At 49.0% G+C, this 70,408-nt stretch overlaps 1 protein-coding gene across 1 annotated transcript; it reads right to left on the bottom strand.

The window, feature by feature from the left end:
• Positions 1-12,815: 12,815 nt before the first annotated feature.
• Positions 12,816-35,642, bottom strand: CCDC177 (coiled-coil domain containing 177). Its single transcript, XM_075330025.1, has 2 exons — positions 35,560-35,642; positions 12,816-15,128 (listed from the first exon to the last, which is right to left on the bottom strand). The coding sequence occupies exon 2, from the start codon at positions 15,118-15,120 to the stop codon at positions 13,126-13,128; it is 1,995 nt and encodes a 664-aa protein (XP_075186140.1). The 5' UTR covers positions 15,121-15,128; positions 35,560-35,642; the 3' UTR covers positions 12,816-13,125.
• Positions 35,643-70,408: the final 34,766 nt, after the last annotated feature.

The raw sequence follows: 70,408 nt of genomic DNA, 5'->3' as shown, positions 1-70,408 counted from the left end.
CAACACCAGCGTGGACCCTAGTGCTGAAAGATAACCTGTCAGCAAGTGCACAAGACACATAGCAGAGGATTATCAAATGCAAATTACTTTTCACAGCAGAGCCGTGACAAAAGCATTCCAAATGCAAAATGCTCCGCACAGCGGAACCATGACTGAAACTTATTTTAAAAACCCTAACATTCCGCGTTTAGAACTTATACAAACATCATTAAAGAGGGTATTAAAAGGCTGATAAAACACTCCTAATACCTTCCAAGGGTAAATAGCAGGTCCACTTGAATGACTCCCATGGCTCTCCACTTGCCTACATTGCATTTATCACTTAGAAGTTAGTAAAAAAAATGTCATGAAGATTTCATTGGAGATTGTGGTATATATTTACACTGATTACAGCTATATTCCAAATATCTAGTAGAAATGAGTCTCCCAGGCTCATCTACAAAGTACTATACAATGCAGTTTACATGAACTCACTTTTTTCTCTGAAGCAGCTCTATCAGTTCTCTGAATGCGGAGCTCTGTATAACCCCTCCCCCAGCACTGATTGGCAGCTTTCTGTGTAGAGTATGCATAGGCAGAAAGCTACCAATCAGTTGTAGAACTTGCGGTACTTGTGTTGCAGTTGGCGTTATACAGAACAGGATTGTGATGGTACCACCAGGGGGAGCTGGTACTCAGGCAGGAGGTAGTACTTCTAAGTGTAGTTAGGAGCAAGCCCACTAGAGGTCACTAGCATCCCCGGAAATATGCAATAGAATGGTGGATCAAGCCAAACGTCAGTGCTGGGAAGTCACGTAGGTACACGGGTAAGCGAAGGCGGAGTCAAGTGACAGCCGATGGTCAAAACGCTAGGAGGTGTAGTCAGGAGCCGGAGGGGAGCACAGCTACAGTCACATAGCAAGCCAGGGTCGGAAACTGAGAGGACAAGTAAGTATAAAGGAGGGAGCGGATATGGGATAACAAGGCAGAGAGCGGGTTAGGGAGACAGGGAGGAAAGACAAGACGGGAAGGACAGAAGTCAGGGAAAGGAGTACTAGGTAGCAGGCAAAATCAGAACAGACTCACAGGAACCAGAAGCACACACTGCAGAGCAGGAACTATCACTGGCGGAGTACCAAGGAAAACAGTTCCAAGATAAACCAGTGTGATCCCCGGAAAAAAGCATTACAGAATAGGCTCCTCCCCTCATCCCAAACCTCAGAGAATGCGGACAGCAGGTAAACAAACATATACAATGGCTCTGAACAAGTAGAGTCATATGTGTATCATGACAGGGAGGACTACATGGCACGAGAGAAGTAGTCTTCTAATGATAATCTCTTGCTAATAAAACACTAATTTTATTAAAACTCTTGAAATTCTGGTGGTGGCTGCAGCTTATAAGGGACAAATCTGGGGACAGGTTCCCTTGAAGGAGACAGTGTATGTCTTCTCTTTTAGTTGTCATGCACTGCTCCTTCCGATATCAGTTGTATCAGTACTGTTCATTACTGTCTCTAGTTACCATGGGTAAAGCATCACTCCAGCGGGTTTTATAATTGAAGTCCTAAAGTGGCGCCACTAATACATGGTCCTAGCACTTAAGTCTCGCTCACACGATCGTATAACAGAGCCGAGTGCTATCTGATGTTTTGTTGGATTTCACTCTGCACAGTGTTATTTTATGTGGCTGTGCCGACTTGCACTTTTTTACTCATGCTGATTTGGCATGAGAAAAAAAAAATCACAGCATGCTGTGATTGGCAACATATATCGGATGGCGTACACCCATTCAAGTCAAGGAGAGTGTGTGAAACATCGGGTTGCACTCAGATGTCATCCGACTGCAGTCCGATTTACGCCAACACAGACATTGGAATGTCATCACCAGTGTCATCCAAGTAGCCGCCCATAATCTTGCACATGTGCAGTGGCACTATCGCGGGACTGAGCACTGTTTTCAAATCGCAAGCGCCGATGATGTTATTGCTCAGGCGCGAGAATTTGGGTGGCTACTTGGATGACGCTGGTGATGTTATTGTCATGACCAGCGTCATCCAAGTAGCCGCTCATAATCTTGTGCCTGCGCAATAAGATCACCGGCGTTCACGATTTGAACAGTGCTCAGTCCCGTGATAGTGCCACTGCACATGCGCAAGTCTTCAGGAGCACTGAGTAACATGAGGGCGGCAGCCTCATCTATGTCAATCAACACTGGGGGACGGCACACAGCGGCAGGAGGGGGAATAACGGACGCAATACAGCCCACCCCCGTGGCCAGCAAACCTCAGTACCATAGAAAAAGGTAAGATTTTATAAAGTGTTTATTTAGGTCTGAAAGGGGGGCCAGTAGCAAGATGAACCTTTATAGAATGCAGCCCAGGAGCTGCAGAAGGGGAGTCTATTAGTTTCGTAGCAAAAATTCTAATGACAGGTTCCCTTTAAGTCTAAACCAGAATGTTTGTGATTTTATAGTAAGAGACATGGGATTTATATATCTTCTTTTGATACCAAGTCTGGTCCAATACCACCTGTCCTATGTAAGGATAAACTCCTGCTTTACATGGTATCTATAACGCCCATACCGGCATCGCCACGCAATCCTACCCGACCACCCCCAGTGGGGACATCATTCCTCTCACCTATCCAGTCTTCCTACAGTGGCTGCCCTGTTCCCGGTCCATGCTGCTGTCTCCGATAGCCTGTGTACATCTCACAGGCTTCCTGGTACTGCCCGAAGGGTGCATGCACAGCCAAGCCCCTTTTCTTAAAGGGCAGCGCACCCTGACCTGGAAGTGCCTCTCAGGCTAACTAAGAGGTTTCAGGTATTTAAGGCACCTTCCCCTTATGGGAGATGCCTGAGCAATGTGTTTTCAGCGTTGCTAATTATCAGATCCCATTGTGCTGTTGCAGTTTTAATAGCCATTTAGCCAATGCCCTGAAGCCCCAACAAATCATCGATCCTGTTGGGAAAATACCTGTCCATGCTCCTGCGCTGGCTGCCTGTGCCGTCATGTGTCACTGCTCCCATTTTGAGTGTGGTGCTAATGGTCCGGGAAGAGGTGTATTCTGTCCTAATGGACATAGTAATATTAATGTATGTAAAGGTTCTGCTGAGTGCCAATCACTGGGGCCAGTCAGTGTCCCAATGGCAGGGCCAAGGCACGGCCCCCTATATAAATCCCTGATACCAGTCCATTGCCAGTTATTGCATTGCACTTATAGAGCAACTTGACTACTCTGCTGAATAACCTCTTAGATGCTTTCTAGATTTGACCCTGAATTGTTAGTTAACTCATTTTCTTCCTGACCCTAGCCATGCACAGACTATACAGTTGGCATACAATTCTAAGAAAAAGACTGATGGCACATCCTACCTTTGCATTGTGAACAGGTGCAAACTGAGCATGAAACATGGTAACAAATAGAAGATCGTTGCACTCTGTAGTGCTAAGACATGTGTAACAATGAATATGGGAATATAGACATGCATTACTGCCATGAAAAACATGCAAAAAATGAGATACTTAGCACACAAAATTGGCCAGTTTTATGTGAGCCCAACATCCAGTGGCAAGGCGACTTCTTTTTGTTGGGTCCCATCAAACTATTGACTCATTTTGGGTTACAAAAAACTACAATTTATGGGTGGACAGGAACCTAAAAAAGGAGAATTAAACTCGCCTGAGGCTAAAGAGCAGCAGTGCTCAATCAGAAGACATGACCCTGTAATCTAAGAAAAAGACTGATGGCACATCCTGCCTTTCTAATGTGAACAGGTGCAGAACATGAAACATAGTAACAAAAAGGAGATAGTTGCACTCTGTAGTGCAAAGACATGTGTAACAATGAATATGGGAATATAGACATGCATTACTGCTATGAAAAACATGTAAAAATTGAGATACTTAGCACACAAAAATGGCCAAGACCTTGATCCCTCAGGTCACTCCTCTAGCCAGCAACTACTCTATGGACACAACCCTGGGGGCCTGTGCAAGAATAGAAATACTCTGCTAACCGGAGTGTCTTGTGTCAAGTTTGTCCATTAAAGGGAATCTGTCAGCAGATTTGGGGCCTATAAGCTGCGGCCACCACCAGTGGACCCTTATATACAGCATTCTAACATGCTGTATATAAGAGCCCAGGCCGCTGTGTAGAACATAAAATAACTTTATAATACTCACCTAAATGGTCGCTGCGGTGGAGTTGGGCCTTAGTGGTGTCTCTGTTCTCCGGTGTTGGCGCCTCCTCTTTCAGCCATCTTTGTCCTCCTTTTTCTGAAGCCGGGGTGCATGACACGTTCTACGTCAAATACACTTGACGGTCCTGCGCCTGCGTAGGACCTCAATACTGGCGAGTGTGGATGACGTATGACGCGTCATGCACCCCGGCTTCAGAAGAAGGAGGACAAAGATGGCCGAAATAGGAGGTGCCGGCACCAGAGAACAGAGACGCCCATCTGACCCAACTCCATCGCAGCGACCATTTAGGTGAATGTTATAAAGTGATTTTTACGCTCTACACAGCGGCCTGGGCTCTTATATACAGTATTCTGGAATGCTGTATATAGGAGCCCGGTGGTGGTGGCCGCAGCTTATAGGCCCCAAATCTGGTGACAGGTTCCCTTTAAAGCCTATTCGAGTTGCCAAAAACTCTACAAACTCAAAAATGTGAAAATCACGACTTTTAAGTAATTTTTTTTTTACTGATAATTCATAGCAAATCTTAAAGACGCAGCCATGTGATGCCCTTATTCATCAGATTTTTAAAGTTTAAATTACACAAAAAAATATTTAGATTTTTTTTCAAAAGAGGTTTTATTCATTTACCAAAAAGCAGTTTGATGAAAAACCAGACAACAAAACAAAATTAATGGGCTTTCCAAAATGTTACATGTGGCAGAAGCTAGCCTGGGGGATGACAAAGGAATAATTCCCTAAAAATCTCATGGATAACAAATTGATTGGATCTGAGTGCCAGGACCAGGACCAGGACCTGGTTAATCTCAAATTTGTTGGAATGACTGTAGCCTAATCCCTACAGATCCAATTAAAAGGGTCATTTTAAAATAAAACCTATTTAAATGAATATTCCACCATCTGGCCTAACCATTTATGGCCTAACTATTTATGGCCTAACCATTTATGGCACAACCACGGCTGGAGAAAGGAGGTGGTCCTGCATTTGTAAATCTCTTACTCTGTCCCATCTGTCCATGTGATGTGCATTCTGAAATAATACAATAACACATTTTTTTGGGACATCATTCAGGATGAGTGACTTGAGAAATCTTAAAACTTTAATTATATGATCTAACCTCAATGATATGTATGTCGGTGTATAGTGAAAGTGGAAAAATCTGTCAGCAGGTTTTTTTCCTATGTAAGTTGAAGCGAACATGCTGCAAGGGTTAAGGCAGAAAATTCAGGGCATGCCTGTTTTGTCACAGTCCAATCTTTTGATTATTTGCTATGTTTAGCAGCAGGACCCTTATCATTACAGGACTAAAAACCCATGTGCATGGCAGTGTGACACCCCACCAGCTGTGATTGACACCTCACTATCAAAGTACAATCTTTATAGAGAACCTGGTGTGGTCGGGGACAGTTCCCTGGACTCTGCTACATAACTAACGCTAAAAAGTTAGATTGTGTCAGAACAGCTGCAGCCAGTAATCTAAGTGATACATCATTGGATTCAGAATCTCCTTGCCTACGTCATGCTGCTCTTAGATAAGGTAGAAAAAAAACCTGCTGACCAATTCATTTTAACATAAGTTGAAGCAGTTGTGTCATGTTCTGAATCAGGAGCGGATGGCTCCCCTGCCTCCCCACTTGCTGGGGGCAGTGTGCTCCTGATTGAGATTTTGGATGAGCGGCCAGCCTGAACTCCACACTCTCTGATGCTCCACACAGAGGGTGGGGTACTAAAGCTGGCCACATTGAACACAACAATACACATTTTAGTCAATTTTGGCCTCTACAATTGTTCAAACTGGCAATAATCAACAATAACATCAGATGACAAATGATCAATCCTTCTAGGAATATTTTTTGTCCGACTATTACAAGTAAAATTCAAAACTTCATTTTAGATGACGATGACTTGACTAAAAATGATCAATGTTAACGTTTATTGCAGGCGTCACACGAGATGATCTATCGTGCGATGCATCGTCGGGGTCACAGTTTTCGTGACGCACATCCGGAATCGTTTGCGACATCGTTTCATGTGACACCTCCGAGCGACGCTGAATCGGTCACAAATCGTGAGTCGTGTACATGTCGCTTATTTTTAAAAAAAAAACGTTTATTTTTCATGGCGCCGGTTGTTCATCGTATCCGGGGCAGCACACATCGCTCCGTGTGACACCCCGGGATCGATGAACACAGCTTACCTGCGTCCCGCGGCACCCACCGGCTATGCGGAAGGAAGGAGGTGGGCGGGATGTTACGTCCTGCTCATCTCCGCCCCTCCGCTTCTATTGGCCGGCCGCTATGTGACGTCGCTGTGACGCCGAACGTCCCTCCCTCTTCAGGAAGAGGATGTTTGCCGCCCACAGCGAGGTTGCTCAGCAGGTAAGTACGTGTGATGGCGGTTTAACGACTTTGTGCGACACAGGCAGCGATTTGCCCGTGACGCACAAACGACGGGGGCGGGTACGATCGCACGATAGATTGTACCGTGTGACGCCCGCATAACGATCACTTTCATCAACTTTTATCCAATTTGTATGGGCTCTGTTCACACTCGTCTATAAGAAATCCTTTATATAGTATTAAATTTAACAGATGCCCCTGACTTAGGAATTGTTGGGTTCCTACAATCTTCCCATTGTTTTTCGCAGAAAAAAAATACAGTATGCTCCATGAATATGTGTCGGAATAGGCTACCTATAATTCATGATGTGGGATGAGGCAGCGTGTAAGGATATTGTGATGGCCGCATCCGGAGCGTCCTCGGTTTGTGTCAGTGCAGATTTATACGGTTACCTAACCAGCTCCTATATTTGTCAGCACATGGGCAGGTCTAATCTGAGATTGCAAAGGCGGCAATGACCTGCATGGCACTGTGTGCAGACACCATCAGAACGCTGTGTGCCTCTGTGGTTACCTTCACAAAGCTTCAGACTTCGGATTTTGCAGTTTAGGTGAGTTCAGCTGAAAGGAGAATCTGACATCCTAGCTATGACAGGAAAGTGGAAGCAACTTAGATTCCCATGGAGAAGTGTTTCACATGAGTACATCCAGTGTTTAAAAAGCTTCTACTTTGGCTCATTGTGCGAAAACCTACAATATTGGCACAAGACTTAAAGGGGTGGTTCACCCATATTTTTTATTGTCTATTTCGATATTATATTGAGAAACACTGTTTCTCTCAAATACCTTCTGTTGGCAATAGCGCCTGTGAGAGGCGCTATTGCAGACCGTTGTTCCCCGCTCCGGTGACATCACGTCAAGTTCCGCACACATCACATCCCTGCAGCCGGCTGCAATCTTCCTGACACACTGAGCTGTGGGCGGTGTTTCACCGCTTGTCACAGCATAGCGCGTCTCCTGCTCCCTCCTCCCTCATCCCTCACAGCAGATTGCTGCAAGCAGGAGACGCGCTGTGCTGTGAGGTAGGAGGGAGCAGGAGACGTGCTGTGCTGTGAGGGAGGAGGGAGGAGGGAGCAGGAGACGTGCTGTGCTGTGAGGGAGGAGGGAGGAGGGAGCAGGAGACGTGCTGTGCTGTGAGGGAGGAGGGAGGAGGGAGCAGGAGACGCGCTGTGCTGTGAGGGAGGAGGGAGGAGGGAGCAGGAGACGCGCTGTGCTGTGAGGGAGGAGGGAGCAGGAGATGCGCTGTGCTGTGATGGAGGAGGGAGGAGGGAGCAGGAGACGCGCTGTGCTGTGAGGGAGGAGGGAGCAGGAGATGCGCTGTGCTGTGAGGGAGGAGGGAGGAGGAAGCAGGAGACGCGCTGTGCTGTGAGGGAGGAGGGAGCAGGAGATGCGCTGTGCTGTGAGGGAGGAGGGAGGAGGGAGCAGGAGACGCGCTGTGCTGTGACAAGCGGTGAAACACCACCCACAGCTCAGTGAGTCAGGAAGATTGCAGCCGGCCGCAGGGATGTGACTTGTGCGGAACTTGACGTGACATCACCAGAGCGGGGAACAGCGGTCTGCAATAGCGCCTCTCACACGCACTATTGCCAACACAAGGTATTTGAGAGAAACATTGTTTCTCAATATAACATCGAACTAGACAATAAAAAATATGGGTATATATATATATATATATATATATATACATATACACATATGTGTGTGTGTGTAATCAATATATATATATATATATATATATATATATATATATATATATATATATATGTGTGTGTGTGTGTGAAATCAATATATATATATATATATATATATATCTATATATATATATAAAACAGCAATTAAAATATAGACAAGACAAAGAAAAAAACAACCTATGTACATAATACAGGCTAATGCAAACTCTGCATACCGTGATCATGGAACAGCTAAGACGGATTATGTACATGACATATGTGTAAATATATCCAATTCTCTGAAGACATTAACTCCAAGTGATATATACTATATGTAATTTTGCCTCTTGTTAAAGGGGTTATCCATAAACAGTATATTTTGAAAAATAGATGTTGGAATAATAAGTTCCACAATTTGATGTGATTACAAAAAAATCTTCTGCGCTGAGATAATCTTATATATGTGTCCCTGCTATGTGCTGTGTAATGACAGTGTCTGACCGTACAGGGACATGGTCTGATCATACCACATCTCCTGGGCCAGGGAGGAAGTAATAAAGTATACAAATATTACAGTATGGGATCACAGCTGCTTTGTGTAAGGTAAAACATTTCCCTGCCTGTTTTATCACAGGAGCAAGTGTGGCTGTACAGGGACATGGTCTGATCATACCATATCTCCTGGGCCGGGGAAGAAGTAAAAAGGTATACAGACATTATAGTATGGGATCACAGCTGCTGCTTTGTAGAAAGTGAAACAATTCCTTGCCTGTTTTATCACAGGAGCAAATGTGACTGTACATGGACATGGTCTGATCTTACCACATCTCTTAAGCTGGGGAGGAAGTAAAAATGTAAATAAACATTACAGTATGGCTCACAGCTGCTGCTTTGTATAAGGTGAAACATTTCCCTGCCTGTTTTATCATAGGAACAATTGTTTCTGCCCTGACTCCAGCCTTCTGTGCTCATTATAATTCAAGTCAGTGACATAAGACCTTAGCGGCAGCCAGAGCTCCTAACTTAATTTATGATGAGCTCATTGGACTAGAGACTCTGCAGAAACAGTTGAAGGGAAATATTTTACCTCACAGAAAGCAACAGATAAAATTCACTGCTATGTCATCTATATAATTACTTATTTCTCCTCCCTGGCCCAGAGATGTGGTGTGATCAGACCATGTCCCTGTATGGTCAGACACGGCCATTACACAGTACACAGCAGGGACACATATATTACATTATCTCAGTACAGGAACATTTTTTTTTAGCACATCCAATTGTGTAAATTATTATTCCAGTATCTTTTAATTAAAATGTTCTTTGTATATGAGACAACCCCTTTATCTTCTAGTTGAAGTTTAGTGAGGATTAAACTGGAAATCACCCCTGTGAGAATAAACATACAGAGAGGTAAGTAAACTAAGAGACAAAAGAGAAGTTTAGTCCTGACTGCAAAGCCGGCGTCACACGGTACGATATATCAGGCGATATGTCGGCGGATTCACGTCGATAGTGACGCACATCCGGCATCGTTTGATATATCGTAGCGTGTGACAGCTACGAGCGACGGTGAACGAGCAAAAATACTCACCTTATCGTTGCTCGTTGACACGTCGCTCATTTTCAAAATGTCGTTTCTTCTTCTGCGCGCCGGTTGTTCATCGTTCCCGAGGCAGCACACGTCGCTCTGTGTGACACCCCGGGAACGATGAACACAGCTTACCTGCGTCCCGCCGGCAATGCGGAAGGAAGAGGGTGGGCGGGATGTTTACTTCCCGCTCATCTCTGCCCCTCCGCTTCTATTGGCCGGTCGCTGTATGACGTCGCTGTGACGCCGAACGTCCCTCCCCCTTCAGGAAGAGGATGTTCTTCGTCCACAGTGAGGTCGTCCGGCAGGTAAGTACGTTTGACAGGGGTTAAACGACTTTGTGCGCCACGGGCAACTAACGACGCACAAACGTCGGGGGCGGGTGCGATCGCTTATGTGATCGCACGATAAGTCGTCCCGTGTGACGCCGGCTTAAGAGTTTCCATGCATCTTACATTGGATATACTTACTCGTACATCATGTGCATAAATCCATATTAGTTTGTTCATGATCACTGTATGCTACGTTGGTATTAACCCCTCCATGCCATGGCAATTTTCCATTTTTTGCGCTTTCGTTTTTTCCTCCCCAGCTTCTAATAGCCATAACTTTTTTTTCTATTTTTCTCTTAATATAACCGTATGACCCCCGACTGTAATGACAACCCATCGACACCCTGCAATCATGTCAACGGAACGGGGAATGACGCACTCCACCATTGCCCATGCGTGTTAGATCTCGCTGTCGGAGATTGACAGCAGGATTTAACTGGCTAACTCCTATCCACCCGCGGCACATGATGGTTGAGTAAGTCAGCCGACACATGGAGGGAAAGATGCGGGCTCATCGTGTGAGCCTGCATCAAAGGCAAAGACCCAACATATAACATAAATATACATCATATGTCGTGAAGTCATTAACCTGCTCTATGTACATATACTTATTTTTCTTTATGTCTATATTTTTAATTGTATTTTTTTGTTACATTCATATTTTGGTTTTGTCTGAAATAGGAACCTTTACTTCGTGGCTTGTCATACAAATAAAATTCTACGGATCTGATGACTACTTTGTGAGTGTCGGGTGGTACCTTAGCACTAAACCTGTATTTAAAGATATTGTCTATTCCTCAAGACCAATGTTTTTCACACCTGCCTTTGATGAGAGGGAGCCTTGGAGTCAGCTCCTGATTCATTAAGAGGTGCATGGTCTCGAATTGCCCGAGACACAAACTTTTATACACCGCAAGAAACGTTGACCGTTGATCCATGAGTGGTTGAAATTTGACGAGTCTGATTTTTCAACTTCAGATGTTCTTCGGTCATAAGTATTTTAGAGTAATGATTCCGGTTACCAAAGGCAGTATCCTTTACCATGTCTGTATTCTAGATCTATACAGTCTCCAGGGCATGGGCTTCATCCTAAGTCAGATCTACCTAGTTCTTGTAGGTCGTCTTGTAGGGGGATCAAACACGGCTCCAATATTCAGAGGCACAGATTTTTTTTATTATTTGTATTATTCCAGTAATCCATGATTTCTGAAATCTGGCACCAACTCCATTTCATGGTTATCATATCCTCAGCTTATTACTAGTGATGGGCGAATAGTAACTATTCGTGTTCGGATTACTCGTAACGAATCCTAAAGTACTATTCCGGTATTCGTTACGAATAATGAACCTAATGCAACTCAATGGGGAAATGGAGCATTTTTCTTGTTGTGACGATTATTGGAATAGTACTCAGTATTCGGTAAGCATTATTCGAACATGAATAGTTACTATTCGCCCATCACTTCTTATTACCATCTACTAATTGCTATAAAAATAATGCAAAAGTTGGAAAGTTAATACCAATGTCTCAATTTTTATCTTGAGTTTTATTGGGTAATATATTTAAAAAGTTTGGCCACTACCTGTAGCGCCAGGTCCCAGCCCCAGGGTGGTATCCCCATGCGTCCCCGCTCCCAGGTCCTGGCAGGGATGCCATACCTCTCTCCTGCCCAGTTCCAGCGTGGTGTGGTATCCCCATACATCCCCACTTCCAGGCTCCGATGGGGGCACCCTCCCTCTCACTTTCCCGGCTGTCCCTCTCACTCCTCTCCTGTTCCGGGATCTGCCGTAGCCTCCTCCTGCTTCCCGGCCATTCTGCTGTGAGATCCCATAGGATGTGTGCGTGGCCATACCCCCTTTCTTAAAGGGCCAAGCGTTCCATTACCTGGAAGCTATTCCTAGGTCACCTGTTACCCTAAGGTATTTAAGACTGCCACCCCTTGCAGGAGGCGCCTGAGCAACATTGCCTATTGTGCATTGCTAGTTCTCAGTGATTAACCTCTGTCTCATCCTAGAGCCTGCTCTCTACCACCAACTCCGTCCTGCCACGTCAGAGCCACTACCTCCATGCTGCCATGTCCGAGCTACTACCTCCGTGCTGCCTCGTCAGTGCCATCACAATCCGTGCCACCAAGTCAAGTGGGTGCGCCGTGGACACTCGACGCCCCTCAGCAACCATAACACTAACTATTTACTACCCTTAGGATAGGTAATTATTATCCTATCAGTGCGGGTGTGATACCCAGCAGATACAATCATCAGCGGTCACCGGTGGCAGTCAGTTCTCGGATGCTGCCAGAACACCGAAGCACCATCAAAGCTATAGTAGCTGTGGTCAGGTACCACCTTCCTTTTACTTGATTTGGGGATGGATCTGCAGTACCCGGCTGTGGCCACTATAGAAATAGGCTGTTGTGTTCCGGCAGCATCCGTAGACAGTTGATCGGCAAGGATGCTAGATGTCTCACCCGCACCAATCAGTTATTGATGGCCTTTCGTGGGTATAACGAAGTGAAGGCCAAACCCTTTTTTGATTTTTGTCTTGAATCTGCAAGATTTTGGTTTCAAGTGTATGGAAATAGCCTAAATGTCATCTTAGGACAAAATGATGAGCTCATTGAATATATATAATGGATATTACTTTTAAATGATAAAGCAGAGGTGTTTGAGTTTATTTCTATCTAGTCTTGTGAATATATAAATCTGGTTTCAATCTGATTTATGGGGTAGAACGTAAGTAACTGGTATGATGGGACGCAGTCTTTAGTGGATAGGTTTCTAACCTATCTGAATATCTACGCCTGGTCTTGCCTGCATCTTAGTAAACCATTACTGCAGCAGTGATGTGAATATTTTACAAGATTCTGTAAAACAAGACGTACCCTGGGCCCCGCATGGAGAGAGGCTGGCATAGATGTGGTTTTTTTTTGTACTTTTGACTCTCATATCCGTCATTTCTTATCAATGTTTGCATAAAATTCTGCTTCCAGGACCATTTTATCAAAAGTACGAGTGTTAGTTTCAGCCCTTACTTTCTCCCGTATATTAAAGGAAGCCCTGGCCACCGAACGTGCATTGTCCATGACAGTTTGTTTTTCCTTACAGATCTGCTCGCTGCGCTCCAGCTTCTTTTCTATGGACATAAGGATTTCTTGTCTCTTAATGTTTTCGTTCTTCAGGACCTTTTGCCGATTTTCCCTCTGAAGCTTCTCCTTTCCCAGTCGGATTTCCACTGCTTTTCGAGCTTTGTGTTGCACCACTTCATCAGCCACTTGAGCCGCGTGCTGCAGCCTTCTCTCCGCTGCTTTGGCCAGTTCTTTCAAATGCTCCGCACGCTCTTTCACTCTCAGTTCCGCTGCCTGCCTTGCTTTTTGGATTTGTTGCTCTTCCCTTTGTGCTCTAGACTTTATTTCAAGATTCCTTTTCTCTTGTAATTGTTCCATGTTTTCTTGCGCCTTATTCAGACTTTTCTCAAGTGTCTTCCTTCGCTCCTCGGTATCAGACTCCTCTTTCTGAGATATTTCCTGAAGATAGGCTTGGTGCTTAATTTTGTCAATTTTGCTCTGCAGTATCTTGTTTACCTGCAATTGCTGGGATCTCTCCTGTTTTTTATTCTGGGCTAAGAGATACTTATCTTGAACAAAATCGTCACTTGTCTTTAGCAGTTTGGACTTTTCATTTTTCATTTGGTTGATGCTTTTCTGCTGACCATCCAGTTTCCCAGTTTTTCCTTTACTTTGCTTTTCCATCTCTGCAGTAGTAGTCACCCCCTCCGATACGATTTTGCCCCGTCTTTTTTTGATGTGTGTCTCCAACATTCTTTGTCCTTGTAATATCGCTCGTTGTCTTTCTCTTTCCTCAAGCTCTCTTCTTGATTCTGAACTTTTTCTCTGGGTTTCCCACTGTATGTGAGCCCAGTAACGTTGCTCTTTCCTAATGTTTTCCTCCTCATGTTTGGCAATCATAATTGCTGCAATCTTCTTGTCTCTTGGAGGTAATTCGTGTATCCCTTTTTTCTTCACCTCCTTAACCATCTTTTCAACCTTCTTTGTTGTTTGGGGTGAATGACTAAGATCTCCAAGACTGAAACTTCGACCCAAGAGGGAGTTAACAGTATCCAAAGTCCTGGATTTTGGGATAAATTGTGCTGGTCTGCCACGTAAGCTGTCCCCACTGTAGGAAGAGGTCATAGATTCCGAGGATGTTCTACCAGAGACACCATGACTCATTTTCTGTAGGGAGTCTAAAGACTGACTTTTATTCTTCCTTGGAACTGGATGACCAGGATCCTTGGTCATTGATTCAGTACTGCTCTGAGTATCCTCAGATTGGGAGCTACTGCTCTTTTTAGGCTTGGATAACGAGGCAGGTTGCCTTTTGACCTGTGTTGGTTTCCCTCTTTTTGTAAATTTGGAAGGTAAAGATTGAGATCTGTCGGTATCTTTCGAAAGATGAGTATTGCTTCTTTGGGTTCCAATGCTGGATGAAGTGTCACATCTCTTAGACGCTTGAGAGTTTGAGAGTTCAGCTCGAGATGGTCCTTTTGAGCTACATGGGGAACCAAGACTGCTGCTGAGTACTAATGGTAAGATTCTTCTTTTTTCCTGCCGAATAATCCTTTCTCTCTCCTCCCTGCACACTTTAAGCTTCCTCTGTCTTTCGATTTCATAAACCTCACAAAGACCAGTAGCTACTCGCATAGATCGCCCAGGAGCTTCTTTGACTAAGTCTGAAAGGCTTCTAGATAAAAGTTCTACCGGTTTCACCATACATCGCGCGCAAGCCTCCAAGGAGCGGGGACTGGTCAGCACATAGCGACTTCCCTCTGCTTCTGTACATTCAAAGTTATAGAGGTCCAAGTGTAGCATTGGGGAATGCTCTCTCTGCCGCATCGGGGACCCGCCTGAGGCCTCTTCTCCACCTGGATCATCTGTCAGTTCCGCCATTATTATACCTGATAAAAAGAAATTAGATAAAATTTTAGAAGCAAATATTATAATATTAAATTATACATTTTGGTGACAGACAGAAACACTTTAAAATAATAATAAAAAAGTCATCCCTGCTTATTTCTTATAGATTATAATTCTAATAATATTTATTATAATTATTTGAGGCTGTACAGTTGCTTGCGACAAGTAAGCACACCTTCTATGAATGTGACTGATTCCAGTTTTGTTTTTGATTCCTGGAAAAAATATTGTGAGGTAATGCTTCTGATTTCTAGTGTATTAAGAAAAAAATGCATGATTGTAATTCAAATGCAGCAGGAAAATACTAGCTACACAAATATCATTGATATTGTAAATATGGAACATAGCTAGGGGTTGTCTGGGTTATACATTTTGGAGAACAAGCAGAAACACTTTAAAATAATAATAAAAAAAGTCATCCCTGCTTATCTCTTATAGATTAATTCTAATAATAATTATTATAATATTTTGAGGCTGATTAACTGTTGTCTACCAGGGTGACTGCTTCAGCCAGTCACTGACCTCTGCAGTCGCACATACAGTAGCTCCATTCCCAAAAATTGTGTAATAAAAAATGCTAGGTAGGTACACGACCAAAAAGACAGCACCTACAACAGGGCGCTGTGTTGGTGTGGTGAGATGTCTCCAAAAATTGCTTGTGATATGCACACTTTGTAAGGTAGACAGTAGCAGTTAAATGTTTAGATTTTTGGGGAATTTTCTATTGAAAACAATTATTCCTCCCTTCACAAAAAGGATTGCACAAAAAGTGCAAAAACATAATACAGTTGCTTGTGACAAGTAAGCACATCTTCTCTGAATGTCACTGATTCCAGTTCAGTTTTTGATTCCTGGGACAAATATTGTGAGGTCATGTTTCTGATTTCTAGTGCATTAAGAAAAAAATATGTATTTGTAATTCAAATACAGCAGGAAAAATACTAGATATGCCATATCACTGATCAATTAGACCTCATGCCGACTTTTGTTTTTCACTTAATTGTTCTATTCATGTTTTTATATGGCTAATAGAACACAAATTTAACAAAGGTATGTAACATAATTTCAGATGATCTCTCATCAGATTTGAGAACAGTAATCACTGACTAAAATATTTCACTTGTTGTTTCATGAATTAGCCACAATGGTCAGATCCTGAAACTATCTTTTGCATTGATGCGGGTAATTAATGTGTGCAAAGGTCATTGTGAAGGGAGGGGGAGCAGGGTCAGATGTGACATCTCCTATTGTGATTGGAGGATCCTGTGTTATCAGCTGTGTATGAGATATTCTAATCCTGCCTCTGATGATAAGGGGCCTACTGAAAACTCTTTCATAAAGGACAGGAAGTCTGAATCTAAAAAACGCCACAGTAGTCAGTGTAAAGGTCTTAATGCGAAAAAAAGACAAAAAAACCCCATGTAGCATAAAAACCTGCTGAGAGGTTCCTTTTAGGCTGTGTGCACACGTTGCGTTTTTTACCGCGGAAACGCTGCGTTTTGAACCGCAGCGTTTCAGTGGCAAATTGCATGCGTTCAGCTTTCCCAGCAAAGTGTATGGGAAAGCTGAAAAATCAGTGCACACGCTGCGTTTCTTTCCGCAGCGTTTTGGATGCCAAAAATCGGTGCGGAAAGAAAAGCAGCATGTCACTTCTTTTGTGCGTTGTGGCTGCATTCTCTCCCCCATTGAAATCAATGATGTGGGGTCAGAACGCAGCTACACCGCATGGACCTGCTTTTTTGTTGCGGTCCGCGGGCTTTGTCGGCACGCCAGAACGCAGGCATTTACCTGGAAGTGAGGTCAAGAGGTTTCCTGTTGACCTCACTTCCTGGCAAAGCCCCCGGTGTCGCCAAAGTGCCCGCCCCGACCCCCGACCCCCCTCCCGAAAATCCAACATGGCCGCGCGCACAGTAGCGCACCGGCCGCCCAGCTCCTATGTTATCTGTCGCATGTGCCTTGAGACATGCGACAGAAAAATGCACCCAGGCCCTGCCCGTTCACCCCAATTCCCCCCGGTGTCATACATACCTGTCCGGTCGCAGCGCTGATCCCCCGCGGCCCCCTCCTCCTTCACAGCAGACGCCGGCCGGTCACATGTGCAGAGCAGCTGACAGCCAGCACTGTGTTCAGTGTGAGCTGTGCTGGCTGCTCGGCACTCTGCAGCTGTGACCCGGGGAGAGTGGGTGCAGATTTTTGGCACCCACTCTCCTCAAATGGAGGGTCTGCCCTCCTAGAAAATGGGGGATACGTTCCCTGAACGTGCCCCCATATTCTAGAAGGTCCAGAGCCGACGTGGGACATCCAAATGGATTTCTGCGGACCCATTTTTTTTATTAAATTGGAGAACAAGGGAATGATTTGGGGAGTGTTTTTTCTAATAAAAATTTTTTTGTGGTCTTTTTTTGCTTTTGTTTACTGTCAATTAGTTATGTCGGGTGTCTGATAGACGCCGTGACATCACTAATTGCTGGGCTTGATGCCAGGTGACATTACACATCTGGTATCAACCCCATTTATTACCCCGTTAGCCAACGCACCAGGGCGCGGGATGAGTTGGGGCGAAGCGCCAGGATTGGCGCATCTAATGGATGCGCCACTTCTGGGGCGGCTGTGGCCTGCTATTTTTAGGCTGGGAAGAGTCCAATAACCATGGCTCTTCCCACCCTGAGAATACCAGACCTCAGCTGTCAGCTTCACCTTGGCTGGTGATCTAATTTGGGGGGACCCCATGTTATTTTTTTTTTATTATTTTTATTTATAAATAAAAAAAAAAACCTGGGGAGCCCTCCAAATTGATCACCAGCCAAGATGAAGCTGCCAGCTGTGGTTTGCAGGCTACAGCTGTCTGCTTTACCCTGACTGGCTATCAAAAATAGGGGGGACCCCACGCCATTTTTTTTTTTGTTTTTGTGATAAAAACTAGGCTAGGCACCCTTTAGTGCCACATGAAAGGTACTAAAGGTGCCAGCTTAGAATATGCAGGGGGGGGTGGGACGTTGTATATATATTTGACCTCCATTGACGCTTTTTAGGCTGGATGCCCACAATCGGGGTTTGTAGCGTTTTGGGCGCAGATTGTTTTCCCTGCGTCCATGACGCTGCGTTGTGCAGTAGAAGCACAGTGGAAGGATTTTTAGAAATCTCATGCCCACTGGGCTTCTTTTCTCCGCAGCATAAACCGACCGGTGGCGCAGCTTCCCGAGCCTCAGCATGTCAATTTATGCTGCGGAGACGAGAGTGTTCTCTGCAGGTAGCATAGAGCTCCACAGCAGCCTGAACCCAAATCGTGGGCATGGCCAGCTGCGTTCTCCCGTGGACAACACTCACATCTCTGCAGGAGGCTGACACTGTGTACTGGACGCCGTGTCGCTGGATCATGGCCACATAGCCTTAGGCCTGTTTCACACGTCAGTGATTCTGGGACGTTTGTGCTTTTTTTTAAACGTACCAGAATCACTGACTTACGCAGACCCATTATAATGAATGGGTCTGCTCACACATCAGTGATTTTTCACTGCACGTGTCTCCGTGCAGCGTACCCGCGTGTGCGTGATTGCCGCACGGAGACATGTCCATTTTTTTCTGGCATCACTGATGTTCCACGGACCACGCAGTGGTGTGGTCCGTGAAACACGTGCCAGAAAAAAAGTGCTTTTAAAATAAAAATCATTTTTACTCTCCCGGCGTCCAGCGATGTCCTCTGCAGCCCGTTCTGCCGGCTGCTTCTGAGCCGGCTCATTATTGTCGCGCATATTCATGATGTGCGACACAGCCGACCTGGAAGCAGCTGCTGCGGGGGTCAAGGCCGGCCGGATGCTGCACCGCGGGAGCGATCAGCACCATGGAGAGCGGGAGCGGGCGCAGGTGAGTTAATCTCTAAGTGCAATCACAGGCCACGGAGAACGGAGCCCGGATTGCACTTAGACAACCCATGTGTGCCGTGATTCACGGCACACGGAGGGACATGTGCATGTTTTACACGCCAGTGAAAAACGTCACTGTTTTTCACTGACGTGTGAAACGGGCCTAAAAGTGAGAATATTGTTGCTACAGCAACATTTTGGGTGAAGTAGCTGTGGATTCAAAATGCTTAATATACTCCTGAATAAAATCCTTGAGGGGTGCAGATTCCAAAATGGGGTCACTTGTGGGGGTTTTCTGACGTATAGGTACCCAAGGGGCTCTGCTAATGTGACATGGTGCGCTAAGTTTATTTAAACTTTTCCAAAATTCAAATGCTGCTCCTTCCATTCCAAGCCCTCCCATTTATCCAAACAGAATGTGGAGAAGGAAATGACATCACAGGTTTTTTTCCAAAAGTCTGTGTTCAACCAACTTTATTAACACTGACAAGTCTTAAAAAACGCACCTAAAAAAACGCATGAAAAACGCATGCGTTTTCGATGCCTTTTTCTCAAAAAAGCATTGTTTACAATTCTCCCCTCTGCCAGAGGGTGCGTTTTTTTCCGCGCTGAAAAAAAAGCAACGTGTGCACATACCCTTAAACCCAACTCAAGGGAAAATGCTTCATGAATATGGAGTGTCATCCGATACATCATTCTGAATTTATAGTAGCGCAGTATATTTTTTCAATCTGTTGCTAAATTTGTTTCCGTTAGTCACTACAGTTTTATCAGTTTATCAGGAGTATGTCTTTTTATCGGTGGTGAACATAGAAATAATGTGGCCCCAAAGCAAAAGTTCAAATTGGCTTAATTTCTTAATTTGACTTTAACCTCCCTTCCACCCCCCACCCCCTCATCTTAAAGTTCTCAGTCACTTTGATACCGTGTGCAGACTGATTTTCACACGCGTCTGAATGATCCTTTGGGTATCATTCAGACATAAAAAAAATTCACATACAAGAAAAATGGACTGAGCTTCATCAGTGATATTTTTTTAACAGAGTGTCATCAGAGTTTTATCAGAGATGTATATGTCGCGGGCGGGGAAGGGACGCTGCGCTCACCCACTGCTCGGGTCCGGCTGCTGCTGCTGCTCGCTTGGTCGGTGGCTCGAGCGGTGGGCCGGATCCCGGGGACTCAAGCGGCGCTCCTCGCCCGTGAGTGAAAGGGGTGGTTTGGTTTAGGGGTATTGTCCGTGACGCCACCCACGGTTTGTGGTGAGGTTGGGACACCACCGCTGCTCTGGACGGGGATCCCGGGAGCGTTGACAGGGAGCAGCTGAGATGTTTTCTCCCCTCCGTGGGTAGGGGGTTTTGGTGGTCCTGGTGGTGGAGGTCGGAAGGTGGGTTGCGGGGCCTGGCAGGGTGCAGGGTCGCGGGGCAGCGCAGTGCCAGACGGCACGGTGGTACTTACTCAGCCAGTAACGCACACGGAATCTCTGGTAAAACAAATGGCTGGATGGACGAGTCCCACAGACGGCTGCGGCGGTCACTCCCAGTAGGTTGGCGGTAACTGTCTCTCCCTGCACCGGTGTTCGGTTCTCGGCCCCAATGGCTTCCCACTGATAGCCCGCTCCCCAGCGGTATGTTGGCTAAGGGAGCCCTTCCTTTGGCCGCAGGCTCTGGCCCTGGGAGCTCTAGCTCTGGCGGGAGCTTTATCTCCCTCACGGTTCGGACGGTTGCCTTCAGTCGGGTCTTTACTGCTGGGAAACCTCGGAGGTTCCCGTCGCTGACAGATTTGACCGGTTTTACGGCGACTCCTAGCCTGGTTGGGGTCCGTAGGCCCTGCCGGATGGTGCTGGCTTCTCTTCGCTCCCCGGTTCGGTACCGGTGGGCCACCGCCCGTCCCCGGTCCTCACGGTTGTGCGTCAATCGGCCACTCCTGCAGACGGTCACCACCGTCTGCCAACCTTGCTGTCAGGTGCCCGGGCCACGTACCCGGACACGGCCAGTCAGTTCTTCCACTACTACTTCCTCACTCTACAACTCCTAAACTCAACTCGCCTCCTTTTCCCGCCTCCAGGACTGTGAACTCCTCGGTGGGTGGAGCCAACCGCCTGGCTCCGCCCCACCTGGTGTGGACATCAGCCCCTGGAGGAAGGCAACAAGGATTTGTGTTTGACCTTGGTGTTCCTAACCGGGGTGTAGGGTGTGTTGTTGCAGTACCTGTGACATCCTGGCTTGTCCAGGGCGCCACATATATATTACCATATTTTTCGTTTTATAAGACGCACCGGATTATAAGACGCACCCCAAATTTAGAGAAAAAAAAGAGAAATTTAAATATGGGGTCCGTTTTATAATCGGATGGTGTCTTACTGGGGAGGGGGAGCGGCAGCAGTGGTGGAGCAGGGTCACAGGGGGCAGGTGTGGTGCTGGTGAACGGCAATGCTGCGGGCGGTGCAGAGGGGGCCCAGATGCTCACTGCAGGGCTGCGGTGCTGTACTGGGGGTGCAGGCGCTGCTCTGTGCTGGGGCTGAGGGCGCTGCTCTGTCTTAGGTCTGCGGACGCTGCTCTGTGCTGGGGCTGAGGGCGCTGCTCTGTGCTGGGGCTGCGGGCGCTGCTCTGTGCTGGGACTGAGGGCGCTGCTCTGTGCTGGGGCTGAGGGTGCTGCTCTGTGTTGGGGCTGTGGGCGCTGCTCTGTGCTGGGGCTGAGGGCGCTGCTCTGTGCTGGGGCTGAGGGCGCTGCTCTGTGGTGGGGCTCTGGGCGCTGCTCTGTGCTGGGGCTGCGGGCGCTGCTCTGTGCTGGGGCTGTGGGCGCTGCTCTGTGATGGGGCTGCGGGCGCTGCTCTGTGCTGGGGCTGCGGGCGCTGCTCTGTGCTGGGGCTGCGGGCGCTGCTCTGTGCTGGGGCTGTGGGCGCTGCTCTGTGCTGGGGCTGTGGGCGCTGCTCTGTGCTGGGGCTGTGGGCGCTGCTCTGTGCTGGGGCTGTGGGCGCTGCTCTGTCTTAGGTCTGCGGGCGCTGCTCTGTGGTGGGGCTGTGGGCTCTGCTCTGTGTTGGGGCTGTGGGCGCTGCTCTGTGTTGGGGCTGTGGGCGCTGCTCTGTGCTGGGGCTGAGGGCACTGCTCTATGCTGGGGCTGTGGGTGCTGCTCTGTGCTGGGGCTGTGGGCGCTGCTCTGTGCTGGGGCTGTGGGTGCTGCTCGGTGCTGGGGCTATGGGTGCTGCTCTGTGCTGGGGCTGTGGGCGCTGCTCTGTCTTAGGTCTGCGGGCGCTGCTCTGTGGTGGGGCTGTGGGCTCTGCTCTGTGTTGGGGCTGTGGGCGCTGCTCTGTGTTGGGGCTGTGGGCCGTGCTCTGTGTTGGGGCAGTGGGCGCTGCTCTGTGCTGGGGCTGAGGGCGCTGCTCTGTGCTGGGGCTGAGGGTAGTGCTCTGTGCTGGGGCTGTGGGCGCTGGTCTGTGCTGGGGCTGTGGGCACTGCTCTGTCTTAGGTCTGCGGACGCTGCTCTGTGTTGGGGCTGTGGGCGCTGCTCTGTCATAGGTCTGCGGGCACTGCTCTGTGGTGGGGCTGTGGGCTCTGCTCTGTGCTGGGGCTGTGGGCGCTGCTCTGTGCTGGGGCTGTGGGCGCTGCTCTGTGCTGGGGCTGAGGGCGCTGCTCTGTGCTGGGGCTGAGGGCGCTGCTCTGTGCTGGGGCTGAGGGCACTGCTCTGTGCTGGGGCTGTGGGCGCTGGTCTGTGCTGCGGCTGTGGGCACTGCTCTGTCTTAGGTCTGCGGACGCTGCTCTGTGGTGGGGCTGTGGGCGCTGCTCTGTGGTGGGGCTGTGGGCGCTGCTCTGTGCTGGGGCTGTGGGCGCTGCTCTGTGCTGGGGCTGTGGGCGCTGCTCTGTGCTGGGGCTGTGGGCGCTGCTCTGTGCTGGGGCTGTGGGCGCTGCACTGTGCTGGGGCTATGGACACTGCACTGTGCTGGGGCTGTGGGCGCTGCTCTGTGCTGGGGCTGTGGGCGCTGCACTGCGCTGGGGCTATGGACACTGCACTGTGCTGGGGCTGTGGGCGCTGCTCTGTGCTGGGGCTGTGGGTGCTGCTCTGTCTTAGGTCTGCGGGTGCTGCTCTGTGGGCGCTACTCTGTACTGGGGCTGCGGGCGCTGCTCTGTGCTGGTCATCGCTGCGGGCGGTGAGGCTTGGGTCATTCTGAAGATGTTGGCAGTGTGGGCTTCAAAGAAATGGTGTTTGGAGTATGTGCAGATTGACTTATCGGCTCACTGACAAGCTGAGGTCTCATCTGCGCATGCGCCACTTTCCTTTAGCCTGCTGTTGGGACATCACTGGATTGGAGGCGGCGAGTGCGCAGATGAGATCTTGAGCTGAGAGCTCCATCTGCACACGCACCAATTCTAGGCTCTATTATTTGAAGCCCGCACTACTAACAACTTCAGAATGGCCCGTGCCTTAATGCCCCCAGCCCCGGCACAGAGCAGCACCCGCAGCCCCGGCACAGAGCAGCACCCGCAGCCCCGGCACAGAGCAGCACCCGCAGCCCCGGCACAGAGCAGCACCCGCAGCCCCGGCACAGAGCAGCACCCGCAGCCCCGACACAGAGCAGCACCCGCAGCCCCTCCACAGAGCAGCACCCGCAGCCCCTCCACAGAGCAGCACCCACAGCCCCGACACAGAGCAGCACCCGCAGCCCCGGCACAGAGCAGCACCCGCAGCCCCTCCACAGAGCAGCACCCGCAGCCCCGACACAGAGCAGCACCCACAGCCCCGACACAGAGCAGCACCCACAGCCCCGGCAGAGAGCAGCACCCGCAGCCCCGGCAGAGAACAGCACCTGCAGCCCGGGCACAGAGCAGCACCCACAGTCCCGGCACAGAGCAGCACCCGCAGTCCCGGCACAGAGCATCCCCCGCAGCCCCGACACAGAGCAGCACCCGCAGCCCCGACACAGAGCAGCACCCGCAGCCCCGGCACAGAGCAGCACCCGCAGCCCCGGCACAGAGCAGCACCCGCAGCCCCTCCACAGAGCAGCACCCGCAGCCCCTCCACAGAGCAGCACCCACAGCCTCGGCACAGAGCAGCACCCGCAGCCCCGGCACAGAGCAGCACCCGCAGCCCCGGCACAGAGCAGCACCCGCAGCCCCGGCACAGAGCAGCACCCGCAGCCCCGGCACAGAGCAGCACCCGCAGCCCCGGCACAGAGCAGCACCCGCAGCCCCGGCACAGAGCAGCACCCGCAGCCCCGGCACAGAGCAGCACCCACAGCCTCGGCACAGAGCAGCACCCGCAGCCCCGGCACAGAGCAGCACCCGCAGCCCCGGCACAGAGCAGCACCCGCAGCCCCGGCACAGAGCAGCACCCGCAGCCCCGGCACAGAGCAGCACCCACAGCCCCGACACAGAGCAGCACCCGCAGCCCCGGCAGAGAGCATCACCCGCAGCCCCGGCAGGAAGCAGCACCCGCAGCCCCGGCACAGAGCAGCACAGCACATAGCATTGCCCTGGCCTCCTGTGACCCCTCTCCACCACTCCACGGTAAGCTACATTCGGATTTTAAGACGCACCCCTCATTTTCATCCCAAATTTTTGATAGGATAAGTGCATCCTATAATCCGAAAAATACGGTATTTCGTTTATGGGTAGCAAACATACAGTATGTCATCCGAGTGCTGCCCGATTTCTTCACTCACCTATAGACTTGCTTTGTGATTTTGATCCGACCCTCAGATCAATATTGTACAAGTCTCTGCAATTTTAAACGGACCACCCAGTCTGAGGTAAAAATGGGACATGTGAACAGCCCCATAGACTGTCATAGGTACGACTGATATCAGAGACAATAACGGAAAGCACTCATACCTATAAACTGACGTGAAAGAGCCTAATATAAGGTCAAACAGTAAAAAACTGGGATCTATACTAGCTATTCTGGGTAACACTGAGAAAAGCAGATAATGTTGAGTGGTCTTTACATCTCCACCATTAGATTGATGTTTCCATCACTGATGTCCTGTTTGCTGGCCTATGTGAAAACCAGAATAGACATTGTAAGTGATCAGTGTCTACAGTGGTGACATCATGGTCACATGGCCGATCACATGATCGGGATGTCCCCAAAGGTCCTCAAGCAGTCTACACATCGGAAGCTCCACTGATAATGCTATTAACCAATGTAGCTCCTGCCGTAGACGCTCAGGAACCCCAAGGGGTGGAGGCAGTGGCGTAACTAGAGTTGGATGGGCCCCGGTGCAAAGTTTAGACCTGGGCCCCCCCTCCACATACACAGACACTTGGGGTAGGGGATAATGACATTGACACTCGGGGTACAGGATAATGACGCTGACACTTGGCTCTCACCCACAGCACCCTGAAATCCCTCTATCAGCACCCAGCTTTCCTATGTTCTGATATTTATCTTGTCATCAGCACCCAGCTTTCCCATATCAGAGCATGAGAAAGCTGGGTGCTGAGAGATGTATATCAGAACATGGGAAAGCTGGGTGCTGAGAGATGTATATCAGAGCATGGGAAAGCTGGGTGCTGAGAGATGTATAGCAGAGCATGGGAAAGCTGGGTGCTGAGAGATGTATATCAGAACATGGGAAAGCTGGGTGCTGAGAGATGTATAGCAGAGCATGGGAAAGCTGGGTGCTGAGAGATGTATAGCAGAGCATGGGAAATCTGGGTGCTGAGGGAAAGAGCCTTTTTCCCTCAGCACAAAACATTTCCATCCCATACTTGTATCTTTGTCCCCCCTGTATAAAGTTCTCAAAATACTATAACAGCCCCCACATAGCCTTCCAAATAATTGTATAAAGGGTCCCACATAACCCTTCATATATTAGAATGCAGATACATAGCCCTCCATATATTATAATGCACCCCCATAATCCTCCATGTATAAAGTAGCCCTTCAATTATAATGCATTTCCCATAGTTCTCCATGTATTAAAATTCACCCCATAGTTCTCCATATATTATACTGCACCACATAGTCCTCCATGTTTTATAATGCACCCCCATAGTCCATGTATAAGGTAGGCTCCATAGTCCTCCATATATTATAATGCAGCCCCCATAGTCCTATATGTATTATAACACAACCCCATAAAACTTCAGATGGTATTATGCAGCCCCATACTCCTCCATGTATAATTCACCCCTATATTCCATGTATAAGGTGTCCCTTCATTTTGTATTATACAGCCCCCCCCCCCGACCTCCATTTTAATGCAGCCCTATAGACCTCCAGTATAATGCAGCCTCATAGACCTCTATGTATATTACACCTCTATATTCAATGTATAAGGTGTCCTTCATGTTTATTATGCAGCCTCACCAGGCCTCCATATATAATAATGCAGCCAACCTCTCCAGGCCTCCATGTATAATATAGCAGCCAGCCTCCCAGGCCTCCATGTATAATATAGCAGCCAGCCTCCCCAGGCCTCCATGTATAATATAGCAGCCAGCCTCCCCAGGCCTCCATGTATAATAATGCAGCCAGCCTCCCCAGGCCTCATGTATAATAATGCAGCCAGCCTCCCCAGGCCTCCATGTATAATAATGCAGCCAGCCTCCCCAGGCCTCCATGTATAATAATGCTGCCAGCCTCCCCAGGCCTCATGTATAATAATGCTGCCAGCCTCCCCAGGCCTCCATCTATAATAATGCTGCCAGCCTCCCCAGGCCTCCATGTACAGTATCATGCAGCCTCCCCACCCCAGGCCTCCATGTACAGTATCATGCAGCCTCCCCACCCCAGGCCTCCATGTACAGTATCATGCAGCCTCCCCACCCCAGGCCTCCATGTACAGTATCATGCAGCCTCCCCACCCCAGGCCTCCATGTACAGTATCATGCAGCCTCCCCACCCCAGGCCTCCATGTACAGTATCAGGCAGCCTTCCCACCCCAGGCCTCCATGTACAGTATCATGCAGCCTCCCCAGGCCTCATGTATAATAATGCTGCCAGCCTCCCCAGGCCTCCATCTATAATAATGCTGCCAGCCTCCCCAGGCCTCCATGTACAGTATCATGCAGCCTCCCCACCCCAGGCCTCCATGTACAGTATCATGCAGCCTCCCCACCCCAGGCCTCCATGTACAGTATCATGCAGCCTCCCCACCCCTGGCCTCCATGTACAGTATCATGCAGCCTCCCCACCCCAGGCCTCCATGTACAGTATCATGCAGCCTCCCCACCCCAGGCCTCCATGTACAGTATCAGGCAGCCTTCCCACCCCAGACCTCCATGTACAGTATAATGCAGCCTCCCCACTCCAGGCCTCTGACCACCGTGTACTCACTTATATATATATAAAAAAAAAAAACAAGTACTCACCGCTCTCCTCCTTCCACTGCTGCTCTGTCCTGACGTCTCCTTGTTCCACTGCTGCTGTACTCCCTGCTCTCCTCCTTCCACTGCTGCTCGTCCTCCCCTCTCCTCGTTCTCCCGGTGCTGCGGTTGGCGTCCTCCCTCCCTGCGCTCTGTGCACTCAGCACAGCAGTCGCACAGGAGTGACGTCACCGCGCAGGCACAGGGGAAGAATGATGACGCAGAGCGGCGCCGGCCGCTCTATGCTTCATTATTACTGTGCGCGGTGACGGGGGAGGGGGGCCCCGGTGCTACCGCTGACATCGGGCAAGAGGGCCCGGTGTCGGGGGCAGCGGGTCATATAGTGGGTGCGTGCACTGTGACAGATCAGCGCAGCTTCTCTCTCACTGAGAGAAGCTGGCTGCTGATCTGCCGGGTCCCCGCGGGCCCCAAACCGCCCGGGCCCGGTCGCGATGGCGACCGCTGCGACCGCGGTAGTTACGCCACTGGATGGAGGCCTTGGGCGACTGCCCAGTTTACACTGATGTCGGCCCTTCACATCTGTTTTTTTAGGAAGTTATTGTAATGGGGAGACAAGGACGGTACAGGGGATCCTCGGCTGACCCCAAAACTGGGTTCCTGTGCTGTCCCTTATCCATATAGTAGACTTAAAGGTAGTCAGGGTCGAGCCTCCAAGATGGCCCGGTTTCCTGTTCTGGCCCTGCTCACTATGTCCCCACCACCCAGGGAACTAACTGGAATGGAGACCCCAAATTCTCACCATCACAGAACAACAGATGGGGGTAAACAAAAACTCAAACACACCTAAAACCTGGACCAGGGGATAACCAAAGGTGAACAGGTAAGGGTGCGAAAAAAGAGGAGGTAGAATAAACAACAATCACAAAATGCAATAACAGGAGACAGCAGAAGCAGTAAGAACACGTCCTCTCTGCTCCCTGGCTAGCTCCTAAGTGAATAGAATAACCAGCAACCTCTCCAGGAAGCAGAGGGATTAAATACAGCCCAGAAGTGCTCAACTGACAACACCTGAGCAAGTCTGCTGCTGTACAAGGAAAGGAATTAACTAACCCTTCAATATCCAAAGGAAAAAAGCAACGTTTAAATGTGCATGGTCTCAGATGGTAAATGAGAACGCTAATCCTGAGCCTGTCCTTAAACACATGACAGTTATAGTCTATATATGTATATTTTTGCTGTATGTATCCTTATTTCATAATGTCATGTAGTAATTTAAAGTTAAGCACTTTGGTGTTTAGTCACTAAAATGATTGCATTACAAGCCTTTATTATACTATATACAGTCATATGAAAAAGTTTGGGCATCCCTATTAATGTTAACCTTTTTTCTTTATAACAATTTGGGTTTTTGCTATTTCAGTTTCATAGATCTAATAACTGATGGACTGAGTAATATTTCTGGATTGAAATGAGGTTTATTGTACTAACAGAAAATATGCAATTTGCATTTAAACAAAATTTGACCGATGCAAACGTATGGGCACCTCAACATAAAAGTGACATTAATATTTTGTAGATCCTCCTTTTGCAGAAATCACAGCCTCTAGTCGCTTCCTGTAGCTTTTAATGAGTTCCTGGATCCTGGATGAAGGTAGATTTGACCATTCCTGTTTACAAAACAATTCCAGTTTAGTTAAGTTTGATGGTCGCCGAGCATGGACAGCCGCTTCACATCATCCCACAGATGCTCAATGATATTCAGGTCTGGGGACTGGGATGGCCATTCCAGAACATTGTAATTGTTCCTCTGCATGAATGCCTGAGTAGATTTGGAGCGGTGTTTTGGATCATTGTCTTGCTGAAATATCCATCCCCTGCGTAACTTCAACTTCGTCACTGATTCTTGCACATTATTGTCAAGAATCTGCTGATACTGAGTTGAATCCATGCAACCCTCAACTTTAACAAGATTCCCGGTGCCGGCATTGGCCACACAGCCCCAAAGCATGATGGAACCTCCACCAAATTTTACTGTGGGTAGCAAGTGCTTTTCTTGGAATGCCGTGTTTTTTTGCCTCCATGCATAACGCCTTTTTGTATGACCAAACAACTCAATCTTTGTTTCATCAGTCCACAGGACGTTTCTTCCAAAATGTAACTGGCTTGTCCAAATGTGCTTTTGCATATGCGACGCCCCGGACTAGTCGGGTCATCCCAGGTAGTCACACACAACACCACACTCCCTCCTGATTAGGTAACTAACACCAGTCAAACTAAAAACCTTGTCACCACCCTCCAGGTTTGATGTCCACACCAGGGCGGCGGAGCCAGGCGGTTGGCTCCGCCCACCGAGGAGTTCACAGGCCTGGAGGCGGGAAAACACACAGAACAGTTCAGGTTCTAGAGGAGTCAAGTTCAAGGACAGGTGTAGAGCAGTCAAGGGCACGGGCAGTCCTGTGTCCGGGCCCTGATAAAAGACTACCAGGTGGCTGGGTCGGAGAAGCTGCAGCTGGCTGCGGGCCCCGTTCATCACTCCGTTTGGTTTACCAGAGACTCCAGTGTCTTGTGTCAGAGTGAGTACAATAGTGCCATCAGGCACCGCACCGCACTGCAACACTTCACCCTGCACCCGGCCCTCGCCTACCGGGCCCTGGGACAACACCCCCTACCCACGGAGGGGTCACCACCTAGCTGCGCCATTACACCACTCCCGGGAGCCCCCATACCTTCACCGCAGCGGTGGTGTCTACAATCACCACAACCCGTGGGTGGCGTCACGAACTAACATCCAAAACCAAACCACCGCGGCCCCGACTGTGGACTTCCTCACCCAAATCCCCGCGTGTAGCGCCAACTCCCTTGCAGAGCGACGTGACCCCCGGGTCCGTGAGAGGCTCGAGACACCACCCGCAGTACGAGCACGGATCCGAGCGGCTCGGCGGTCGCAGCCGAGCCCGCGGGGTGGTACACATACCTCAGGCAACTCTGTTTGTGGCGTGCTTGCAGAAACGGCTACTTTCGCATCACTCTCCCATACAGCTTCTCCTTGTACAATGTGCGCTGTATTGTTGACCGATGCACATTGACACCATCTGCAGCAAGATGATGCTGCAGGTCTTTGCTGGTGGTCTGTGGATTGTCCTTGACTGTTCTCACCATTCTTCTTCTCTGCCTTTCTGATATTTTTCTTGGCCTGCCACTTCTGGGCTTAACAAGAACTGTACCTGTGTTCTTCCATTTGCATTACTATGTTCCTCACAGTGGAAACTGACAGTTTAAATCTCTGAGACAACTTTTTGTACCTTCCCCTGAACAACTATGTTGAATAATCTTTGTTTTCAGATCATTTGAGAGATGTTTTGAGGAGCCCATGATGCCACTCTTCATAGGAGATTCAAATAGGAGAACAACTTGCAAGTGGCCACCTTAAATACCTTTTCTCATGATTGGATACACCTGCCTATGAAGTTCAAAGCTCAATGAGGTTACAAAACCAATTTAGTGCTTTAGTAAGTCAGTAAAAAGTAGTTAGGAGTGTTCAAATCAAGAAATTGATAAGGGTGCCCATACTTTTGCACTGGTCAAATTTAGTTTAAATGCAGATTGCACATTTTCCGTTAGTACAATAAACCTCATTTCAATCCAGAAATATTACTCAGTCCATCAGTTATTAGATATATGAAACTGAAATAGCTGTTGCAAAAACCCAAATTGTTATAAAGAAAAAAGGTTAACATTAATAGGGGTGCCCAAACTTTTTCATATGACTGTAGCTGCAGGGTATAGCAGTAGGATACTTACAGTGTCATCTATATACACCTCTACTTTAAATATCTATATATATAATTGCCTTATTCTGTCTGTCTGTCTGTCTGTCTATCTGTCTGTCTGTCTTGCTCCAAAATTGTGTCCTTACGGTGACACAAAGCTGATTGGCCGCTGGGCTCGCCATGGCCCGGCCCCCCGCACGGATTGGCCGCTCGCCCAGGCTGCGCCCCCACACGGATTGGCCGGCCGCTCACCCAGGCTCCACCCCCCCCACAGATTAGCCTCTCGCCCCGGCACCCTGCAGGCATTGGCAACTCGGCCACGCCCCACCCCTCTCACGCAATGCACGCTAGCTCTGGCCCCGAACCGACACGGTCACGGAGCCACGACTACCAGGTGAGTACTGTACCCCTGGGAGCCCACATCAGCGTACGCCGTCAAACCAGCCGACACATACCCTCGCATTGCTGGGGCTGGCCGGCGTATGCTGGTGTGGGCTCCCGTGCGAGCGGGGGACGAGATACGCTGGTAACCATGGTAGCATAGTTACCAGCACATCAAGGTCCTGCAGCGGCGGAAAATACACACACGCACACACATAACAGCACACACACACACACACACACACACACACATCAGATCAGACTCACTCTCACACACACATCACATCGCATCCACATACTCACAACATCCTGGGATATCGCTTGCTTCTCGGCGGCGATATTGTGCTGTGAGCTTCCAGGACCTGCCGGAGGATCACATGGCCAGAAGCATGTGGTATCTCCGGATGTTGTGAGTATGAGCGCGTATGTGCAATATCGTCAATGTGTGTGTGTGTGAGTGTATGTGATCGGGTGTGTGTGAGTGTATGCGATCGGGTGTGCGTGTGAGTGTATGCGATCGGGTGTGTGTGAGTGTATGCGATCGGGTGTGTGTGGGTGTGTGTGAGTGTATGCGATCGGATCTGTGAGTATCGGCAGAGGAGCACGGCGTGCTGGAGGAGGCTGGGAGGAGAGAGGCTGATCCTGGGGAAGGCTGGGATGGGGAGGCTGAGAGAAGAGAGGCTGATGCTGGGGGAGGCTGAGGCTGGGGTAGGCTGGGAGGAGAGAGGCTGATGCTGGGGACCGAAAAGGCATCAGCTGGGGACAGAAAAGGCTGATGCTGGGAGGAGAGAGGCTGATGCTGGGAGGAGAGAGGCTGATGCTGGGAGGAGAGAGGCTGATGCTGGGGACAGAGAGGCTGATGCTGGGAGTAGAGAGGCTGATGCTGGGATGAGAGAGGCTGATGCTGAGGACAGAGAGGCTGATGCTGGGAGGAGAGAGGCTGATGCTGGGAGGAGAGAGGCTGATGCTGGGGACAGAGAGGCTGATGCTGGGAGGAGAGAGGCTGATGCTGGGATGAGAGAGGCTGATGCTGGGGACAGAGAGGCTGATGCTGGGAGGAGAGAGGCTGATGCTGGGATGAGAGAGGCTGATGCTGGGATGAGAGAGGCTGATGCTGGGGACAGAGAGGCTGATGCTGGGGACAGAGAGGCTGATGCTGGGAGGAGAGAGGCTGATGCTGGGGACAGAGAGGCTGATGCTGGGAGGAGAGAGGCTGATGCTGGGATGAGAGAGGCTGATGCTGGGATGAGAGAGGCTGATGCTGGGGACAGAGAGGCTGATGCTGGGGACAGAGAGGCTGATGCTGGGGACAGAGAGGCTGATGCTGGGATGAGAGAGGCTGATGCTGCGGGTAGAGAGGCTGATGCTGGGAGGAGAGAGGCTGATGCTGGGGACAGAGAGGCTGATGCTGCGGGTAGAGAGGCTGATGCTGGTGCAGCATGGGGGATGGAGCACGATGGGGGGTGCGCAGCATGGGGGATGGAGCACGTTTGGGAGTGCGCAGCATGGCGCATGGAGCACGTTTGGGAGTGCGCAGCATGGCGGATGGAGCACGTTTGGGAGTGCGCAGCATGGCGGATGGAGCACGTTTGGGAGTGCGCAGCATGGGGGATGCAGCACGATGGGGAGTGCGGAGTATGGCGGATGGAGCACGTTTGGGAGTGTGCAGCATGGCGGATGGACCACGTTTGGGAGTGCGCAGCATGGCGGATGGAGCACGTTTGGGAGTGCGCAGCATGGGAGATGGAGCACGATGGGGGGTGCGCAGCATAGGGGATGGAGCACAATGGGGAGTGCGCTGCATGGGGGATGGAGCACGATGGGGAGTGCGGAGTATGGCGGATGAAGCACGTTTGGGAGTGCGTAGCATGGCGGATGGAGCACGTTTGGGAGTGCGCAGCATAGCGGATGGAGCACGTTTGGGAGTGCGCAGCATGGGAGATGGAGCACGATGGGGAGTGCGCAGCATGGGGGATGGAGCACGATGGGGAGTGCGCTGCATGGGGGATGGAGCACGATGGGAAGTGCACACCTCCCCCCAACACACACACACACACGCGCGCGCACTGCACAACACACCACACACACACACTGGGAACCACAAACAACTGCCCTACACAGACACCCACACACACAGACAACGCTGCACACACACAACACCCAACACACAAACACCGCGGCACACACAAATATACGCACATACCGCACAACACACACATTGCACAAAACATACCTCCCCCCAAAACACACCACACACACACAAACCGCGCAACACATACACAACGCTACAGACACACAGCGCTCCACAAACAACGCAACACACGCAACACACATACAACACCGCTCTCACCCCCCGCCACACCCAGACAACACCCAGAACATGTACAGCCCCTACACAAACACTTGGTAACTATACACAACAACATCTATATATATATATATATATATATATATAACAAAAATCATACATGAACTACACAATACGTAAATTCTAGAATACCCAATGCGTAGAATCGGGCCACCTTCTAGTGTTTAACATATTTTACTAACAGGCTGCAGTTGTGATGTCACAACTACAGTGCTTAATTCAGAGTCCTGATTTTAAAAAAACAGCCATAAACTATGACAAAAATAAGGAGCTCAGTGGAAAAAAAATTATATATAAATACAAACACCAGAAATCTGAATGACTAGAATGTAAGTTCTACTGAAACTTTTCTCATAAAAAGTATATCCATCCGATCATCTCCTCCGGACTGCTGATCAGACTCCATTTTCAACACGACAGCTTCCCTTTCAATATATACAGCCATGTACCATAGCTGTAACAGCTAGGGCCCAGCTGTTGTCTGATCACCACTGGAAGCCATGATAATATAGTAGCATTTCCAGCAGCTTGTGTGCATCGCCTGTCCTCACCCTCCGCCAGATGCTTCACTAATCCCCATTACTTTTCACAGAGAACAGATCAATGGAGGTGGAAGGAAAATCAAGGAGGACACAGAAAACCCATGACAGCTTGTGAAGTAGCAAGATGGCACAGAGCCTGCCAGCCCCTATACCATAGCCCCTATACCATCGATAGCACAGAGCCTGCCAGCCCCTATACCATAGCCCCTATACCATAGCCCCTATACCATAGCCCCTATACCATAGCCCCTGTACCATAGCCCCTATACCATAGCCCCTATACCATAGATAGCACAGAGCCTGCCAGCCCCTATACCATAGCCCCTATACCATAGATAGCACAGAGCCTGCCAGCCCCTATACCATAGCCCCTATACCATAGATAGCACAGAGCCTGCCAGCCCCTATACCATAGCCCCTATACCATAGCCCCTATACCATAGCCCCTATACCATAGCCCCTATACCATAGCCCCTGTACCATAGCCCCTATACCATAGCCCCTATACCATAGATAGCACAGAGCCTGCCAGCCCCTATACCATAGCCCCTATACCATAGATAGCACAGAGCCTGCCAGCCCCTATACCATAGCCCCTATACCATAGATAGCACAGAGCCTGCCAGCCCCTATACCATAGCCCCTATACCATAGATAGCACAGAGCCTGCCAGCCCCTATACCATAGCCCCTATACCATAGATAGCACAGAGCCTGCCAGCCCCTATACCATAGCCTCTATACCATAGATAGCACAGAGCCTGCCAGCCCCTATACCATAGCCCCTATACCATAGCCCCTATACCATAGCCCCTGTACCATCGATAGCACAGAGCCTGCCAGCCCCTATACCATAGCCCCTATACCATAGATAGCACAGAGCCTGCCAGCCCCTATACCATAGCCCCTATACCATAGATAGCACAGAGCCTGCCAGCCTCTATACCATAGCCCCTATACCATAGCCCCTATACCATAGATAGCACAGAGCCTGCCAGCCCCTATACCATAGCCCCTATACCATAGCCCCTATATAGATAGCACAGAGCCTGCCAGCTCCCGGCCCCTATACCATAGCCCCTATACCATAGATAGCACCCTATAGGGCCCTATTGTTATGGGGGCACTGTACATGTATCATCAGCCAGTACACAAGGAAACACACAGGGTAAACAGATGCAAGATGATGAGTCTGACAATCACACCATGGAATATCTCCATTTACCTTCATCCCCACTCCAGGCGCAGCAGACGGGTGTGATCACAGATTTCAGCACCACAGCCGAGGACAGCGAGCAGAGGGGAGGGTGTGCAGCACAGCCGGAGCCCAGCAGAGGAGGGGGCACAGGCAAGAGGCACAGATCTGCAGGAAAATACACACAACAGCCACTGCTTACAGGGAACAGCCCCCTCTGTAGAGAGGAGGGAGGGTGCAGCAGTGATCAGCACAGCCAGAAATAGGAAGGTAAAGGCTCCAGTCAGTGCTCAGAGGCTGCAGCACAGAGAGGATCAGAGGCAGGAGAATGGCAGGAAAGCCAGCCCCTCCATCCTGACATGTACTACACACTACTGTGCTGAGTCTTAGTATAATTGCACTATGCCTTCACAGATTCCTGCAAAGCTCACTCAAAAGCAAACGGTGGTGCATGGGTTAAAGCAGGGGTAGGGATCCTTTGCCATTTGGATATTTCTAGTGTCATTCGGGGGCCACACAAAATTATCAACTTGAAAATTACCCGGCTATATTTGATCAAACAACTCACCCCTGCTGTGATGGCTGAAGCTGCTTCCCTTTGGTGCGTCTACTTTTCCGGTTTTGCGTCAGTCTGGCGTGCAAGTCAACTCTTCCTGATAAGTTTTGTGAAGCATATGCATCACATAGGAGATGCTGAGACTGCTGTATATACATCACAAGAGATGCTGGGGCTGCAGTATATACATAACAGGAGTTTCTGGCTGCAAATACATCACAGGAGTCACTGGGTGCATAGACATCACAGGTGACCGTGGGGGCATATATATCACTGAGGAGGGCTGGGGGCATATACATCACAGGAGGCGGCTGGGGCATATATATCACAGGAGGCAGCTCGGGCATATACATCACAGGCGACACTGGGGGCATATACATAACTGTGGAGGCTAGGGGCATCTATATCACTGGAAAAGACTGAGGGCATATATATCACTGGGGAGGGTTCAGTCGAATACATCACAGGAGAGGTTGGGGGTATATATATATCACTGTGGAGGGCTGGGACATAGATATCACTGGGGAGGGATGGGAGCATATACATCATTGAGAGAGGCTAGGGGCATATACACCACTGGAGAGGGCTGATGGCATGTACATCACTAGGGAGGCTGGGAGGCTGCGGGAATATATCACTGGGGAAGGTTGGGGCATATACATCACAAAAGGCGGCTGAGGGCAAGTATGTGACTGGGGAAGGCTGGGGCATATATATCACTGGGGAGGGTTGGGGAATATATATCATTATGGAGGATGGGGCATATACAGCAGAGAGAGGGCTGGGGGAATCTACATCTTTGGGTAGAGCTGGGGCATATGCAGAATTGGAGAGACTGGTACATATAGAGCACTTGCAAGGACTGTTACATATATCACTGGGGAGCGCTTAGATAAGATACATCATTGAGAAGGGCTGGGAGTATATAAATCATTGGAGAGGGCTGGTGGCATGTACATCATTTAGGCAGCTGGGGGAATATATCACTGGGGAGGGCTGGGGACATATACATTACTGGGGAAGGCAGGGCATATACTTACAAGAGGGGGCTGGGGGCAGCTGAGGACAAGTACATCACTGGTGGCATGTATATCGCTGGGGAGTGCTGGAAATATATATCACTAGGGAGGGTAGTACATGTACAGTACTGGAGAGGGCTGGGGGAATATAATTCATCGGGGGAGAGCTGGGGCATATACAGTATATCACTGGGTTGTGCTGGGGCATATACAGTACATCACGTGAGGTCGCTGAGGCATATACATCACAGGAAGGAGCGGTGGAATATATATATATCACAGAAGATGCTGGAGGCATATACATTACTGGGGAGGGCTGGGGCATATATATCACTGGAGATGTCGGGGGCATATATATCACTGGAGATGCCGGGGGCATATATATCACTGGAGATGCCGGGGGCATATATATCACTGGGTAGGGCTGAGACATATATATCACAGGGGAGGGCTGGGATATATATATCACAGGGGAGGGCTGGAACATAGCAAAAAGAAGAATAGAAATAGAAAAAGATGAATACTGGGCGCTGCTTACCACGTTTACCGCCGATGTGTTGTCACCACATGAAAAAATCCATCTTGCTTGAAGGTAAAAGGGGGAGGTGCGGGGAGGCAGCACGCTGGACAACGGCACCTTTTCGCACCACTGAGGGCGCTTCCACGAGTCCAGTGGATCAAGATAGTGCTGCCAGCTCTTTTCATTGATGAGGGCTGGGACATATATCACTGGGGAATGCTGCACTCATATACAGCACTGAGGGCATATAAAGAACTGGGGAAAGTGGGAGCATATAAGGACTGGGGAAACTGGGTACTAGAGAGCACTGGATAGGGCTGGGGTCATATACAGCACTGGGGACAATGGGGGCACATGCAGCCCCCAGCTGCCCCAGAAGTGGAGGATAACAACACGATCTAATTCTTGCACTGCACCTCGGTGTTGTGAATGTCATTCGAGGGGGTGATGGTTTGGAGCTCCCTCTGGTGGTCAGGACTGGGGGTGAAGCTGACTGTGCCTCAACAGGTGTGGGAGTTAATTGGGAGTTTGGGAAGCCCAATTGTAGATCAGCCTGGATTATATAGAAGGGCAGTGTCTGCTGGCTGGGGCCGGTTATAGATGTTGTTCCTCAGTCTCTGAATTGGCTTGGAGTTGTCCTTCCATTTATCCTATGTCTGTCCCATTCCAGATAAGTTGCAAGTTATTTGCTTCATTGCCTGATCCACACCTAAGGGTGTTCGTTTTTCTTTTTGTTTTGCTTAAAGTCTCTTTTCTTGCAGGAGAGGAATTGTCTTTCTGTTTTGATGAGCATGGGGGGGCCTCCTCTGCAGGTTCCACTGCAAGAAAAGGGAGATTCTCCCTGTTCTATTTGATTATTTGCACTTTTGTATTTCTTGTGGGGTTTTTTTTGGTATTTTGTTTCTCTAATTATTTAAAAGACTACCTGATATAGTGGGGAAAAGACCCAGTGGTCTCAGTATTTTTCTTATCAGGAGATTGGTATTTTTCCGCAGGATTTTGCACTGACCACAATCAGTTATCTGTCCTGTTCTATCTAGGAAGTCCGGCCTCACCTTTGCTAATCTATATTTCCTATCTGTGTATTGTGTTTTCTTATATCACCGTTGGTTTTATATGTTGGGGGGCTTGCTATTCCTTTGGGGACTACTCTGAGGCAAGCTAGGTTTACTCATTTCTATCTGTGAGGTGTAGTAACTTTCTCCGGCTATGACGGGGCATCTAGATGTATTTAGGAACGCTCCATGGCTACTTCTAGTGTGGTCTGACAGATAGGGGATTGCGGTCAGCACAGGTTCCAACTATTCTTGCGTTTTTTTCTGCTGAAGGGATTTTAGTGATTACCCATGGTCACCAGATCATAACACCTCAGCTTTTCCCAATTGCCCTGGCATGTTGGCAAACAGCGCAATGGTGCTTGGAGATGATACCAGCTGTGAATTGTCCAAAAACACAGCCGGCATTAATCCCTTGTGTTAGTAATGGAGGGTTGTCTATTAGACACCCCCATTACTAACCTCATAAATAAAAAGAAAAAAACACACACACACACATATACTTTATTTAAAAAAAAAACAAAAAAACACTCCCCAACTCTTTCCCTGGTTCTCCAATTATTTTTTTAAAACAAAAAACCCAGGTAAGTCAGATGCAGTCCAGAAATCCAATGTAGTCCACAAATGGAAACCAGAAAAACAAAAAGAGACAAATAAAAACAAGAAAGCAAAGTTCCCAAGAGGTCTGATGTAGTCGAGTGGTTCTCATGACATTCGCCGTCGTTCAAAGTCTATGGAACTTCGTTTTGACACTCCATAGGCTTTGCCACTCCCGGCTCACTCGGCGCTCCAAGAAACACGGTATCTCTGATCAGCGGTGATGTCAGAAACGTTCCTGACGCATATATCAAGAGTGTCTTTTTAAAGGAGCACTCCAAGCATGTTTTCTCTCCTAAATCTGCATGTCACTTAGTTTATTCTAATAGTCACTTATTGCCATCTTCCCTGGTTTCCAGCTTTGCTCCGGTCTTCTTTTTGGTCACATGACTTCAAATCACACAGGGGTTTATGTGTGACCCGGAAGTCACTTTCACAATATAAGTGTCACGGGGTGTAATATGGTAACTGGGGGGAGGGGCACCTAGAGTGGCCCTCAGTTTAGGGGACCCTAAGCTGTCCCTTATTCCAAAGGTACGCCTGTTGGTGGCAAGGTCTGAACCGCCGGCGTGACCCTAACTCCTGAAAAACCCTGATCTAACACCCCTGTCCAGGGGAAGGTTGAGACAGGAGAAATATGACCCACAAATAGCAACAATCAGGGGAAATCCAGGCTCAAACTCACAACAAGCACACACAGAGGAAAAGACAATACGTGCTCATGGAGAAATTAAGTCCAGGGAGAAAATAATCAAACAATAAGCAAATTTCCACCACACACCAAATAGCATACAACAAATCACCACAGCTGGATGAAATGCACAGGACTGGTGTCGCTGGAGCAAGCTAGAGCTATAATCGGCATGGGACCCCAGGTTCCATCACCTTACAAGGGATGGAAGAAGTTGTGATAGGTCTTTCATAACCTTTGTTCACAGTAACAATTCTCAGCAGGAATTAACTTCCGCTAGACCGGACACCAGAGAGAGAAAAACCAGGCGATGCCCTGATTTGACTGAGCAACTTAAATGCACCAGGAGATGTGTCAGACTCTGTGGTGTGAACAGAGTCTAAAGACGCCAAGCCACCTGGTGAGTTAGGCTAGGTTCACATTTCCGTTGTTTTGCATCAGTCACATGCGTTGCTTGACGCTTGTGACTGATGCGTTGTACAACGGATGACAAGAATTAGAATTCATTGTCGGACTCCGTTGTAAAAGAGAAAACGATCAGCTGATCGTTCACAATAGCCGGCCGGCTTTTGAGAGCGAACAGATGATCTCCTGGCGGCCGGCTAATGGGAGCGACCATATAGCAGTCAACAATATCATTTTTCCCTTTATTTTATTTGGAAATATCCAACATATTTCACAACACTGATCCTTACTGAAATATGTATAAAATTTAAGATTGAAGATTTTGGCATTGCACCGTCCTTTGTGCCTAGAGGGCACGCAAGCTTCTCCAAAACACAATGGCAGCACTGTGTGAAAGGTGAAGAAATACATACATCATTGCATATGGATGTATCCACACTGATCCATTGTAATAATACAAATGATAACTTATATTTCATGCCGTATATGTATACTGCACAGCAAGAGTCATTAGGTGGGTAGGTTATATATTTTTTGCATTGCTAATGCTAATGTGGCGTCCCTGAGGCTCTGGTCGCCACAGGGTACTGCACCTCAGTTAAGGTGCAGTATCTATCTCAGGTAAGGGGGGTGGTTAATCACCGGTGTTCCACATTCACAGACTACATACAGCTTAGGAGCCTTCATACAGGGTGGGTTGGCTCAGGGTAGGCAGGGGGGTGGCCATAACGATCATGGGACTTCCTGGTCACTGAAGCCAGCCACCTGGGGGGGGGCGGGTTCCACTTGGGGTAGCATTAGGCGCAACACACACATCAAAAAGAGACCCGTCAGGACCATAGTTCTGGCAAGACATCTCTGGAAAACTTGGACTTTACTGGGGCTTGGGCTTGGAGCAGAAGCTCAGCCAGGGTACCTAACTGCAGAGGGGGACACCCTAGAAATAGGACTCTCACTCCTTCTCTCTCAAAACACCGGTGGTGGCCCCTTACCGGATCTGGGATCAACCTGGGCCCATCACGGCAGTGACCAGTGTGACCGGGCTGGCAGCTGAAGTTGTGCGTAAACTACACCCTGAAGCCGCAGAGACTGTTGGCTCGTCCTTACCATTGCCGCCGCCCAGCGCTTAGGCGCCAACGTCCATTAAAACCCTCATCATCCACCCGGGGTCCGCCTGTGGGGAGCGACACTATCCCGGCTGCCATAACATCTGCCTCGGCGAGGAACCCGGCAGCAGTGGCTACTCCTTGGTCGCCTACCACAGGTGGTGTCACGACAAATGTTTCCCAATACCAAACAATGCTTCCCCCACCATTTACTGTACGCCTCGGGGCAACGGAGCCGGGCAAGGCCAACCCGTGACAATCGCCTGACCCGACCTGAGACGGCCCGGCGACGAGTAGGTTAACCACCTGCCCCGTGGGGCGCTACACTAACTTAGTGCAACCTCCTGAGAACAGTTGTAGTGTTGAAAATAGTGTTTTTTCCCTATAAAGCTGTGTGCTTACGTGGCTTTTTTGTTGCATTTTTTTAAGTGTTTTTTTCAGTGCAGACAAAACCTGAAGGGTTTCCTGGTGCCAGCAAAGTGAATGAGAATCCTGAAGTGTCATACACACAGTATTTTCTCCTTACAGATTTGGTGCAGATTTAAATCTGTAGAATGTCAGTTCTTTCAGTGTTTTTGCTGATGATTTCACCCAAAGTAATGAATGGGAAAAATGTACCAAAAATGCATCAAAAACACGTTTTGCGGGTGCGTTTTTTCCTGCCAAGAAATGCAGAAATGGTGCCTAAATTTTAATAGCGACATTTTCTGCTCATTTTTGGAATCTATAAATACCATAGGGGAATGGATTAGTGAATCTACCCAGAAAACAATAGAAAGTTTTTGCCGCTTTACAAAAAAATAAAAAAATAAAATTGGGTAGAGCCTGGCATTCAGCAGGTCTTCTTGCAGACCAATATCTATATGCTAGAAAGATAAAGGGAACCTGCCATGTGTAGGGCTTTGTGGACCCGGACTGTAAAAGTCTGGATCCACGCGGTTTCAAAGATGTCCGGGTGCAAGATCCGGAACTGGGGAAATTAAAGGGAAAATAAAGAAAAAAAGAATTAAGCGAGTTTCATACTTACGGTGACTCGGTGTCATGGCGGCAAACTGCTTCCGGGTCGCCGATTCACTTCCTGTACTGCGCAATAGGCTAATCGCATAAACACAGCTTTCCGGCCGCCGGCCATCCTGTTGTCTGTGATTGGTTGCAGTCATACGAGTCCCCAGCCTGTGATAGCATCTGTCTGCAGTCAATGCTCAACATGGCTCAGTCATTATCTACACTCACAGCTGGTGGTCGTTCTCTATGGTTGCTCGCTGTGACATGTAGCAGAGCTTGAAGCGGCGTGGGACCTCATGTGGATTACGCCGGACCTGGTGGGGTGTGTTGGGGGTTAATAAAGTGGTGAACAAAGGTGAGTTTTTGTATTTTATTCCAAATAAAGGATTTTTCCCTGTGTTTGCACTTATTTACTTTCATTTACAGGTTAGTGATGGAGGTATCTCATAGACGCCAGTGCCATCACTAACCTAGGGCTTCGTAGCAGCTGTGCGCTGTTATTAACCCCTGCTATAACCCCGATTGCCACCGCACCAGGGCAATTCGTGAAGAGCCAGTAAAGCACCGGGAGTGTCACATCTAATGGATGCTGCAATACCGGGCGGCTGTGGGCTGAGATTACCAGCCCCCAGCTGGCTTTATCAAAATTGGGGAGGACCGCACATTGTTTTGTTTTTAAATTACTTATTTAAATAAGAAAAAAAAATGCGAGACTCATACAAGTCTGGCATGACATCACCTGGCACAGCCACCCACTCTTCTGACAGAAGCGGGCCACATGTGTTTCTATGTACATATACGCTCACCATACTGACCCGTAGACACTTACACTGCTTTCCTAGCCCACCGACCATCCTGGCACCTGTGATTCGTTGCAGTCAGCTGGCACGCTGCCTCTCAGGGTGGGGGCGCGTCTAACTGCAACCGATTACATGCACCGTTGGGTGGGCAAAGCAGTGAATATTCCATTGTCGGCTCCGTAAGGAAAAGCATAACCCGGAATGAGTGTGCCACCATGACACAGCCTCGGTGAGTACACCGCCCATGCTCCTATCCCCCTATCCCTTTCACCAACGTTATTAATCTCTGGATTCTGGTTCCCATAGACTTATATGGGTCATGAATTCCAGAGCAGATCAGGGATTTTTTAATTGAGCAGGGACCTGCTGGTCCCGTTGTTTTGTGAGTTCAACCAGCTCTAGTCATGTGTAAAAATGCTTTTAAAGAGGTTGTCCTCTACTTTTACATTTATGGCCTATTCTTAAGATAAGTCATCAATGACTGATTGGCTGGAGTGGAAACCAACACCCCGCACCCACCACCGACCAGCTCGGTGTCGCCGGCAGCAGCAGGTAGTCGGAAATGCTTAGTTCCGGAGCTGCCCCATTAACTGATAGCAGCAGTGGCTCAAAAGTAATTGAACAAATTTACTTTAGCACAAATAAAATGTTCATTTTAATAGTTTGTAAAGATCCCTTTGCAGGCGATGTTTGCCTGAAGCCTGGAAGCCACGGATGTCACCAAATGCTGGATTTCCTCCTTAGTGATGGTTTGTTGCCTTTCACTGCAGTTGACTACAGTTGCTTCTTGTTTTTGGTTCTTTCTGTCTTAATTTTGTATTAAGCATGTGAAATGCAGCTCGATGGGGTTGAGATCTGGTGATTGACTCGACTACTGTAGAATATCCATTTCTTTGGCTGGGTTGCTTTCAAAGTATGTTTTGGGTAATTGTCCAATCAACCTTGCTGCATGTGGTTGAATCTCGTCAGAAATTATCGCCATGTACACTATAAAATTAATCCAGCTGCTTCTGTCTTCAGTCACATCATCAATAACCACTAGTGCCCCAGGGCCATTGGAAGCCATGAATGCCTGGCCCGCACATCACCTCCACCATGGGTTACAGACGACATGCTATGCTTTGGACCATGAGGCAGTCCAAGCGTCCTACATACTTTCTTCTTCCCATCATTCTGGTACAGGTTGATCTTAGTTTCATTTGTCCTCTGCTGCTTTTCCAGAACTGGACGGCTTCTTTAGATTTTTTTTGGGCAGTCTAATCTAGACTTTCCATTTGTAAGTCTGATTAATGTTTTGCACCTTGTGGTGAGCCCTCAGTATTTGCTCTCATGAAGTCTTCTCCTTATAGTAGACTTAAATACTGAAACACCAACGGTACTTCCTGGGGAGTGTTTTTCAGTTAAGTGGCTGTTGTGAAGCATTTTTTTTCCTCTATGGAAACGATACTGTGATTATCAATCACTGTTGGCTTTCATGGCCTCCAGTTCATTTTGAGTTCCCAAATTCACCAGTGCACTTTTTTCTGCAAAAAGTACCAAAATATTAATTTGGCCACTTCTAACATTTCTTCACTCTCTGATGGATTTCTTCTTTTTTTCAGCTTTATGATGGTTTGTTTCCCATACATTGAAAGCTCCTTTGATCTCGTGTTGTGGGTTCACCAGGAACAGCTTCCGAATTCAAATGCTGCACCTAAAATCAGCTCCAGACCTTTTACCTGCTTAATTGATGATGGAGTATTGAGGGAATAGCCTAGGCAGCCCACTAAAGAGTTGCTGAGATCATTGTCCAATTACCTTTGCTCCCTTGAAAAAGACACTTACTCCAATTAGGAAGTGAATACTCTCAGTACTCTCAAATTAAAGCTGAAAGTCTGCACTTTAAGGCCCATATCTTTATGCTTTGGTAAACAGCTAAAATACCAAAACTTGTGTCACTGTCCAAATATTTCTAGACCAAACTGTAGGTGACACTGAGACAGCTGTATACATCACATAGGAGACACAGACTGCTAAATATACATCATATAGGACACACTGAGACTGCTGAATATGCATCCCATAGGAGACACTCAGAATGCATTACTCGTATATATACATCACATTGAATACAGAGACTGCTGTATATACACCATATGAGATACACCAAGAGTGCTGCATGCATCATATATGATACGCTGAGACTGCTTTATAGACATCGCTTGGGATATACTAACACTGCTGTATATGAAACTGTTGGCTTATCACTGGCTGGACCCGGCCCCCCCCAACCATCGGGGTGCTTAGGGAGAGGGTCAACACTATACTTCGGTTTGAGAGGGGGGTGTACCTTAAAAGAAATGCGCTTAAAAAAATTCTACAAAATTTGGGGGACGTGGTTGGATATTCCAGGCCTTTCCTCACCAGCACTGTTGCAAGATGGCATGGGGGATCAGGTCCTTCTCCTTATCACTGGCTAGCTAATTTTTGGGTTAGAATGTTCTCCTTTTTATTTCCGATACATGTGTGGCGGTTGGGGATGATGGGACGTGTTGGGGTTAAGAGGAGTATGACAAAAGGAATCATTTATCTCATGGCATTTGTTGATAATGGGTGTGGAATGTGGGTGCACTGTTTGTTTATTCATGTTCACTTCCTTTCAATGTATATTTTCAATGTCACTTTGATGACCGGAGGCGGTCCTATCCCTTTTCCCGAATTGTTCTTCCAGGGGAAGTTACTGTTATATATGTTATGTGTGGTTTTTTTTTCAATAATAATAATAATAAAAATGAACCTGATAAAAAAAACCCCACTGCTTTATATACATTATACAGTGTGTCCACCCATATCCTGTCCACCGCCATTAACTTGAGAACGACGGCAGCTATAGGCATAGAAGTGGTGTCTAGGTGTAGTAAAGTAGCCATGCACTACGCAATGAAACCACCTATAGCGCCACCTGGTGGAAAACAACAGACTTAGCATTTTTATCTCGAAAACGGAACGAGATAGAGAAACAAAGTGAATTACAAAGTTGTAGGGCATCATCAATTCAATACGAATCGACACCTTGCATACAGAAATGCTATGATTAGAACGTGTAAAAGTCACAAGGCTGCGGACGTGAAGCGATACCGCATGGAGACACTTCATGGGTATCATGGCTGTGTTGAGTGGCCTCCACGCTCACCTGACCTGACCCCATTGGACTTCTTTCTGTGAGGTCACATCAAACAGCAGGTGTATGCGACCCCTCCACCATTGCAGGACCTACGACGAGGCATCACAAATGCTTGTGCAAGCGTGTCACCTACCATATTGTACAATGTGCAGCAAGATACAGTATGCTGTGCAGAGTCCAGATATGCATTGCAGCTGACGGGGGCCACTGTGATCATCAAAGTTAAATGAGCGCCATATGCGTGACCAGCATTCAATGTTTTTGGGGGGGGGGGTCATGGGTTTCATATCATAGCATTTCTGTATGAACTGATGATGCCCTACAATTTAATTCACTTTTTTTCTTTATCTCGTTCCGTTTTCCGGATAAAAATGCTAACTCCGTTGTTTTCCACCAGGTGGCGCTATAGGTGGTTTCATTGCATAGCGCATGGCTACTTTACTATACCTAGACACCACTTCTATGCTTATAGCTGCTGCCGTTCTCAAGTTAATGGCGGTGGACAGGATATGGGTGGACACACTGTATAAGAGACACTGAGACTGGTGAAGGTACATCAAATAGGAGACACTTATGCTGGTGTATACGTCACATAGGAGACATTTAGGAATCTGTACATACCTCACATAAGATTCTCTGCGTTTGCTGCATGCATCCCACTGGATATTTTAACACAAGGTGAAACTTGGAGTGGGATGGGAGCGCAGAGCAGGCTAAATCTGCTAAGATAGAATGTACTGATGCTGGTAATAGTCAGTGTCAGGATGCGAGCGCCACGGCATTTAGTAGTGAGCGCTGCATGCACACACTCTGTGAAGACTTAAAGTACTGACGGCCCATGCAATGCAGTCCCCAGGAATCTGCCCGAAGGCTGGAGCAAATGATGTGTTACCTGTGTCCATAGCATCAACTTGAGAATATACAGTGAGTACACCCCTCTCATTTTTGTAAATATTTTATATCTTTTCATGGGGAAACACTGAAGATAGGACACTTTGCTACAATGTAACGTAGTCAGTGTGCATCTTGTATAACAGTGTAAATTTGGTGCCCTCTAAATAACTCAACATAGAGCCATTAATGTCTAACAAACAAGAGTACACCCCTAAATGAAAATGGCCAAATTATGCCCAAAGTGTAAATATTTTGTGTGGTCACCATTATTTTCAAGCACTGCCTTAACTCTCTTGGGCATGGAGGTCACTAGAGCTTCACAGGAGACACTGGATCCTCTTCCATCCAGACCTTGTGCTCCCTCACCAGAGATTAGGTTTGGAGACATGCTTGGCCAGTCCAGCAGGTTTACCCAAGGCAGTGGTCATCTTGGAGGCGTTTGGGGTTGTTATCATATTGGAATACTGCCCTGGGGCCAGTTTCTGAAGTAAAAGGATCATGCTCTGCTTCAGTATGTCACAATACATGTTGGCTTTCATGGTTTCATTATTGAACTGTAGCTCCCCTCAGTTGGCAACATTCATGCAGCCCTAAACCATGACACTCCCTCCACCATGCCTGACTGTAGGCAAGACACACTGGTCTTTGTACTCCTCATCTGCTGCTGCCACACATGCTTGACACCATCTGAACCAAATAAGTTTATCTTGGTCTCATCAGACCACAAGACAGGGTTCTAATAATCCATGTCCTCCTTAGTCTGCTTGTATTCAGCAAACTGTTTGCAGGCTTTCTTGTACATAATCTTTGGAAGAGGTGTCCTTCTGGGATGACAGCTTTGCAGACCAAAATGATGCAGTGTGTGGCGTATGGTCTGAGCACTGACAGGCTGAGCCCCCCACCCCTATAGCCTCTGCAACAATGCTGGCAGCGCTCATACATCTACTTTGAAAATACAACCTCTGGATATGACGCTGGGGACGTGCACATGTGCATTTAACTTCTTTGATCGACCATTGGCGAGGCCTGTTCTGAGTAGAATCTGTCTTGTTAAACTGTATGGTCTTGGCCGCCGTGCTGCAGCTCAGTGTCAGGGTGGTGACAATCTTCTTATAGCCTCGGCCATCATTATGTAGAAAACAATTCTTGTTTTTCAGATCCTCAGAGAATTCTTTGCCATGAAGAGCCATGTTGATCTTCCAGTGACCAGTATGAGAGAGTGTGTGAGAGATAACACCAAATTTATCACACTTGCCCCCCATTCACACCTTAGACCTTGTAACACTGATGAGTCACAGGACATCGGGGAAGGAAAATGGCTACTTGGCAGAATTTAGGCATTTCCACGTATGGGGTGTACTCACTTTTGTTGCTTGCGGTTTACACATCAATGGCTGTGTTGACTTATGTAGAGCAGGATTTCTCAACTCCAGTCCTCAAGACCCACCAACACTACATGTTTTCAGGATTTCCTTAGTATTGCACAGTCGATAACTTAATCACCTGCATAAGTGATAATTCCAGCACCTCTGTAATGCTAAGGAAATCCTGAAAACATGCACTTTTGGTGGGTCTTAAAGACTGGTGTTTCGGGAACACCGATTTAGAGGTCACCAAATTTACACTCTTATACAAGCTATGCATTGACTACATTACATTATATCAAAGTGTCACATCTCCAGTGCTATCCCATGAAAAGATAAAATATTTACAAAAATGTGAGGGGTGTACTCACTTTTGTGATATACTGTAGAAGGCAATATACTAAGGCAATATACTATCATGTAAAATATTTATGTAATTTTTCTATATTGGTCAAACAGTTAAAATGATGTTCAAGCGACTTTTTATCAGTGTTCCCTAAAATAAACAATATAATAAGGTGAAAAAACCCCAAATATATAAAAGTTGTCCGCTTCACAAATGGTTAACAAAAATATAACTTATGGTGAGGAAAGGCAATTATAAGCTATATCAAGTCAAGCCTAAAAAAGTGCTAATAACCAGAAGGTGGCACTAAATCATGAAGTCGTGAGAGGTAGACTATAGAAAAAGAACGGAACGTTGTTTTCCTTTTGAAGCAAGTGTTTTTTTATTTCATGCAGGATTCTTTGAAATATCTTTTCTTTATAGGGTTGATTAAGCAAAGCTTTCATGCCACAAAAGTAGCGTAAATGTTGCAAAATGTTTGCGGAATGCAAAGTTGGCCCAAAAAATATTGACTTTTGGTGTTTTCATGCCACTTTTGGATCAGCTCTGCCGAAATCACTGAAGCTGGGGAGTAGCTGATAGTGTTTAACTTAAAAATGTGTTTTTAAACATACAGTGCCTTGCGAAAGTATTCGCCCCCCTTGAATTTTTCAACCTTTTCCCACATTTCAGGCTTCAAACATAAATATAAAAATGTTAATGTTCTGGTGAAGAATCAACAACAAGTGACACAATTGTGAAGTTGAACAATATTTATTGCTTATTGTAAACTTTTTAAAAAAATAAATAACTGAAAATTGGGCCGTGCAATATTATTCATCCCCTGTAAGTTAATACTTTGTAGCGCCCCCTTTTGCTGCGATTACAGCACGAGTCTCTTGGGGTATTTGTCTATCAGTTTTGCACATGGAGAGACTGAAATTCTCGCCCATTCTTCCTTTGTAAACAGCTGGAGCTGAGTGAGGTTGGATGGAGGCGTTTGTGATCAGCAGTTTTCAGCTCTTTCCACAGATTCTCAATTGGGTTCAGGTCTGGACTGTGACTTGGCCACTCTAACACCTGGATACGTTTATTTGTGAACCATTCCATTGTAGATTTTGCTTTATGTTTGGGATCATTGTCTTGTTGGAAGACAAATCTCCGTCCCAGTCTCAGGTCTTTTGCAGACTCCAACAGATTTTCTTCAAGAATGGTCCTGTATATGGCTCCATCCATATTCCCATCAATTTTAACCATCTTCCTTGTCCCTGCTGAAGAAAAGCAGGCCCAAACCATGATGCTGCCACCACCATGTTTGACAGTGGGGATGGTGTGTTGCTTTTACGCCAAACATATCATTTGGCATTGTGCCCAAATAGTTCGATTTTGGTTTCATCTGACCAGAGCACCTTCTTTCAAATGTTTGGTGTCTCCCAGGTGGCTTGTGGCAAACTGTAAACACTTTTTATGGATATCTTTGAGAAATGGCTTTCTCCTTGCCACTCTTCCATAAAGGCCAGATTTGTGCAGTGTACGACTGATTGTTGTCCTATGGACAGACTCTCCCATCTCAGCTGTAGATCTCTGCAGTTCATCCAGAGTGATCATGGGTCTCTTGGCTGCATCTCTGATCAGTCTTCTCCTTGTTTGAGATGAAAGTTTGGATGGACGGCCGGGTCTTGGTAGATTTGCAGTGGTATGATATTCCTTGCATTTCATTATGATCGCTTGCACAGTGCTCCTTGGGATGTGAAAAGTTTTGGAGATCTTTTTGTAACCAAATCTGGCTTTAAACTTCTGCACAACAGTATCACGGACCTGCCTGTTGTGTTCCTTGGTCTTCATGATGCTTTCTGTGCTTTAAACAGAACACTGAGACTATCACAGAACAGGGGCATTTATACGGAGACTTGATTACGCAAGGCACTGTATGTATAAGTATTGTACTCCGATATTGGTCTATTATATGCATTCTTGTAATCCTGCCAATAAACTAAGGAGCATAAGAATTATAACAAAAGAGGATAAATATCTAGGGACCAAAACATACCTCTAAAAACCAATACTTTATTATGATTAGGTTAAAATATTAAGTAATTATAACCATGTAGAAAATATAGCTACAAAGTAAAAAACAGACAGATGTGTTAGGATGAACACATGAAATAACTACGTAGTGAGGTATAGCCTGGTGTGTAGCAGTGTGGGCCTCATATGGCAGTATAGAGGCCGCAGTTAATATATTAGCTTAAGGAATAAAGGCTGAATTTCCCCCATGCTTCCCCCAGCAAAGTAAACCCTAATTTTTTGAGCACCCTCGTGCGTTGTTGGCTCACCCTGATCTATCCCTACTAACCACCTCTAGCCACTAATAATGGCATCCATCACCCTCAACCATAAGAAGTGCTGAAAATTCACAGCCTCAAGTCACGTGTTGGGGTAATCTACGTATAAAACTTAAGATCAAAGATACATGTAGCTATATAATTACTCCCACACGAAATATCATTTGAAGCCTATACGCTGATACCCCAGCCAGAAGGATTTTACTTATCTACTGAGGTTATCAAAAGAAAGATTCCAACGCATTTCCCCCCTTCAATTTTTGGGGTTCATCAGGGGATGCTTGATGGACTTTTGATTGATCCCAAAATGTTTAGGCCATCTTACTTGGCGCTCACTATCCTGAGAGAAGCAAAAGAGGGCCCCGTAGAAAGTCCATGCAGTCGTCCTCCTCAGTCTCCAGACTCCGCATTACCCTGTGTGCGGATTAAGATGAGGAATATGCTGAGAAATATTATGAGGATTATGACATTTATACATGTCATCCAGCTGTCCTATTTCATTTGCACACCCCCTGCCCTGCAGCCAGAAGAAATAGTCCTGCTCTGCCTTCAAAGCCAAATGGTGAGGTGACAAATCCAATCAAAACAGTTCCTGCACAGAAGCAAGTCCCCTCCTGCACAGAAGCAAGTCCCCTCCTGCACAGAAGCAAGTCCCCTCCTGCACAGAAGCAAGTCCCCTCCTGCACAGAAGCAAGTCCCCTGGTGCACAGAAGCAAGTGCCCTCCTGCACAGAAGCAAGTGCCCTCCTGCACAGAAGCAAGTCCCCTCCTGCACAGAAGCAAGTCCCCTCCTGCACAGAAGCAAGTCCCCTCCTGCACAGAAGCAAGTCCCCTCCTGCACAGAAGCAAGTCCCCTCCTGCACAGAAGCAAGTCCCCTGCTCAGATGAGCATTCTGCAGGATATAGGTGGGCATTTACAAGTTTTACAACCGATCTTCAAAGAGAGTCTCCAGGCTTTGAGGTACTGATGTAAGAGTTACAGTAATGGGGAGCGCGTCACTCCCACAAATAAGGCATGCATATTTCCAGGTTCCTGACAGCAAGACGCATGTCGCACATAATTCCGCTAAATTGTGAGATGTGCGTAGCAGTCGATAATTAATAACTGGCCGTAGGAAGACCATAAGCACCCTGAGTTTCCTATCTATGCATAGATAAAATCCTGAGCGGAAATATAATTGTCATATCTTCTGCATGAGATGCTAAGGGGCAAAGATATTGGGGAAACTGAAAATCCATATTTCCCTGGAAGGTTATTGGCATGCCCATATCCAGCCCAGTCTTAGGTCACCAGGTGGGAGGGAACATGGAATGTGTCTGGATTCATAACATCAGTGTGGACATCTTGTGGGTGTTCACGTGGGTGGCCACGTGCGATACACATGGGAGGTGTCATGGTTCGCCTCCCCGTCCACATGGTAGGGGGCGGAGCCTTCTCCTGGGCCTCACTTCCGGAGCCTGGATGCCTTAAAAGCTGAAAATTCCAGTGAACCAGCGCCGGCTATAAGCTTAGCACTGCTTTGCCTGTGATTGCTGGTCCTGTGAGTGATATCCTGATCCGTCTGTGCCTGTGCCCCCATGCCCTTGTCTATGTTCTGTCCCCTGGTTGTCCCTCCAGTCCTCTGTCCCCTCTCCTACCTCCCCAGTCGGTTGCTTCCTCTGGTACTGACCTCGGTGTGACTTTGACTCTGCTTCTGCTCGTTCCTCTGGTCCTCCTTCTGCCCGTACTGTGTTTGACCCAGCCTGCCTGACTATTTCTCGCACGCCCCGCAGCTCTGCTTCCCAGCTGTGCTGTGAGGCAGTGTACAAGAACACTGTGGATTTACTTCCTAGTTCTCGTTGCTCTGTGTAGTGTCTTCTGCTGCAGAGCTCCGGTTCCCTCTGGTGGCAGCTTGACAGGAGGAGTTCTAGGAACACTTGCGGCTCCCCAGCGCCCCCCTGTGCAAGCTAACAACAAGCCTAATCACAAGGGAACAAGGTAACTGATCCATATGTTTGTTTGTAATCGATAATTTATCTGTAAATGTACTTCTGACATATATAATCTGTAAATTCTGTCTTGTATATATTGTATTTTCTAGTGGATATCCCTCTTAGGATAGTTTTATCTGAAGTCCATTAAGCATCCCCTGATGAACCCTGACAAAGGAAGTGGGGAAACACATCGGGATCTTTCTTGTGATAACTCCAGTAGATAAGTAAAATCCTTCTGGCTAGGGTATCAGCGTATAGGCTTCAAATGATATTTGGTGTGGGAATAATTATATAGCTACATGTATCTTTTGATCTTAAATTTTATCTGTAGATTACCCCAACACTTGTGACTTGAGACTGAGAATTTTCAGCACTTTTTATGGTTGTGAGTGATGGATGCCGTTATTAGTGGCAAGAGGTTGTTAGTAGGGGTAGACCAGGGCGACCCGACGTCGAGCGGGGACCCCCAAAAAGTTAGGGTGCTAGCAGGGGGAAGCATGGGGGAAATTTAGCCTTTATCACTTAAGCTCATATATTAGGTGCGGCTTCTATACCGCTACATTAGGCCCGCACTGCTACACACCAGGCTATACCTCACCACGAAGTTATTTCATGTGTTCATCCTAACACGACACGTCTGTTTTTTACTTTGGAGCTATATTTTCTACATGGTTTAAATTATTTAATATTTTAACCTAAGGCTACTTTCACACATCAGTTTTCTGCATTCAGGCACAATCCTTTTTTTTCCTGATCCAAAGGATCCGGCAAAAAAATGTAAAACCGGATCCGGTTTTTAACGGATCCGTTATGCCGGATGTGTACAAAACCGGATACGGTGGATACGGTTTGCATCCGTTTTTGCATCCGGTTTGTCCTTTTTTTTGAAGGATCAGCTTTTTTAATTAATTTGGTACATGCGCAGTTTACAAAAACGGATCCGTTAGCCGCATCCATTTTTTACCGCATTGCGCCGGATCCGGCGTCCATAGGCTTTCATTGTAAAACATGCCGTATCGCGCCGGATCCGGCGCGATGCGGTTTTTTTGCCGGACAAAAAAAACGTTGCAAGACACGTTGCCTCCGGCCGCCGCTTTGATAAATTTTGCCGCATCCGGAAAAAAACGGATGCAACGCAAAGCCATCAGGTACAATCCGGTAACAATGCAAATCTATGGGGATAAAACGGATGTGGTACCGGACCCGTTTAACCCGTTTTTTTCCGGATTGTACCTGATGGAAAAAAACTGATGTGTGAAAGTAGCCTAATCCTGCCAAGAAAAGACAATGAAAACATCAGATTGGGGTGCCATGTCACCACTGGGGAAAAAACAACTTGGAAGGAGCACAACTTGGAAGGAGCACAACTTGGAAGGAGCACAACTTGGAAGGAGCACAACTTGGAAGGAGCACAACTTGGAAGGAGCACAACTTGGAGGAGCACAACTTGGAGAAGCACAACTTGGAGAAGCACAACTTGGAGGAACACAACTTGGAGGAGCACAACTTGGAGGAGCACAACTTGGAGGAGCACAACTTGGAGGAGCACAACTTGGAGGAGCACAACATGGAGGAGCACAACATGGAGGAGCACAACATGGAGGAGCACAACATGGAGGAGCACTTGAACTCGGATCTCTAGAGGCAGAAAGAGAACAAAACCTGTTCTTGACAATTTTGTTCTCTTATCTAAATGAGTAGTGAAAACTAATACAGTGGAAAATTTTACACATGTGGATAATTTGATTCCCTTTTGTTGAGTTAGGCCTCCGCTACATACACATTGATTATGGCAGTTTTTGTCTTGTAAAACAAATTATATAAATTTTCTGAGTTTTGAAACAAAAAAAAAAAAAAAAGAACAAAACCCTGTTCCAAAAAATGAGTGTAAAACATATGTAGCACAGGAGTCATTCAAGAGAGGTTGATAAGCCGTGGACAACCACAAAAAAATGAAGTGCTTCTGCCTAAAAATGTGAAACCACCTCTAGAGAGACTTTAGTTTTATTAAAAACCAGACTAACAGGAATAAACCAACTGGCACTCCAGAGTACATAAAGGCCATGCCAAAACGTGACGCATTTCACACTATCATTGTTACAGTAAATATTGCGTAAAGTTTGAGGTATACCAGCCCTTCAGTGCAGATTTTAATGGCTATCATTAAAGTCATAGTCCAAATTTAACAAATGACTCATATATTTTATCAAGTAAACAACCGAAGGTTTAAATTCAAAGATCTTGGAAACCTTTAGAAGAAATCTGTGTCACACTGGTGGATGTGGAGCCACCACGCTACGGGCTCACCTTGGAGGGGCATGACTAAACGACTATCTTGTCTTCACTAAAGCCAGCTTAGGCTTGAGCTAGAAGGTAGCCACCAGGTAACACTCCAGGGCAGTCCCAAGTCATGCGGTAGCGGACACCAGGGGTCAGGAATACAGGTACACACTAAAGTACAGGCAGGATGGCTGGAAAAGACTGACAGGCTGGTACTGACAGGGTGGCTGGTACAAATTGGATGACAGGTACTGGCAAGACAGCAGGTACTGACAGGATGACTGGTACAGACTGGACGGCAGATACTGGTAGGACAGCTGGTACAGACTAAATGGCAGGTACTGGCAGGACGGCTGGTACATGGGTGTGGGTATACAGGACTGGAACAGACTCAGGAATTTGGATACAGGAACACAGGACAGGAACGGACACTGGAAGTCGGGTACAGGAACAAGTAAGAGGGACCTGAAAACTAGCTAACGTAAAGACTAAGTGACAAGACACGTTGCTCAGGCATATAAGGGGGAGGATGCCTTAACTAACCAGTGTGTCTCAGCAACAGGCTGAGAGGCACTTCTGGATTAAACACTCTGTCCCTTTAAGAGGATGAGAGAAAGTGGCATGAGCCCTAAGTGTGCTCCCAGGAGACCTGTGTGGCATGTGCAGACCCTGGGAACAGGAAGCTGCAGCAGGGGCCGGAGACACCACAGAGCAGCTGGGATGGTGAGTGCGTCCCTGCCGGGTGGAGAGTGCGGGAAAGTGCAGGGACACTGGTGCCGGTGTTACAATTTGTATAGAATACACAATGTATATTAAAAAAAATGTATAGCTTTCAACTGTACAATTATCGTGAATACAACTTAAAGGGGTATTCAGGAACTATTTTTCTTTTCACTATGCGTCTAAGAACTAACAGGCAGGAAGTTGCTAATTACCTGCCTGTTCTGCCCAATCTTTGCCGTCACAGAGCGTTTACAGACTTTGCGGCTTCTGCTAATGTCACGTCAATTGAACAGCTACTTCTCTTCCGCTCTGCTCCGTTGATGAGGCCGTTGCTGCCAATGTTCTGCTGATTAATAGCCGGATCCCTGCTGCCTAACTGCGGGGAGACAGCTGTCAATCAGCATGACATCACCAGCATACCTCCCAACTTTTAAAGAAGGAAAAGAGGGACAAAGTTTGCGGCCATTTTTTAGGCCACGCCCCCTAACCACACCCATTTCACAGTCACGCCCATATCCACTCCCCATCCACACCCATTCAGCATGGACACGCAGGCAGCCGGCGGGCCTCCAGTGTGACGGGGTGTACATCAGAGCAAAGAGAGACAACAGGCCGAGGATGATCCAACAGGTTTACTAACAGGAATACAGGAACAGCACACGACAAGTTCACATAAAACAGATTCGGGGGCCCTTCCCGACAATCCTCGGACCGGATAATAAAGCAATCGTCCTTACAGTAGTCCAAAGAGTTCCACACAATCCCACGGGCCACCACACAGGCCTAGCTCCGTCCGTGTCCACAGCCACCCAGGCTGGGGCTCCTGCTCTCTTCAAGTTTCAGCTCACTCTGAAGTTACAAAAAGGGAAATGCATTGTCTGTGCTGCTTGACCAGCCCACCATGTTTGTTCAGGGGGTAGGGGTCACACATCCTATCATCAATGGTTTGGTCCATCACAGGGCTCCAATATGTCTGCCAGCCACAGTAGATGAAGGGATCCCCTGCTGTAAAGAACAATGACTATTCCTTCACTGGCCAATGCAATTACAGATTAGATACACAACTCTGGAAAGAAGAGGACAGGCTATTTACATAATCACATTAGATGCCAAGACTACAATGGTATGAGAGAGACACATTGAGACCAGTAGCTCCCCCAAGAAAATACATGAATTACAACTAATACAACCAGGGAAATATACATATCATGACATAGTATCACAGCATATACAGTGAGAGGGTAAATTACATCTTCACAATCCCTCCCCCTCCCAACTTGTGTACGTACTAGGGGCCTCTACAGGTCACTGGTTAAGTACACACAGGCAGAGCGTTACTTACATGTGGCTTCATGCAGCCACGAATTGGCATCGTAGCTCTCCCACATCATTGCCCAGGAGAACAGCTGCAGGCAGACCACCCATCACCCCAACCACACATCGCCTGACCCCAAAACCAAAGTTCAGATCCACAGTGGCTGTGGGAATAGTCCTCCATTGTCCACCAGCCAGTTCAATAACAATTCCAGGTCCTCTATGGATTGCCTCAGGCCGAACCACTCGGGGATCAGCCAGTGTGAGGAAAGCACCCGAGTCACAAAATCCAACAAGTCTCTGTCCATCCAGCACAACCTCCTGCAAGTGCTTACCTCGATGAGCAGAAGTCGTCATAACTGCGGGTCGCACCCCGTAAACTCCTGGTGGTGCAACATGGGGGGCTGAGTCACTAGGCCAGTCCTCACATAACGGTGCCACATCTTCCTCCATGGCACTGGGCTGTAAATAATTAACAATCCGATTGGGTGCAGGATCAGTCCTCATTTGAACAGCTGGGCAGGAGACTTGCCGATGCCCTGGCTGTCCACATTGATAGCATCTGAGCTGGGTCTCCCTCCATCCAAGGCGTCCTCTTGGGTAAGGGGTAGGGGAACTTGGAGGCCGGCTCCCACCTGAAGGTGCTGTAGGGGTTTGAGGATGATTCCTCCATGGCCTGGCTGGGCATGAGGCCTGCAAATGCCCGGGATGCCTACAAACATAACACCTGCGCTCTGTTACTTCCTCTCCCCGGCGTATTCCAGAAAGTGCAGTAGAAGCAACTGGAGGCACATTAACACGGGTATCAACATGTGGTGGCTTAGAGGAACGGGGAACAATGGGGACAGAATAACTGGGGGCATCCGGTGTTGTGGAGCTGTTAGGCGTCTCTCCATCCTCCAACAGAACCCTCCACTGAGGCTTGATGGTGAGAGCCTCATCAGCGAGAGCAGCAGCTTCCTCCACTGTCGCTGGTTTTCTCTCACGCACCCATTCCCGGATCTCAGCGGGGCACTGGGCAAAGAATTGTTCTTTTAGGATGACCTGCAGGAAGGTCTCCCAAGATAAGGCCTCCTCTGCCTCCAGCCAGCGATTACATATTTGTTTGAGTCTATGAGCATATATCTTAAAAGACACTTCCCCATCACAGGCTAAAGCACGGAACTGAGTCCTGTAAGTGTCTGGGGTCACAGCATAATGTTCTAGAATAGTCTGTTTAATATCCGCATACTCACAGTTCCACCGAGGGTCCATAGCTCTATAGGCTTCAGCAGCTCCCCCCTCTAGGAGCCCAACCAGATGCCGGACACGCTCCCTGTCCGGGACTTCCATTAATCGACACTGATGCTCAAAGTCCTGGAAGAAGCCCTCAATGTCGCCTGCAGCCTCATTAAACGGCTTAAAGTCTTTGCGGGACACCCTGGGAAGTTCCCTCATGATGGGTGCTGGGGTTACAGTCTGTCTGGAACCTCTCGCGGCTTCCACAGCGAGCTCCTTATCCAGCAGTGCCATCTCCTCCATCCTGCGCTCCTTCTCTTTAGCTCCACGCATGGCCTCCCTCTTATCTTCTATGGTGGCCTCATCTCCAAGCAGTGCCATCTCCTCCTTGTACCACACAACCCATTGACTTTTTTGGGTATTCACCTCCGGCTGCCGTCTTTCTTCCGTTTGCTGTGAGGATCCTTCCTCCACGTCATTTTGCGAACAGACTCCTTCTAGCGCCTCAATCAGCTGCTCCTTGGAGAGTCCTTTGAAACGAACTCCTACTTCACGGGCCTTTGATTGCAGGCTCCCCAAAGTCCAGGTCTTGTACTCTGCAGTGCTGGTTCCTGATGTTGAGCCATTGTCCTCCATTCCTTCTGCTCTGATCCCAGCTCTGCCAACCAGTTTGTGACGGGGTGTACATCAGAGCAAAGAGAGACAACAGGCCGAGGATGATCCAACAGGTTTACTAACAGGAATACAGGAACAGCACACGACAAGTCCACATAAAACAGATTCGGGGGCCCTTCCCGACAATCCTCGGACCGGATAACAAAGCAATCGTCCTTACAGTAGTCCAAAGAGTTCCACACAATCCCACGGGCCGCCACACAGGCCTAGCTCCGTCCGTGTCCACAGCCACCCAGGCTGGGGCTCCTGCTCTCTTCAAGTTTCAGCTCACTCTGAAGTTACAAAAAGGGAAATGCATTGTCTGTGCTGCTTGACCAGCCCACCATGTTTGTTCAGGGGGTAGGGGTCACACATCCTATCATCAATGGTTTGGTCCATCACAGGGCTCCAATATGTCTGCCAGCCACAGTAGATGAAGGGATCCCCTGCTGTAAAGAACAATGACTATTCCTTCACTGGCCAATGCAATTACAGATTAGATACACAACTCTGGAAAGAAGAGGACAGGCTATTTACATAATCACATTAGATGCCAAGACTACAATTGTATGAGAGAGACACATTGAGACCAGTAGCTCCCCCAAGAAAATACATGAATTACAACTAATACAACCAGGGAAATATACATATCATGACATAGTATCACAGCATATACAGTGAGAGGGTAAATTACATCTTCACAATCAGCATGGACACGCAGGCAGCCGGCGGGCCTCCAGCATGGACACGCAGGCAGCCGGCGGGCCTCCAGCATGGACACGCAGGCAGCCGGCGGGCCTCCAGCATGGACACGCAGGCAGCCGGCGGGCCTCCAGCATGGACACGCAGACAGCCGGCGGGCCTCCAGCATGGACACGCAGGCAGCCGGCGGGCCTCCAGCATGGACACGCAGGCAGCCGGCGGGCCTCCAGCATGGACACGCAGGCAGCCGGCGGGCCTCCAGCATGGACACGCAGGCAGCCGGCGGGCCTCCAGCACGGAGACGCAGGCAGCCGGCGGGCCTCCAGCACGGAGACGCAGGCAGCCACAGTGAGGCGGCCGGTCGCCCGCACAGTGAGGCGGCCGGTCGCCTTCACAGACAGGCGGCCGGCCGCCCGCCTTCACAGACAGGCGGCGGGCCGCCCGCACAGACAGGCAGTGGGCCGCCGCACAGAGAGGCGGCCAGCCGCCCGCACAGAGAGGCGGCGGGCCGCCCGCACAGAGAGGCGGCCGTCCACCGCAGAGAGAGGCGGCCGGCCGACCGCACAGAGAGGCGGCCGGCCGACCGCACAGAGAGGCTCCGGCCGGGGGGGGGGGGGAATCAGCGCTGGGGAGATTCAGTTTACATACCTTAGCAGCAGCACAGAGACTAGTTTCGGGCAGCGCGCTCCTCTCTGTTATGCCACGTCACATGTTAGGATGGTAGGAGGGAAAAGCAGTGAGGCGGGGAGAGAGTGGGTGGGCGGAGCCCGGGATACGGCCGTCCCGCCCATGGCAACGGGACAAACAATGCAAAGCGTGATAGTCCCGCTGTATCCGGGACGGTTGGGAGGTATGTCACCAGTCATGCCACATCGTCAAAGCAGCCCAGAATAGCTAGAGCCGGTGCGGGGTATAACAGGCATGTAGTAAGCAACTACCTGCCTGTTCTTAGGATTATAGTAAAAAAATAATAAAACACTATACGATAACCCCTTTAAAAACCCAAGTGGGAGTAAAGACCATATAGTTTGTAGAAATAAGCAATAAATTAAAATAGAATCAACACAGATAATCATATAATATGTACATCCTAGTAAAAAAATATACAAATAAACAAAATACAGGGTGGTCCAAAAGTAGGTGGACAGAAAATAACAACATTTATTTTGATTTATATATAACACTAGCTGTAGTACCCGGGCGTTGCCCGGGATAGTAACTATCTCTCTTCAAGTTTATGTCTCTCTCTGTCTGTATCAGCTTTTCTGTCTGTCTCTGTATCAGTCTCTCTGTCTGTCTCTATCTCTGTGTCTCTCTCTTTCTCTGTGTCTGTCTGTCTCTCTCTGTCTGTTTCGCTCCCTGTGAGGTAAATCCGGAGATATGACGATAAATCATGACATTCAAGTCATGTCAGGAAGCCCTCTCCTGGTGTCACCCCCCCCTTTCCTTCACACAACTGGTTTAACAACAAACTCCATGGCCATGTCCTGTGATATGGAAATTAGGTGGCTTTAGGACAAAGGACACAGGATGACTCCCTGCCGTCACCCTGTAACAAGAGCTGTATCTCATTAGCAAGGCTATGGAAATAGCCAGACAGAACGACTCCAGTAAAAAATGGTTCATATCTCGCAAGCCATATTTCCGATAAATATGGCAACCATAAAAATGGTGTCTCCGCATGCAGACGATGCCGGCACACCCTTTTTATGGGAGCAGGACATCGGGAAATGCCCCAGGCGTGATATCAGCCGATGGGGAACCGGCAGACAGGTCATGAGTCCCCTCGTTCTGTAGCTAAATTCATAACTGTCACAATGAGAGCATTGGCGTCTGCCTACGACGCTCCCAGGCAAAGTTATAGCCAAAATCCCCTTTGCTGGATAATTCTGATCCATGCAGGGGGAGTGGCAGTGCTTCCCTGTGAGGTCACTAAGGTAGGAGGGGACCTGGATCTGCCCAGGTTGATAACCCTACTTCGGCCATTTTCCAGCGTTCTTCTGCTCGGGGGCCTGGTTGGGGAAGACCTGTGAGGAAGAATCCTAGAAACCTGGTCTACAGCGCCCCCCTGTGGCCAGACACACAAGGTAACTGATGTAATTGTATACCTGTTTGTAACCCATGCTTTATCTGTAACTGTACTCTGACATAACTGTATATTCTGTAGATTCCCTATTGTATATATTGTAGTTTCTAGTGTGCTTTAGGCGATTAAATTATATAATTAATCTTGGGCTGTTCTGTTATCTCGATCTTGAATCCCACGTCTGTGTGTTCGGCTAATAGTTACCGTGAAGCGGTTGGTGGCAGCGAGTTGTGCCAAGGATTATTGTGGGGAGGCCAGTGAGATTCGGGAAGATATTATATATTCCGCCCGCGGAGGTCGGGGGAATATATACCCTACTCTCACCGGGGACCCTTCAATAATCGGCATAAGTAGTATAGCGGCCTCCTTGCTTATTGTCGGGCGATTCCATAATTGGCCTGACTATAAGAGGGGCGCTAGAGAGCGCGTCACGTGCTCTGTCTGTCGGTCGGGAGGTATAAAGTAGGGGTGACCCCCACTTGTTACCCCCCGATTGTGACGTACTGGTAGCCAGCGCGGGGGATTTCTGAGTGACCCCCCCGGTGGTTTGTGACATATTGGTGGCATAGCGGTGGGATCGAGATAATAGTGTGTGTGAGTGTGAGACCCATACTCCCAGACACTAAAGACTGCCTGCAGCAGCTGTGGCTGCTGGGGTCTTCAGACTAGCTCAACACTAGAGTGTCAGAGTGCAGATACTGTAAGGTGTGTGGAGGCATCAGGTGTCAGTTCTGTGTCAGTGACCAAAGTCTGCAACAATGGCTGATAGCACCAGGAGCAAAGCCAAAGGAATGGCCGATGCTCAGGCCAGAGACGATGAGGAGGTTGTCCACGAGCCCTCCAGGAGCTCGACGCCAGAAAACCGTTCTGCCGAGGACATTGCACAACCGGGCACTGCTGGACAAGATGAGGAGGAGCTCGCCCAAGGTTCCTCAACGAGCCAGATGCCAGCCCTCCGCTCTGCAATGGACAGTGAAGCACCAGGCTCCGCAGCGGGCCGCAGATCACCACGTGCCATTCCACCGAGCCTGGGAGGCTCGGATAGCCTTCTTCAAATGGCTATGGCCCTTCTCCAGGCTGGAGACCGGGATACCTACGAGATACTCATGGCAGAGCGCAGGGCAGAGCGGCAGGCAGCGCGTGAAGAGCGCCAGGCAGAGCGTGACTACCAGCTGCAGCTAGCTCAGCTCCGGCCCTCATCAGCCACACGTGACCTTCAAGACACCAAACTTCCAAAGGTCCGTGTTGAGGACTTCCCAGTGCTGGAGAAGGATGGAGACTTGGACTCTTTCTTGACTGCTTTTGAGCGGACTTGCTTGCAGCACCATCTGAACAAGGACCAGTGGGCCAAATACCTGACCCCCCGTTTAAGGGGTAAGGCCCTGGATATCCTTGGGGACTTGCCTGCTGAGGCGGATCAGGGCTACGACACCATCAAGCGGGCCCTGATCCAACAGTACAACCTCACCCCGGAGTCCTACCGCAAGAAGTTCCGGACGCTGCAGAAGGGACCAAAGGACTCCTGGGCTGACCACCGGCGGGCACTTACCCGAGCTGCCGACCACTGGACCCAAGGCCTGCAGCTTTCCACCGGACCGGAGATCCTGGACTTGTTCATCACGGAGCAACTCTTGTGGAACTGCCCTGAGGATCTCCGCCAGTTCATCCGAGACCAGAAGCCAAAGGGATCCACGGCTACAGCTGCCCTGGCAGATGACTACACCAACAATCGGGCTCCTGAAGCCAGGAGAGCAGCCACCAGCAGCACCTGGAGAGGGGGTAAGATGAACTCTGCGACTGCCCCACCTGCCCCTAGACTGCAGGGGGTGTCCCCCTCAACTCCCCTCTCCAGGCCCGTGGCAGAGCCAAGACGGTGCCACCAGTGCAACCTACCTGGACACTTCAAGGCCATGTGCCCTCAGCGTCCCAAGGCCCCGGCTCCGTCCCCGTCCCAAGGGCCGCCCAAGGTGTATTGTGTGGGTGGGGGTGGTGGTAGGTCCCTGGACAGCTTCCAACCTGTCACCGTCGGCCAGTCTGTGACCATAGGACTGCGAGACAGCGCCTCGGAGGTGACTCTGGTGCGGCCTGAGATGGTGTCCCCCCAAGACTTGATCCCTGGAAAAACCCTCGCTGTCTCCGGGATTGGAGGCATTGACCCGGCGCTGCCTGTTGCTGACATTTATGTGGACTGGGGCGCAGGGCGAGGGGTGAGGGAGGTGGGGGTAACTGATCGGATCCCTGCAAACGTGCTACTTGGGACAGATTTGGGGCAAATAACCTCCCAGTTTGGCCCCGCCCCAAAGGCTGAACCTTCAGCCAGTACTGACATGACTCCTGACAATGTTAATGTGTTATCTATGAATGATGTAAGGGAGGAGGGAGTGAACTCTGATATTTCTGCTTGCACAGACACCATAGACACACACACAGCTGCAGCTGTGACAGGGGAGGGGGTCAGAGAAAGGTGTGACAATGCCTCTACAAGTAACCAGCCTGTGAGCTGGGATCTGCTGCCCTCTGCAGGGATAAGCAGAGAGCAGGGTGCTGCAGGGGGAGGACCAGTGTGTGGGGTGGGGGCTACCACAGCAAATGTGGGGTCCCCAGAGATTTCACACCGGGGTTCTGTTGCTGCAGGAGGGGAACAGGCAGGTGAGATTGGGGCCGGTCCAGGAGCGGAAGTGCTCCCAGGTAAGATCTCGGTGCATGGTTCCCCCACAACCGGGGTGTCAGGAAGCCAGGTAGGTCTGCCTGAACCGGCGACTTGGTCAGGAACGGAGGAGGAGCAGGCACGACCCACGGTCGCAGCGGCTGTGGCCGCTGTCACCCGCAGTGGGAGTGCTGGAAGCCAAGGGGCCTCCCGGAGGTCCGATAGCTCTTCCCCTTCTGACCAAGTGGCAGCCGAGTCAGGTGGAGGCCAGGACACAGGTCCCGGGGTACTGACCGAAGATGTGACAGTCTCGTCGATTCTGGCCACATCTGGTCAGGGGTTTCAGGCAGCGTTAGAAGCTGACGACAGCCTGAAAGCTCTAAAGGAGCAGGCGGCACAGCCTCCCTCGGACTCGGACCCGGAGCGAGTGGTCTGGGACCAAGGACGGCTGTACCGGGCCACGGTCCAGCAGGGTTCACCGGAGGCGTGGCCCAGGGACCGACAGTTGGTGGTACCCTATCCGTTCCGGACGGAGTTGTTGCGGATCGCACATGAGATTCCGATGGCCGGACACCTAGGGATCGCTAAGACCAAGGCCAGGTTAAACCAGCATTTCTACTGGCCAAAAATGGGGGCCGATGTGGCTGCCTACTGCCGTTCGTGTGAAACCTGTCAGAGAGTGGGGAAGGCGGGGCCACGCCCCAAAGCCCCACTGGTATCTCTGCCAATCATCGATGAGCCTTTCAGGAGGGTGGCTGTGGATCTGGTCGGCCCGCTGGCCATCCCCAGCAGCTCCGGGAAACGCTTCATACTGACGGTAGTGGACTATGCCACCCGGTACCCAGAAGCAGTGGCCTTGTCGTCCATTCGGGCTGACAAGGTGGCCACCGCATTGCTGGAGATTTTCTCCCGAGTGGGTTTTCCCCAGGAAATGCTCACTGACCGGGGGACCCAATTCATGTCCCAGCTGATGGAGGCCCTCTGTAAGCAAGTCCAGGTGCGACATCTGGTGGCCAGCCCGTACCATCCACAGACTAATGGCCTGTGCGAGCGGTTCAATGGCACCTTAAAGCAGATGCTTAAGATGTTGGTCGACTCCCATGGGCGTGACTGGGAGCGGTATCTCCCCCACCTGTTATTTGCTTACCGGGAGGTTCCACAGGCCTCAACAGGATTCTCACCGTTTGAGCTCCTGTACGGGCGACGTGTGCGGGGCCCCCTGGCTCTGGTGAAAGAGGCTTGGGAAGGGGATTTGGCCACCCCTGGAGTGTCGGTTATCGAGTATGTCATGCGCTTCCGGGACAAAATGCAGGCCTTGACGCAACTGGTACACGACAATATGGCTCAAGCCCAGGCTGATCAGAAGCGTTGGTACGACCAGAACGCTTGTGAGAGGACCTACCAAGTGGGTCAAGAGGTGTGGGTACTGGTCCCCGTACCACAGGACAAGCTTCAGGCAGCCTGGGAAGGCCCATACCTCGTGTACCAGCAGCTCAACCCTGTGACGTACCTGGTCACCCTGGACCCTGCCCGTGGAAGGCGGAAGCCCTTCCATGTGAACATGATGAAGGCACATCATGAGCGGGAGGCATGTGCACTCCCTGTGTGCAACCTGCCCGAGGAGGGAGAAGCGGAAACCCTCTTGGATATGCTAGCCCAGGTTAGGGCAGGCGGATCCATTGAGGATGTGGAGGTTGGCCACCAGCTCTTGGAGGACCAACGGTCCCAGCTGTGGGCCACCCTACACCCCTTCCGGGGGTTGTTTACCAACCAGCCCGGAAGGACTGACTTGGCTGTCCATCACGTGGACACTGGGGATCATCCCCCGATCCGGCGTTCAGCATATCGGGTCTCCCTGGAGGTGCAGCAACACATGCGCCAGGAGATTGACGAGATGCTGAACCTGGGGGTGATCCAGGCATCCAACAGCGCTTGGGCCTCGCCTGTAGTCCTCGTCCCTAAGAAGGACCGAACCACTCGGTTCTGCGTGGACTACAGGGGGCTCAATGCGGTCACGGTCGCCGATGCGTACCCAATGCCACGCATCGATGACCTGCTCGATCAGTTGGCCGGGGCTCAGTACCTGACCATCATGGATCTGAGCCGGGGATATTGGCAGATCCCCCTGACTCGCAAGGCCAGGGAACGCTCTGCCTTTATTACCCCATTTGGACTGTACGAGTCCACGGTGATGCCATTCGGGATGAGGAATGCCCCTGCCACTTTCCAGCGGATGGTCAACACCCTGCTCAAGGGACTTGAAGGGTACGCGGCCGCGTACCTGGATGACATTGCCGTCTTCAGTCCCACCTGGGAGGACCACCTAGAGCATCTAGCACAGGTGCTCAGGCGGATCCACCGGGCAGGTTTGACCATCAAGCCGGGAAAGTGTCAGCTGGCCATGAGCGAGGTCCAGTACCTCGGTCACCGGGTAGGTGGGGGAACGCTGAAGCCCGAGCCTGAGAAAGTGGAGGCCATCGCATCCTGGCCCACCCCCAGGACCAAGAAGCAGGTGATGTCCTTCTTGGGGACCGCTGGGTACTATAGGAGGTTTGTTCCATGCTATAGTAGCCTGGCAAAGCCCTTGACGGACCTCACCAAGAAGAAGCTGCCCTCTGCAGTCGATTGGACAATGGACTGCGAGACAGCCTTCCGGGCCCTAAAGGACGCCCTGTCCAGCCCGCCCGTGCTACAGGCAGCCGACTTCACGCGGCCGTTTGTAGTACAGACCGACGCCAGTGACTTCGGCCTCGGTGCGGTGCTCAGCCAGGTGGACTCTGCGAGCCAAGAGCACCCAGTCTTGTACCTGAGCAGGAAGCTGTTACCAAGGGAAGTTGCCTATTCCACGATGGAGAAGGAGTGCCTGGCCATAGTGTGGGCCCTGCAGCGTCTGCAACCCTATCTATACGGGCGCCACTTCATCGTGGAGACGGACCACAATCCCCTCAGCTGGTTGCACACCGTCTCTGGGACGAATGGGCGATTGTTGCGATGGAGCCTTGCGCTCCAGCAATACAACTTCACCATTCGCCACAAAAGGGGCCGTGACCACGGTAACGCAGACGGGCTGTCCCGACAAGGAGAGGTCGCGGACGGGCGCACGGGGGAACACCGGAGTGTGCTGCCCCCTAGCGCCCTCAAAAGGGGGGAGGTGTGAGGTAAATCCGGAGATATGACGATAAATCATGACATTCAAGTCATGTCAGGAAGCCCTCTCCTGGTGTCACCCCCCCTTTCCTTCACACAACTGGTTTAACAACAAACTCCATGGCCATGTCCTGTGATATGGAAATTAGGTGGCTTTAGGACAAAGGACACAGGATGACTCCCTGCCGTCACCCTGTAACAAGAGCTGTATCTCATTAGCAAGGCTATGGAAATAGCCAGACAGAACGACTCCAGTAAAAAATGGTTCATATCTCGCAAGCCATATTTCCGATAAATATGGCAACCATAAAAATGGTGTCTCCGCATGCAGACGATGCCGGCACACCCTTTTTATGGGAGCAGGACATCGGGAAATGCCCCAGGCGTGATATCAGCCGATGGGGAACCGGCAGACAGGTCATGAGTCCCCTCGTTCTGTAGCTAAATTCATAACTGTCACAATGAGAGCATTGGCGTCTGCCTACGACGCTCCCAGGCAAAGTTATAGCCAAAATCCCCTTTGCTGGATAATTCTGATCCATGCAGGGGGAGTGGCAGTGCTTCCCTGTGAGGTCACTAAGGTAGGAGGGGACCTGGATCTGCCCAGGTTGATAACCCTACTTCGGCCATTTTCCAGCGTTCTTCTGCTCGGGGGCCTGGTTGGGGAAGACCTGTGAGGAAGAATCCTAGAAACCTGGTCTACAGCGCCCCCCTGTGGCCAGACACACAAGGTAACTGATGTAATTGTATACCTGTTTGTAACCCATGCTTTATCTGTAACTGTACTCTGACATAACTGTATATTCTGTAGATTCCCTATTGTATATATTGTAGTTTCTAGTGTGCTTTAGGCGATTAAATTATATAATTAATCTTGGGCTGTTCTGTTATCTCGATCTTGAATCCCACGTCTGTGTGTTCGGCTAATAGTTACCGTGAAGCGGTTGGTGGCAGCGAGTTGTGCCAAGGATTATTGTGGGGAGGCCAGTGAGATTCGGGAAGATATTATATATTCCGCCCGCGGAGGTCGGGGGAATATATACCCTACTCTCACCGGGGACCCTTCAATAATCGGCATAAGTAGTATAGCGGCCTCCTTGCTTATTGTCGGGCGATTCCATAATTGGCCTGACTATAAGAGGGGCGCTAGAGAGCGCGTCACGTGCTCTGTCTGTCGGTCGGGAGGTATAAAGTAGGGGTGACCCCCACTTGTTACCCCCCGATTGTGACGTACTGGTAGCCAGCGCGGGGGATTTCTGAGTGACCCCCCCGGTGGTTTGTGACACTCCCCGTCTGTCTCCTTCCAGGGCTGTCTCCTTCCAGGGCTCTTTCTTTCCCAGTCTGTCTCTTTCCCCGCCTGTCTCTTTCCAGGGCTGTCTCTTTCCAGGGCTGTCTCTTTGCCCGTCTGTCTCTTCCAGGTCTGTCTCTTTCCAGGTCTGTCTCTTTCCCCAGCTGTCTTTTTCCCCGGCCTGTCTCTTTCCCCGTCTGACTCTGTCTCTGTCTTTTTCTCTCTCTATCGTCTCCCAATCTTCCAGGGCTGTCTCTTTCTAGGGCTGTCTCTTTCCAGGTCTGTCTTTTTGCCCGGCTGTCTCTTTCCAGGTCTGTCTCTTTCCCCAGCTGTCTTTTTCTCCGGCCTGTCTCTTTCCCCGTCTGACTCTGTCTCTGTCTTTTTCTCTCTCTCTCTATCGTCTCCCAATCTTTCTAGGGCTGTCTCTTTCCAGGGCTGTCTCTTTCCAGGGCTGTCTTTCTGCCTGGCTGTCTCTTTCCCCGTCTGATTCTGTCTCTGTCTGTCTTTTTCTGTCTCTATCGTCTCCCCATCTTCCAGAGCTGTCTCTTTCCACGTCTGTCTCTTTGCCCGTCTGTCTCTTGAGGTCTGTCTCTTTCCAGGTCTGTCTCTTTCCCCGTCTGACTCGGTCTGTCTCTGTCTTTTTCTGTCTCTCTCTATCCGTCTCCCCATCTTATTACCTCACACATCGGCTTTTATACTAACAGTTTATTTTGTTCCTATAGCAACCACTGACAGTTACTATTAATAGCCCGTATCTCCCAGCTCCATTCAGATTAATGGAGGCAGGATTTTGGAGACTAACTGTAAAGCGCGGGGTTAAATTTTCCCGTCTAAACATAGTCTATGATGTTCCCTGAGTCAAATGAGGCGTATGTGCAAAATTTTGTGATTGTAAATGCGACGGTGCAGATTCCTTTATTCGGACACACACACACACGCACGCACGCACGCACACACACACACACACACATACACTCAGCTTTATATATTAGATTATATTTA

This window comes from Anomaloglossus baeobatrachus, chromosome 12 (assembly GCF_048569485.1).
Source record: "Anomaloglossus baeobatrachus isolate aAnoBae1 chromosome 12, aAnoBae1.hap1, whole genome shotgun sequence".
Taxonomy (NCBI): Eukaryota; Metazoa; Chordata; class Amphibia; order Anura; family Aromobatidae; genus Anomaloglossus; species Anomaloglossus baeobatrachus.
Note: the sequence above shows the minus strand (reverse complement) of the source record. Positions and strands in the feature narration are given on the sequence as shown.

Bases quoted from the DNA above. Each gene is read 5' to 3' on its own strand.
- CCDC177 (XM_075330025.1), bottom strand. From the start codon at position 15,120: ATGGCGGAACTGACAGATGATCCAGGTGGAGAAGAGGCCTCAGGCGGG.